Genomic DNA, 71,427 nt, shown 5'->3' with positions numbered 1-71,427 from the left:
CACTCCCCCATGTATTTCTTCCTCTGTAACTTGTCCTTTGTTGATATTTTATACACCTCCTCCATCACTCCTAGGATGCTCTGCGACTTCTTCAAGCAGCAGAAGATTATCTCCTTTGTGGGTTGTGTTGCTCAGTTTTTCTTCTTCATTGGGATGGGAGCCACTGAGAGTTTTCTTCTAGCAGCCATGGCATATTACCAGTATGCTCCTATCTCCAACCCGCTGCTCTACACAACCCTCATGTCGCCAACCATCTGTGTAGGTATGGCCATGACAGCATACGTTGGAGGATTCCTCACTGGATTAGTCCAAACCAGCTCCATATTCTGGCTCCATTTCTGTGGGCCTCTAGTCATTAACCACTTTTTCTGTGACCTGCTGCCTCTGCTGATCTTGTCTTGTTCCAGTACCTTCTTCAGCCAGGTAGTGAACTCTTTTGCTGTGTGTGCAGTTGGTGGGATATCAGCTCTTATTATCCTGATTTCCTATGACTACATTATTGCTGCTGTCATGAAGATCCATTCAACCGAAGGATGGATGAAGGATTTCAACACCTGTGCCTCTCATCTGACCACAGTGATTCTCTTCTATGGCTCTGGTCTCTTCTCATATCTCCATTCTAGTACTGGCTCCTCATGGGACCAAGATAAAATGGTGTCCATGTTCTATGGAGCTGTGATTCCCATGCTGAACTCCATCGTATATAGTCTGAGAAACAAGGAAATCAAAGATGCATTGAAAAAACTCAAGGAGAGAAAGAAGCAGATGCCCTCTCTTTGTCTTAGAGTTCCTTGAGTTAAGAAAAATATTAAGTTCTGCTATATGTAAACAGGCATGATAATAAGCAGCTCACAGAATCTGAGTAATAAATTAAAGAAGCTATTTTAAATAAGATCCCCAACCTACATGGCTATTGTACAATTAGGCTTAACAAAGGTTTGCTTTCTTCCCTTTACTTTTCTTGCCATAAACTGATAAAGTTTCAGTTTTGTTCATTTGCAATAGAAAATAAATATGCTTTTCCATGGCGTTCCTTAGCTTTATGGTCTCAGGTGTTGTGTCCAGGTTATCACACCTCAGAGACAACTAATGCATGGCCCCAGGACCATGAGCGTCCAATAGAGACCTCTCTACAGTAACACTGCTCATACTAATCCATTCACTCTTTTGACAAATTTTCTGTTCCCCTTGCCTTGGATTCTTACCTATCCAAGGGTTGATACTGACCAGGAAGGATTAGGGACCTGAGAACCCCAACTGAGCTGGGTTCAGCAATGGCTGCTCAGAGCCAGGAGAGAAATAGGGTATCTGTAAACCATGTGTGAGAAGAGCCAAGGGCCACCATTTTGGGGTCATGGGGTCCTGTAGGGCCAGACATAGGGGCCCAAACCAACAAATCCAAAGCTGTGAAGTCACAGTGAGCAAACAGCAGGGATAGGGTAAGTGAGAAGCCCTAAAGGAGAGTAGAGTACCATATGGTTAACCTTCATGGCTGAAACTTCCTAGTGACTGGGTAGAACCACCTGATTTAAGGGACAAGGTCAGGGAAGAGAGGCTTCTCTGGAAGCTCTGATTCCATATCTGCTCTCTAAACTAGTTCTCACTCATGGTCTTGTGTGGATATTTGACTCACTCTCTGTCCTCACCCCACCCGCAGTTTACTTCTACTTCATGTATTAGAGTTGTATCCTGTCTACTGTCTTCCTGGAATGTGATCTCAGCCTGTCCCATGATTCTGACATCCCTGCTTTCATTTTCATGCATTATCTTAGAAAGGACCCCATTCCATAACATCATCTGAGATAGGACAACAAAGTAAGTGAGTTGCAGCAGAATTTAATGTGGATTTTAAGTGATCTTGGATCCTATTTTACAAGATGGTTATTGAGCAAAGGACAAATATTTCTGAAGTCCTGCTTCTTTAATGATTATGTATATAAATCATGGAAAATCATGACAGCCAACCCTAAGTCACATCAGCTCTGTCTGTAACTATTTTGCCTCAATCTTCCTTTCAATTCATGCTGTTATTTGATCTAGCCTCTGACCACTTGGATTATTGGCAGTTTCTCGATGGGAGAGGCTACGACTTAGACTGAAGTTTCCTTTGTAAAATGCTGCTTGATCCTTTACTCCTCTAAACCATGTTAAAAGTTATTGCACGTGTTCCCATAACATCCTTTATTCATCTATCAGTACCTATGAGACTATATTATTTTTTCTTGTTTAGTTATCTTTCTTCTTCCCAAGTTGTTAATATCCTTGTCTAAACTGCTCTCTATGGTTTCCTTAAAGCATAGGATATTTATTCATTTATTAAACAAATATTTGTTAAGCACAGAGAATAAATATACCCAAATTCACTTCACAGACAACTTAGAGATTTTATACCAAAGGAAGGGATTAACATTTATTAGATGCTTTTTGTAAGCCAAGCATTGCTCCCAGCAGCTTTTAAAAATTGTTTTTCAATTCTATAGCATATGCACAGATTCCTTGTTAAAAAGGAAAATTAAAACACTACAGGTAAGAAAACATCTCCTTTAAGGTATAACCCTCAATTTTAATTCCTTTCTGTACTCCCAAAGAGGTAACAATTATTTATGTTGGTATGTAAATTTACACTTTTTCTGCATATTAATATTCATGTATGTACAAATAAAAATCATGTAATATTGTTTTATGTAGCTCTGTGTGTATTTACATAAATGGAATCATACTGAATGATCATTCCAGACCTTGATTTTTTTTCATTCAATCATTATTTCTTGGAACTCTCTCCATGTTATACACATAAACCTACCTCAGTCTTTTTAATTGTTTCATAAAATTGATATACTAAAGTTTATGTTCTTACTCCTCTATTGATAGACATTTAGGCAGTTTCCAGTTTTTGCTACTTTGTTACAAACTGTGTTGCAATATACACATTTGTACATTCTTCTTGTTGCTAATATGCATTTGTTATGGTAGAAATTAAGTTGAATTGCTACTTATAGGGCATATGTATTTTTAAATTTTAATAGATACTGCTAAATTCTCTCTAGAGTGACTACCAATGGGTGTTCCTGTGAGCAATGTAATAGGGCACCTATCTCCCATACCCTTGCCAAAGGATGATATTATCAAACAATTTTGTCTACTTGACAGCTTCAATACATATTCTTTTAATGCTTGAAATGACCCTGTTAGATAGGATTGTTTATTGTTTTCACTTACGTACAATGTACTACATACTATGGAAAGTCTCTATATACACTACTTTTTTAGTTCTCACAACCACACCATGAGACAGAGGTTTTAATTATTTTTATCTAAGAGATGAGATGTGTAAGGCTCAGGAAGGAGGTTAAGGAACTTACACAAAGGCACACACTAACACGTTAGGGAAATCTTAAGTGCGTATCTACATGACACCAAGACTATTAATTGAAAATACGTATTCTTACATGTGTGCTTGGCATCATCCAGAGATGAAGAAGAAAACATTAAAGCAAATTCTGTCAAAAATTGGCTATTTTCTCAAGTCAGGCATGATTTAAATGCAGAAAGAGAAAAGAGAACTGACTTCTGTCAAATAGTTAAGGTTAGCTTCAGTAAGATCATCACTTAAGTTATACACCAGGAATGATGAGCTTTATTTAAAATAGTATTATTCAAAAAATGGATTTCTCAATGGAACAATTTTATAAATGATTTTATTCCCATACGACCATGAAACAAGGGAGAAACCAAAATGTTAAAACAAAAATAGAGTTGAATGAATATGCTCTGCAAAGTTAACAAAAGTAATGAGGGCCCATCCCAGCTATAGTATTTTCATCTGCATGCAGATTAAAGAAATGATCAGTTGGACTGTGGGCTCTGGTGAAGGAAAACAGTCTTGAGTGGCAATGCATCAAGATATTGGGGTTAGGGGGATAATAAGGGATGGGGATTGATGTGTTAAAGTCTACTCCTGGATTAAGCCAGATAAGAAGAGTGTTTAGCAGACAACATTGTATCAGCACCCACGATGAATTGTTTATACTGAAGGACTCTAGAAGAAATCCACTCTCTAACTGCCTTCTTATGAACACTTTTTCTGTATTTGTCCTATCAACATTGTGAATTGTATCACTGAACATGGAAACAGGAACTCTTTCCACATTGGCCGCTGAGAAGTTTTGAGTAAAATTTGTGGCCTATCTGTAGCAAGAATTTAGGTCACTCTGGTGTGCACTTTTATTCTTATTCTTGGCTCTACTCTGCATCTAACATTTTTTCTTTCACCATTTTTTTGTAGATTATCTTGTATATTTTATACATCTTTGCAAGCTGCTTGCTCAAATATTTTGGAGCATAATAGAATATAAAAATGACCAAGAGTTTGCTTTACCCATCAGGTTGGTATATTAGAAAGTGAATTAGTCATAGTTCTTTTGGTCACTGATATCTCTACCTGCTGTTCAAATCACACCCATCTCCCTAATCTGTAGTCATACAGACTCCTTCCCCATCATTCTCCCCCTTCTCTCTTAATCTCTCTCTGTATCTCTCTCTGTCTCTGTCTCTCTCTGTCTGTGTGTGTGTGTGTCTCTCTGTCTCTTCCTTTCTGTCTGGAGGACCACTCTGACCCCTGGTCCAAGTTGAGACCCTCTTCTATGAGCACCCTCTACTTCCAATGATAATGCATCATTGTTTAGTGTCTGTCTTCTTGTTGGACTATAATCTCCTTGACAGAGCAAGTGATCCCTGACACACAGTATTTGCATGACAAATTTTTGTGAGTAAATTAATAATTTAACTATATCTCAGAACATTTTTAGAGCTATACGTGACCTCCTAGTGACCAGTCTATTTTATTCCCCTCTTTTCACAAATAAAAATTTGAGGCTCTGAGTGGTGAAATAATTTGCTAATGACTCACAGCTGGTTATGAAAGCACTCCTTTCCAGCCCAGTAATCTTTCCATGTGCAACACAACAGCTAGCCGTTGCCTGCCAACAATTCATCTAAAAGGAGGTGAAAGGTTCTATAAGGACGAATGCAGTATGGTCTGAAAACTCTTGCTTTGCAGTTTGGCAATCCTGACTTCCTGTTTTCAGGGAAATTATGCTACTTCAGCTCTGTTTCATGAATTTTATAACTAAGGAAACTTTTTTCCATATCATCATGATTATAATCCCTCAATTCGAAAAAACTGTAGAAAATACACGGGGACTGGCAGTTTTCAAAAGATGTTCCAAGGATCCTAGGGATCTGCTGCTCCAAAAGGTGAGGAGGAAAGGAAGCCACTTGGCTTTGGGGCCCTGGGTCCTGTTCAACCCAGGCAGCTCCTCTTTTACATGTTGCATATATTAGTCTCCCCGTAAGCTTGCATTTGAAAATAAAGATTCCGCTAAGATCATGTTTATAATCTATAATTTAATACAATCATCTAATTTTCTCAATGTGGAAATGAAAGCCCAAAGAAGAGAAACAACTTGCAAGAGCGTGAGGAAGCTTGCATGCAACCTGAGTTCTCTGGACTCCTGGTGAATTGACCATGCACTTTTCTGTACACACAAACTCACGCACATACACACTCACACACACCCACTCACATACACACACTCACCCTCTTACACACACCAGCTCATACACACACTTGCCCACTTACACACACCAACTCATGCACACACTCACACGCATGCACACTCACACACATATACCCACTCACAAATACACACTCACAAACACATGAAAGTAAAGGGGAAGGGTGAATGAATTGATTCTTGTTTACGTCCTACTGCCAGCAAGGTTAGTCTCAGACCTTTCTCCATCCCAGGACCTCGGCTCTCTTTGTCTTTCCTTCTCTCTATCTCACTTGAACAGTAACTAGCTGCTCTCTTTCCCTCTCCGTGCCCTCAGGAAATGTTCCATCCTTGTCACTTTGTGAAAAGAGCAGATCACCTTTTTCCTAGGGGTGCAGGGAGAGGAAAAGGGAATCATATTTGAAGCCTGAGCTCTCCCTGTGAAAAGAGAGTTGTTAACTCTGGACAAAGGGCTTCAGACTTCAGTGAAGGTGTTCTTTGATTGGGAGGAGGGGGTGTGATAGCAGTAAAATTTGTTTTGCAAAGCCCTGATACCACAATATATGTGTGGCCACCCATTTTATCTACAAAAAAGTTAACTGCACAAAATAACCGTAATAAGAGAGAATTTGGCTAGCTGAGCCTACACATGGAAGACTTCCCTTCCCCTAGACACACAGGCACAGGCACATTTCTCCAAACAGAGTGAGTCAAGCTCAAAACCAAAAAAGGGAAATTTGGGGGTGCTAGAAAGAGACAACTCAAAATTAGAGCAGAGAGTGGGAGTTGAAGCCCTGTGGCCAGGGGGCTTTCTGAGCCAGATATAGACCACATAGCAGGGTACTGGGGCTTTAAGGGTTATGGGAGGTGGTCTAGGCCTCTGGTTCTGTGTACCATGTTCAAGGGGGGCTGGACCTGTCCAGGAGTCAAGAAGGGCTGCCTCAGCCACCACCTGCAGATGAGAAAAACTCTACCCACTTGCCTGTGCAAAACGGCCAGGATGCTTCCCATCTTCCAAGAGATATCAGAACCCCAGGCCTGTGTTCACACAGATGTGAGGTCTCAGTTCACACAGACACCAAACCAAGAAATTAACATAAACACTAGTCCAGTGGGTGTATGAAGGCTCAGCAGAGAAAACATTAAAACCATCCTGGAGGGACAACTGCACAATTCAAGGCAAATTGGCCTCCCACAGCAAACTCCAGTGGAAAAGGAGCTTGAGAGTCATAAACGACAAGCCACACAAGGAAACAAGTCAGTAAGAGAAAGTACCACCAGGAACAACAAATGGGAAGATGTACACGCCATGACCTGTATGGAACAAAATATTCTCAAAATTTTTTAGTAAAAGATCACAGCCCTAGCTCTCAGTTGAAACAGGTTGTAATTGGATTGCAGACTCAGGGGCCATGCATCATTATGCTGGTGCTGGAAAGGATCTCAACGGACCTCCTTACTTTACAGATGGGGAAACAGAGACTCAGAGAGGGGAAGTGACTTGTCTCAGGTCACGTGCAGATTAGTGGCAGAATGACGAATTCCAGCCTTGTGCTACTTTTGCTGTCCCACGATGCCCTAATTTCTCAACATAGAAATTAAAAACCTAGCTTTAAGAGGGAACCAGGAGGAAAGAGGGACAGAAATGTCTACCCAGAACCTAGGAAAACCCAGAGCCAGTGCTCTGGTTCTTCTTGGTAAAGCTCAGATTTGGCTCTTTAAAAACTAGGATTTTTAAATAAACCCCTTCTGTCTTCTTTTTTGCACGCTGCTGACCTTTTTTCTATTCTTCCTCTACTTTCCTTAGTCCTTCTCCTGACTGTCAACATGATGGAAGTGTCATCAGAATTGGGAAGGTCAGTCCTTTGATAGTTTCTCCTTCCTCCCTAACTTCTGCCCCACCCTCCAGGCAAAGCTTGTTTGCAAACTGGTTGAGGGGATTATGAAGAAGGAAAGGGGAAGCCAGAGGGTGAGACCAGGTAACTTTAAGCCAGCCTCACTAGCTGCAGATTATTGGCAAGATGGGGACCAAGGTGGGTATCGACATGCATATGGATTCAGTCCTGCAGAGCCAGAGCCTTAAATACCAGATCAGACATAATTAGAGCAAAAGATCTTGGCACATAGGAGCACTCCATCTGGGCTCTTATAATCCATTTATTATGTAAGACACTAGGCTCACACCATTCCAGATTCGCCAGTGATACAATTATAGACCAGAAAACCAAACTATTTCACAATACGAAATACAAACAGAGCAAGCTAGACCCAGAGTAAATGCTCAAAAATACTGAAGTAAATTGAAGCAAAAACCCTGTAATAATGTTGCTTTGGCTTGAATTTTATTCCCAACCAGTCATGGCTTGATTTTCCAGGGAAATATTTGAGAAACATCATCAGCTTTGTCTGCTTTATTCACTGGTTTATTCATTCAATAGTAACAAATATTTATTGGGCCTCTGCTATGTACCAGATACTGCACTAGACTCCACTAACACGATGATGAACCAAAAAGACACAGTAACGTCTCATAAGGGGTTTACAGTTTACTAGGGGAGAGAGTCAAACAAAAAGTCCATTAAAATATACAATGATAAATGCACATAAGAGTGACGTTATAATATTAGTTAATGTTCCACATTGATTAATGTTTCATTGGGAGGGGCAATCCCAGTGCACCAAATGTAGGAGGTAAAGGGAGATAAGGCAGGGAAGGAAACAAAGCAAATCTAAAGAGGTATATTACTGAGATGATGACAGCTTAAGGAAAGATGCAGACAGTTGTCTAGTCATGCAAATGTCTTCTGACAGACCATATGAAAACACTGGTCCTCAAAACAGTCCACTGGAGGGAGAAAGGAAGAACAAATTATTTGCCAGATCCCACCTATCTCTTGTCTCTAATTCATCACTGTTCATTGACATGTGGAATTAAGTCCTGTGCGCTTCTGGTACACAGCATCACTATCAAGATGGCCACACAAAGAAGTATGATCTCAGCCACCAGAGGATCAAACAGACAATTTGGGCTCAGCTGACGCAAAAGTTTTCTAAGAAACAGAACTGTCCACAGACAGGAGGCAGGGTGCCATCCTGCCCAGAGGTATCCAAGCTGATGGTGGATGACCACTTTTTAAGATTGTATTAGAGGAGGTTCAAGTGTTGGCTGGGTGGGCAGGTCTTTTCCAATCATGGGATTCTGTAATTCTATGATTCTAAGTTGGGGGTTAGTAAACTACAGACCCCACACCAAATCCAACCCCCACCTGTTTTTGTAAATAAAGATTTATTGGAACCCAGCCATGCCCATGAATGTACATATCATCTACGTTCACACAAAAATGGCAGAGTTGAGTAGTTACCACAGAGACCATTTGGTTACAAAGCCTAAAATATTTACCGAGGTGGTCACTAGAAAAAATAGTTTGTCAACTCCATTCTAAAAGACTCCCAGGATGAATTCTTTGATAAATCAACCATCACTTCTAATTTACCTGTGTCATTAATCCAGATGGCATGGCTACTAGATTGTTTTCCTTAAAGAGGTGCAAGTCTCTATTTAGGACGTTAGTAAAAAATATTCAGGTGGCCCCTCTGAGTCAGTACGGCCTCCTATGCTGTCAAATGGACCACCAAAGGAAAGTCAAGCTCCTGAGATGCTCTAAAATGCCTTTTCTTCCATTCCCATCCTGAAAGCGTTGAACCACAGAATCAACCAGAAGACTGCAGCAACAGGTTCAGCAAAGATGAGAGCTGATATACAATGAGCTCCTACCTCGGTCATATAGAGCTTTACATGATTTCAGTCAATCCTCTTAACAACTTAATTTATTACACAGAGGCATATGCCATTGTTTGTGTTTCAAAGTTGAGGAGATAGAGACTTAGGGAGACTCCAGAACTTGCCCAAAGTAACATATGGAGCCCGGATGTTGGCTGTACTTCAGTTCTGAAACCTCTATTTCACACCCATGTTTATCAGTCTAGCAGTTGAGACATTTTGAGTGACTATATAAAGCAGAACAAAGTCTAGAGACCGAAGAGACCCACAACCCAGCCCACACTCAATGTCATATTTAAAAAATATGTAGTCACAAAAAAATAGTAGAGACAATAGGAATATTTCAATGGGAGACCCAAAGCTCCCAATTCCAGATAATTCTGTGATGGAACAACCACCTCACCTAATTCACATGTTTTCACCTTAACACATTCATGGTTATTTCAGGTAGAAAGAAAAGCGGTGGTAATTTTTATTTTGTCTCAGCTCAAAATCGATCTGAATATCTTGTGGTAAAAGAAGGATAGATTGAATGTTAGATTGATTTTGTGTTACCCAATAATGAAACACATAAATATAAACTCTGCCAACAGTTAACCCAGAAAGGCCAAATGCTAAAATCTTCCTCAAAGAAGAAGTTACATGGACAGCAAAGATGTAGGGACTGAGAAACAAGGATATAAGAGAAATTCACTGTGTTTGAGTGCTGTTGTGCAAAGCCCTCCATATTAATCCGTGTTCAGCTGAAGAAGAATATAAAAGGTACTCTTCATATTAGGCTGGTATCATTGGGAAACCTAAAAGCTGATGGGGAGGGGGAATGGGTTTGTCCTAGCTGCTCAGTCTCTGTGGAGCTTAGCTTGGAAAGTAGTTGAAAAGGGATGAGTGACTCCGAGGGCTCACTCCATTTCCCAGACTCTTAAAGGAGCATTACATTTGACATTGGCTGCTCTAAAAATGGCACTTACAGTGGATGCCTGACAAATAACAGTTGCACAATAAGTATAGACTTCCATTAGAATGTCCTGGAGAACTCTGCTGAAGATGGTACTGAGGCAGCCTCAGAGATCAGTGGCAATGGATGGTGCAACTGCCTTGATGTGGAATAAAGGAGGACCAGCCTGGAGACTAAGACTCTGCCACACCAGGATTTCCTTCTTCTTTAGCATCATGGGAGGATCACTTTAAATCGCAGACTTGTGTCTTCCAAACCCGGTTATGGACATGGCAAAGAGAAAAAGGAGCAGAAAGGGAATAGTTGAGGAAGAGAAAAACAATTAGAAAAATCAGGAGGGAAAAGTGTTAACAGAGGAAAGAAATAAAACGGCTTAGACTGCCAACTTCTGCCCTAGTTTTTTAACGCAAATATGCAGGATTTCACATGGGCCTTCTGTTTTTACCCACAAGATGAAAAGGAATCAAGGAACCACTATGTTCTTATTTTTGTGGTCAGGACACAAATAATCCTGATGGGAAGAACAGTCTCTGAGGAGAAGGAGCTGACAAAGCAGCTCTCAAAACATCAGGTTAGGAATCAACTGTTAGAAAAGAAAATACTGTCACTTTGTCAACTGATACCTCCTAGAGTTTCCAGAACTAAATTTATTCCAGAGTCCATAAAAATCATAGTTCTCTGATCCATTTAGCAACTATTTGTCAGCTTCCAGACTGGTTTCCTAGATTTCTGCTAAAAATAAGAAAGGGAGTGGTGCCGGCAAATGCAGCCAGATTTTCCTACCCATTTCAGACCGCAGGTGAAATGCAGAAGTGGGAAACACCAGGACCGGTTCCAAGCCCACACAGAACTGAACCTAAGACATGAATCATGGTTTGGCCCTGCTTGAGATGGTATCAGAAGGTTGCACGTGTTCAAACTGAGAAAGAAAGCAGACATGGGACTTCCCTCTTGCCTCTTTTTGGAGGAAGTGAAATCACTCTTCTGCAACACAGATGCATACCTTTTGTAGAAAAATTGCCTTTCTTTTAGAAACCAAGTTCAATTTTTAGACACAGGCCCTTGAGTGCGGCCATCTGGAGAGTTTTTGCGATTGCATATGCATTTCAGTACAGGAAAACTAGGGGAAATTGCTGGTGAGCAGAGTAAAGCAAGAAAGGAGTGGGTGAAAAACTCTGGTCAAACTCCTGCAGGCATCTGCCTCGCACCTGACCATTATGAGCACCACAGCGGCATGCAAATCTAAGCTGAGCTGACATTCCCACCATTTGCACTTCTCCTTTCATTGTTTCCCCGTGAACTGAAAAGGAACTTCCTTGAGCACAGAAATCACAGAGTCACAGGCTTTGGATCATTTCACATATATGGAAACTCCAGAAATAATTTCTTTCTTTGTTTTTAAATGTATATTTGTTGATTATTTTCCTGAGTACAAAAATGATGATTACCTAGTACCCATCCCTGAGTTTGGTACTTACTACCTTCTCAATAAAAAGTTGTCACATGAGTAAAGACATTCTCACTGCATAAAACTCAAAAAATACAGAAAAGTAAGAGGAAAAATTTTAAATAATCCATAAAACCTTCCAACCAGATATAATTATTGCCAATGGGTTGGTGTATATCCTCTAGTTATAAATATTTGTATATAGTGGAGGTTATACTGAATATCTATGATGATTTTTTCACATAACATTATGGCATAAAAATTTCTTGTGTTATTAAAATTGAAAATTATGATGCCATAAAATGTTTTGTCATGTGGATGCAATATAATTTCACTCTTATTGGCTCTTTTAGCTATTTTCAATTTTTTCCTATGGTAAAAATGAAGAGTAAAGCTCTCCAAAATACGACAGTGACTGGGTGTTTCAAGATACAGGAACCCCTCGGAATTATCTGTATTCACCTTGCTTGTATTCTCCTTGCAGAAGAGTGAGGTCTCAACAGGATCTATTAAAAGGAACACAAAGAGTAAGAAATTGTCAGCATGTCTCCAAAGCAGTGTGAGTGAGAGAGTTTTCTGATTCTGCTGAATTAGCCCTGAAACAGATTGAAGGGAAGTCTGTGGATATTTCAACAGACGTATTGGAAGCACTCGAGGGCATTCAACTCTAATTTTTCTAATTCTAGGATCACTCTACTGACTGATAAATTTATAACTAGATGATTTATAAATTACCCAGGACATCCTGTGCAAAAGCTTGCCTCTCAGTCAAGTATCAACTGAACACTCGTTCATAAATTAATCCCTCTTGAATGTAAGTGAATTCCCTGAAGCATGATAATGGAGGCATGAACAGGTCCAGAATGTGGTATTTCTGGGTTTACAGAACACCACTGAAGTTTTAATAATAACTAGTGAAGCTCAGCCTGTGAAGCTACGCAACTGGCCTCATTATTTCTGAAAACACTTGTCAGCTGCATCTGTGACAATCTGAGGTAATTCAATTCCTTGATGGATAAGGGTGATAGTTAGTGATAGTTGTGAATTGAAACATAACTTTTTCAGTCTCAGCACTGCACCTAGTTCATGGTATGATTTGGGGAGCCATGAGGGTACAACCGGGAGCTTCATTAACTCCTCTGGATTCCCTGGTTACCAACAAGTGTATTAAGATGCACCCTAGTTGTCCCAAAGAATTGAGAGAGCTGGGCTTCAATTAATTCTGGTACTAGACCAATGGGCTTGGAAGCACTGTTCTAAATTATGGACTCTAAGAGACGTAGCATCAGCACACTAATGGAAATGCCTTAAAGTATGTTCTCCTGATGATATAACAAATGAATAGTTGCTTTTGTTAAAAAAAAAGAATTGAGTAATGCAGGGCTACATTCTTTTTTTTTTTTTTTTTTGAGGAAGATTAGCCCTGAGCTAACATCTGTGCCCATCTTGCTCTATTTTATATGTGGGATGCCCACCACAAAGTGGCTTGATAAGTGGTATGTAGGTGTGTGCCCATGATCCAAACCAGAGAATCCTGGGCCACTAAAGCAGAGTGTGGGAATTTAACCACTAGGCCACTGGGCCACCCAGAGCCAAATTATTTTTTATGCACTTATATTGATTATGTGCACTAAACAATGGAATGAAAAATGAAAGGTAGAACAGCAGGTACCAACTTATTGCCAACTACACACACACACACATACAGAGGATGTATATATACATACACGTACACCTTGGCTACTGTCTGCTTTTGATAAATCAAAATCCAGATTATAGTGTGGATGTGATCTTTTCCTAAACATTTTTATCTGAAAGGAAATGACACAGTGTGGGGGTCTCTTGCTTTCACTCTGCACGCCAAGGACAGTGCAGACTGAGGTTCCCAGCGTATAGCCAATGGAATCCTCTTCAGACCCGTTCAGTTCTGCCCCAGATAATGGCATCTTAAATGTCAGGACTATTAGGGCTTATAACAATAAAACTCCACAGGACTTGTGTCCAAGATTTTCACTTCTTTCTTCTGCATGAACAACATTCACCCTCAGGTGAATGGGAAACCGAGGCCTTGGCCTTGACCTACAGCTAGCCAAAGTATGGCCAAGGCAGGGTGTCCTAGCAAGGGTGATGTTGCCATTCACCTCTGCATTTATGGTAAAAGGAAACTGGTATTGGAGTCCCAGGAGAGAACAGTCAGGAAAAATTTGAAACATCAAGAGAGCAAACAAAAAAGCAAAATCAAAACTTTCTTTCAAAGTTGGAAAGCTACCTGGGAGGAAGCAGTAAGGTATGTGTTTGCACTTCTGAGTGCCCACACTGCTGCAGCCCGGGGCTGTGGGGAGGTGGGGTTCAGGCAGGGTAGCTAACTGTTGAGGATATAGGGCTGTGTTTGCAAATCTATCACAACATATTATTTCAAAGTCCTAACAGACCTTAGTATTCCAATCAACTCTCATTTCCCCATTTTGCAATTAGGTTAGCCTAAAGAGGAACTGGTGGCTTTAAGAGAACTGTTGAACTTTTTTGTTTCAGCAACTGCTTTCTTTCGTTTTGGTTCAGTTTGCACCAAGCTCACTGGCCCACTGCTTAGGGCTGGCGTGGAGCTGGGGCTGCCTGAGCCATGAACAGCGTCAGGGGTGCCATCCTCTTCTGGGCAGCGGCAGCATGGGCTAAAATGGAGCAGCCTCTGGAAAAGAGAGATGAGGCTGGATTTCAAAACTGCAAGGATGCCTTAAAACTACCTGTTCTGGAAGTCTTACCTGGAGGGGGCTGGGATAATCTGCGGAATGTGGACATGGGACGGGTGATGGACTTGACGTATACCAACTGCAGGACCACAGAGGACGGACAGTACATCATCCCCGATGAAATATTCACCATTCCCCAGAAACAGAGCAACCTGGAGATGAACTCAGAAATCCTGGATTCCTGGGTGAATTACCAGAGCAGCACCTCCTACTCCATCAACCTGGAACTCTCCCTTTTTTCCAAAGTCAATGGCAAGTTCTCCTCTGAATTCCAGAGGATGAAGACCCTTCAGGTGAAGGACCATGCTATAACTACCCGGGTTCAGGTAAGAAACCTGCTATACACAGTTAAAATCAACCCAGCTTCAGAACTAAGCAGGGTGTTTAAGAAGGAGCTCATAGACATCTGTGACCGTCTGGAGAACAACCAGACACGGATGGCCACCTATTTGGCAGAACTCCTGGTTCTCAATTATGGCACCCATGTCATCATCAGTGTGGACGCTGGGGCTGCTCTCATTCAGGAGGACCACATCAGAACCTCCTTGCTGCAGGATAGCCAGAGCAGCCATAGTGCAATAACTGCATCTGCTGGAGTTGCCTTCCTAAACATTGTGAGCTCCAAATTTGAGGAGAATTACACGTCACAGAATACCTTCACCAAGAGCTACATCTCAAACCGAACCAACTCCAGAGTGCAAAGCATTGGAGGGGTTCCTTTTTACCCAGGCATCACCCTCCAGGCCTGGCAACAGGGCATCACCAACCACCTGGTGGCCGTAGACCGTGCTGGACTGCCTCTATATTTCTTCATCAACCCCGACACGCTGCCTGATTTGCCGGGGCCCTTGGTGAAGAAGTTGTCTAAGACGGTGGAAGCTGCTGTGAGACGTTATTACATGTTCAACACCTACCCTGGATGCACAGATCTCGATTCACCCAACTTCAATTTTCAGGCCAACACTGACGATGGCTCTTGCGAGGGGAAAATGACCAATTTCTCCTTTGGTGGAGTTTATCAGGAATGCACCCAGTTCTCAGGAAATGATGTTGTCCAACTCTGCCAAAACTTGGAGGAGAAGAACCCACTCACTGGCGACTTCTCCTGCCCTTCTGGCTACTCCCCAATCCACCTGCTGTCCCAGATCCATGAGGAGGGTTACAACCACCTGGAGTGCCAACGGAAGTGCACCCTCCTCATCTTCTGCAAGACGGTGTGTGAAGATGTGTTCCGGGTGGCAAAGGCCGAATTTAGGGCTTTTTGGTGTGCGGCCACTGGCCAAGTACCAGAAAACTCAGGACTACTTTTCGGGGGCCTCTTCAGTGGTAAGAGCATAAACCCTTTGACAAATGCACAGTCATGCCCAGCTGGCTATATTCCATTGAGACTTTTTGAAAACCTCAAGGTATGTGCCTCTCAGGACTTTGAGTCGGGATATAGGTTTTCGGTCCCCTTTGGTGGGTTCTTTAGCTGTGCAGTCGGGAACCCCTTGATGGATTCTGCCATATCCAGAGATATAGGGGCACCTTCTCTAAAAAAGTGTCCCGGGGGCTTCAGCCAACACCTAGCCGTCATCAGTGATGGGTGCCAAGTGTCCTACTGTGTCAAGGCTGGGCTTTTTACAGGAGGGTCACTGCCCCCCGTCAGGCTCCCACCTTACAGTCGGCCACCCCTCATGAGTCAGGCTGCCACCAACACAGTCATAGTGACTAATATTGAGACTGCAAGTTCCTGGATTAAAGATTCCCAGACCCAGCAGTGGAGGCTGGGAGAGCCCTTAGAGTTGCGCAGGGCCATGACGGTCATCCATGGGAATGATAGTGGTCTGTCAGGAGGAGCAGCAGCTGGGATCACAGTGGGGGTCACCGCCGCCCTGGCAGCTGTCATCACTCTGGCCATCTACGGCACCCGCAAGTACAAGAAGAGGGAATACCAGGCATTAGAGGAGGAGAGGCAGAGTTTGGCTCCAGGCACTGCAGAGACTAGAGACATGCCTGACCAAGAGCAGGAGCAGAGTCCAGCCTGAATCTCTCCCAAGAAACTATTTCTCATCTCCGGCCAGAGCTTCAAGGATGACTTTCATTCTTTCTCTCTCTACTTCTGCCATCCTAACTACTGAAGTGGCAAGCGCAACAAAAAGCGAGTATAATTTTGTGACTTCCTCAGGTCTCTGGGCCAGGAAATTAACAGAGGTACATGGACAAATTTGAGGTTGGGGTTGGGGAACAGCTGTGACTTTCTAAGCAAAAGTCATCGCAGGGACTAAAGCAGGAAGGGGGGTGTCTTTTCTCTGTGTGTGTCATGAATTATCTTCATCTGAATCTATATGTGTAAAAAGAGAGGTGGGAGAATGTTGACATTGGATTCCGACACTACGGATTTAGTCTGAGGTCGGCCGTGGTTTTCAATTCATGAGCTGCAAGAATTTCTGCCTTTATATGCTACCTTTCCACTGTTTGGTTTTTTAAAAAGCTGTCTGACTTTCATGTTCATGGAGGCTGACTGGATGCCCAGAAGACACAGGAAGTCCTGCTTGGCCACTGCTTTTCAGCTTTGAGGGTTCCGTATTAACGGATTGTGGCCTCTCCTCTGGGTCATCTCAACATCATCTGAACAGAAAGATGTTGCTTGTACCAAGCCCACTTTTTCCAACTTCCCCATGGTCAGGACTGACTTAGAGCAGGCCTCTCTTGGACTTCAGGCTAGTGTCATAAAGTTCTCAGAAAATATTTTAACTTATAAATTTTCATTAGGAGGTCAATGGGGTGGGAATTGTTTAGAGACAGAGTGAATGAAGAAAGGGTAAAACCTGGAAAAGATTCTGGTGCTAAGCGGAAATTGGAATTCTTACCCACAACCAACTACCTGGTTTCTTCCTCTTAACTCATCATAATTGGGGCAAAGAAAGGAGCCATAGATTTGGATAGATCAAGCATTACAGTTTCCTGTCTGTGTTAGCAAAGTACAACCCCTTTCTAGTCCATGAGTGGCCCTTACTCTTCCTGTCCTCCCATCACATGCACACAACCCCCTCAAACACATACACACACACACAAACACATACACACACACACACACACCCCTCCCACATTCTAATGGGAAGTCTGCAATTTCCTGGGGGTGGGAGACAAGGAAAAATGCAAGAAGTCAAAGTAAGCCCACCCCTAACTATCTCTTCTTCCTTAAAAGTAAAACAGAGTAGAAAGCACCAATTATGTACCCCACCTTTACTTTTCCCACCAGAATGGGGGCTGACTTGATCAGATCCATGTTTTTATACGAAATGAAAAAGGCATCCAACACCATTTGTGACACATTTATTTCAGTTCCAGTGTGACTTCCCGGGGGCACCTGGTGGGATGCATGATTGTCACCTAACATTTGGGGCTTTGCCCAATTTTAATACTGATCTCACCTAACCGTAATTATTGGGGTGAATCTACTAATGTCCCTCCACAACATTTCGTAACCAATCAAATGTCATAAGCGAGTTATCTTCTATGAAGGATAATTTGTCCTCTCCTGGTTAACATTCACAATCAAGAGTTTAGGCTTACAATAGGTCCTCCTGAGAAGCTTGAAGCATCCCGGCCTGTGGGAAGATGGGAGGATATGCATCCATCTCCCACCGCGGTATGGAGAAGAGAAGTGAATCACAGAATTTGAGCCCTGCTCTCCCAGCTATTCAGCCAGTGACACTGATGTCTACAACCTCTTCACTTAACCCTGCCTCTGAAGCATTAAAATGTTCCCCTAAACCTCTGGGTGTTTTGTGGGTAGGTTTCAGCAAAGCTAACCACTTTTCTGCAAATACTAACTTTCCCATGAATTCTTTGAAGATTACTGAGTCAGAGAGATGGAGTATAGTCTATAGGCTCCTACACTTTTCATGCAGTAACTGCCCATTGCAATAAAAAGCTCTTCACAAACTTGTATTTCTGATACCAAAATTTCACATAAATATGCATTAAAATATGTATTTAAGGAACACTCTGTCTGACTGTTCATCCAGAGGAAATCAGAACGTGAGAGTTTCCAGTTTACACTCAAGTCGTTTGACAAAGTTAGGACCCTGATGGGGGCCGGGGGAGGGGTTCATGGGCTCCACTTTCCTGACTGGTGAACGCAGGTTGAGGTCTGTGGAAAGATTAATCCTGGCTGCCAAGGAAACCACTCTGTGGACTATGAGATATAGAGACACATCTGGGTGACAAAGGCAGCTTTGCACTTGCGTTTTATTTTTGTGTTCTCGTTAGTATCAGGATTAATGCTAAACACTTATTTGAAAAACAACAGCCTGTAAACTATTGACACATACACTATATCGTGGTCAGGTAAAGAGAACTTTAGGAAGCTAACATTCGCGGTTTTTAAGAGGGTCTTTCCCCCAAAGGTTCACTTACTTATTTCCCTGCCATGTGGTCCGCTGCTTCAGAGGAACAAGAAGTCAAGCCAGGTCCCTTGGCCAAATGTGTGGTTAGAAAAGATGTAGAAAAAAAAAAAAATAGAGCAAAGGGACTTTCCCCTCCCTCCAACGGAAGGTTTTGTGGTTCCTTACAGACTCAGGGAGGTATCCCAAATGCCTCACAGATAGGTGCCCTGATCTATAGAAAGCAGGTTAAACAGCAATTTATGGTTGTTCATTTGCCATTTATTGTTCTGCACATACACCTCATGAGCACCAGGTGGCGATGTCCTCTCACAGAGCAACACCAAGGACTTCAAAACACACCAGTTACAGACAACAGGACATTCACCTGCCCTTTCCCAGAAACCCCCCTCCACCACTCAAATGCCAGTAACCACAGACAAGGAAAGGGGACAGGCCCTTTCTTGTACCTCACGAGGACTTCCCCTAACATCTCATGTGCACAACAGTGCAATACCAGGACGAGTACTTTTGATCAAGTATGAAACGACAGAGAAGTCCAAGTTTTACAAAAGGGGGAAGGAGGGAGATGAAAACACAAAGGCACACACGACCACATATACACAATTTACCTTTAAAGGATGAGCATCTGTCAGGGTTTGGAGACATTCAATCCCATCTGTTGTCCCTGGAGACTCAGGAAGGGAGAAACTAGGCTGCTGGTGCTAAGACGATGAAAGGAAGGGCATGGAATTCCCTGTATAGGCCAAAGAACACAGCAGGGCTTCTGGTGGGAAAACATCCTGTGTCAAATTGTTAGATGCACAGGGCCTCTGCTGGCAGGGTTCTCGCTGAACCCAAGACTGTGCCTTTCCAGGTTGGCACAAGAGAAAGGGAAGACGAAGGCCCCCTGTCTTGCCTGGCACAGTGTTAGAAAGGAAATTCAAGATCCCTTCTGCCCAGAAAGTCCCACAAGAAGAGCATCCTCAGAGAGGAAGAGAAACAGGGCACAGCGACAGTCAACATCCTAGAGGGAAAGACTTGAAGGTATGAAGACTTACTATCAAAGTGGTATTGCCCCTGTCAGGCTGCCTGCCTTACACGCAGTCTGGGTCTCTTCTTTCTGCTCTTGGCCATCCACTTCCCCATATATACCTTTCTTCTGCCTGGTGCAAGGAAATCAGTCTCTCCCCACTGCCCACTGCCAGTTGTCAAAGCATGTCTTCTTTTCTTCCCCATCTCCTACTGCACAGTTGTGTGTTTCTACTCACTGATCCTCAGTCTATTTCCTCATCCCTGTGGGTGAGAATCTCAGCAGATACTTGACCAGGGCACTGAAGGTGGAGATGGTATTAGGCCTACAATGAGGCTCTCCAATCTTCTCTGGTACATGGTAGCCTAGCAAAGGGCACGGGGCATGACATTAAACACTGCAGGTATGTCTCTTCCTTGAGTTCAGATGTTTCCTTCCCAACTGAGGCAGGAATCTGCCCCATGGTGCAGTGAACTCAGGACCAATCTTCTGGTCTGCTGGTGAGATAAAATGGCTGCCGACTGATGGGGAAGACTAGAACTAAGATGGCAGGGACAATTCCTCCTATCAGAGCTCCCTCTGCTGGAGCCAGTTAAGATCCCTACAGCCATTTGAAAAATGAGGAAAGGCTCAGCACCAGTGTGTCCTGAGAAACTGGGTGACACTCAAGTGAACCCACTGGCCACACTAACGTCAAAACTGCTGCAGGCTTAACACCAAGCAGCTCTGGAGCTAGCTCTCAGGAAAGCTTGGCTTTCAGTTCTAACTTAAGTACCATTTTTGAAGGTTCTTTTGTTTCAATTTTTCTAGCATCAAAAACCTTCCTAATATTATGAAATATATATGCATATATATATAACGTCAAACCCCCAAAATATGAGGTATATAAATTCAAATTAGTATCCAGAGGAACTTCCCCCAAACACATAGTTCAAAGAACCCACTTTCAAAGGGGGAATTGAGTTTCCCTTCTTGATCCCCCTTCTCTCCTCCCTGACCCCCAGTACTTTCCTTAATGGGAGCCAAAGGCAAGAGGACTGTTGGGGAGAAGATAGAAAGGGTCTTGGAACACAGCCCTGACGTAGGTTGGACTGGACCATAATATGGTCTTACCCTATTAGGAATGAGCTAAAGAGGCTCCCTCCATGCTCTAGATCAATCTGTAATAGATGAGGGAGATATGGGACCCAGCACCACCTCTGGGCTCTGACTAGCAAATTTGCATGGAGACAGATTGAAGCTTTCATAGAAATAAGACTGGATGGAGATCCAACCTTGAAAGAGATATAGAAAGGGCCTCATCTTACACATCTCCCAAAGCACAGTTCTATCTCTGTCAGGGTCCAAATTTACTATGGTAAATGGTGAGGGAAGTCAGGGGACCACAGCCTGGCTGTTTGGTCCCCATCAGAACTGGGGTTTAACATCTTGCAAAACAGTGTGGGAACATGATGGGACTCTCCACCAACCCAGTCCTGTTGTGCGCACGCACACCGCACACACACACATATATATGCACATACACAGATGGCACAGAGCCCAGAATGAGCTCTACTCACAGTGACTTGATGAAACTCATGGAATCTTTGAGCTGGTCTGGGATGAGTTGGGAAGAAGGCTATGGGCTCCTCTCCCTGAGGACAGTTCAGATGCTAAGTGGGATGCAGGCTCTGGTCTGATCAGAGAGGGGCTAGAAACATCACAAGATGCCACCCCAGAGAGGAATCCCAGAGTCCATCCATCAGCACAAGAGAACCAGATGCCTCTTTGGACGGTCAAAGGTGTGAGGAGGAGGGAGGGCCCAGGGAAGCCAAGGACTATCATGAGAGCTGAGCGGGCTCCTAGAAGACTTTGCCTCCCTGACCCTCTTGGCAAGAAGTACTTCCTCGCTGTACACCGAGGCATCGATTTCTGATGTCACAGCAGTTTAGCGGTTCACCCCTTTACCCCCCAACCTTGCACAGTGAGAGCTCCTCACCTCCAGCGGAGGAGAGAAAAGCAGATACTCCGCTCTCAAAGCAGAGTGGAAGCAGCAAGAAGCCAGCTGAGGCACTGAACCTCAGGCTTCACAAGGCCAGGGTATGGAGTGCCCATGCACTGTCCACACCCTAAGTGTGCTGACCATGCCCCCACTTAAGGGGATGCAGGGGGGTGGGGTTTCTTGCCTACCCAGCACCGAAAACTCCATGGGAACGGACCGAGGATGGCCCTCATCCCATGCCCCCTTTGTGATGGATGAGGTTTATGAATGACATCACCTTATTCAATCTGGCTCCTCCCTGTGGCTGGGAGGGATAAGGGATGGAGACAGGACAGGAGAGGAGATGAGGGAGTCAGGAGGGCATGGCACCAACTTCTACCTTGACTCTCCCCAATTCCTGCCCTGTGGTCCCCACGGCCCCTCCACCCCAAAGCCCTTGTAGCTCAGTCCTTCTCCTGGGCAGTGCTATCCTCAGAAATGCCCTGGGCAGCCAGTTCAGCCAGCACATTATCCAGGTAATTGGCATCTGGGTAGCCATGGCCAGTGAGATTAGAGCCAAACTCTGTCTTGTGGTGGACCTCATTCCAGATGACGGTATCTGACTCGCCCGTGGTGCTGGAGGTACCAATGGCAAAGATGAGGCGGCGATCCCAGGCCACAAGTAGCAGCTTCAGAACCTAAGACAGTAAAGGTAGAACACCAAAGACAGATACTTAGTGTCAGTCAAAGACTATCCCATGGATGGTAGAGAGTCTCCTAAGGGTCTCACGCCTTCCTGCATCATGATGCCCTAAGCAGCATAGTGACTAGAAAGAGATTTGGGTGTGGAGTCAGGGACCTGCAGGTTAACTCTTGGCTCTGTCACTGACTAACTGTGACCTTAGGCAAGTTATATCACCTCTCTAATTTCCTTACTTATAAATTGGCAATGGTCCAATCTGCCTCCAAAGGTTGTGAACATTTTAGGAGGCAGTCCCTGGCAGACACTACTCAACAACTGTTAGCTACCAACATCACAGCTGTATTTTAAAAGACAGGATCTAGGAATTCAAGGCATTTAGGATCTGAGATCTTCTGAAGCTCCTCTACCATCACCACCTGAATGTGGTATTAATTTACCCACAGTTAAAGTTGTAGAACTTTTCTCCAGTGACATGGTTGAAGTACCTTGACTGCTTCCAGGTTATTTCATATTTATTTGATCAGCTGGTCCTCACAACCACACTTTGGGGCAGGTCTGGCAGGTGCTATTGTCTCTATTTTATAGGTGAGGCCCAAGAGGTGTTAGGGCTTGCAGAATGTCCTAACTCAGCTAAATTATAAAGAAAAATCTTTGTTGAGCAAGATAAATGCCTAACACCCTGTCCAGCATGAAGAAGCACCCAATAAAAACGTACTGGATTCAAAACTGAACTACTGCAAACAGGGCATAATAGTAGTAGTAATTATAACAGCAGACATTAAAACAATGAGCTACCATCTCCTGAGTGTTTACTTAATAAGTGCCAAGCATTGGGTCATGTAGTGGTTATAATAATTGGATAAGATGAGTATTCTGATTATCACCTTTCTGCAGACAGGGAAACAGGCTCAGAGATAAAAGACTTGCCTTGGTCATTCAGCTAGTAAGTGGCAAAAGAGGATCTTGATTTCAGGACTCCCTGACTCTACAGTCCGTGGTCTGAATCATTACTCTGTTGACTCTCAGATGGGGATCAGTATAGATTTCATGGAGGTGGCTCTGTCTGAGCTGAGTCTCCGAGGGAGGAGAGGATTTGAGGTATATCAACAGAGAAGGTATCCATATCCTTTGCCATGAGACCCGAGGGGGCTCCCTATAGGTAGTTTATGACCCCATTCATTGTCTCATTTGCCCATGACTTGCTGGGGCCTGTGAAATGTGAATGGAAGTAACAAGCTTCCAGGAGCAGCTCTCATGCACAATTCCACTTGGATTCTCTCTTGGTCCTCTGCTGCCTTCCATGAGAAGGGCATGGACCATGGAACAGCTGCTCCTTTGACCGCGATGCCGGAACAGGAAGCCATATGGGGCAGACTGAGCTGTCCTATAGCAGCAACCGAGCCACAGCAACTGACATGCAAAGTGCATGAGAAATAAATATTTGTTGAAGTAAGCCACTGAGATTCAGAGGTTGGTTGGTACATAGCATGACCCAGAGAAAGCAAATGAAAACATACCTCTTGTCCAACATTTTCCCCAGCACTCCCACAAGAAAGGATACAATATCCACTTAGATCAATGGTTCTTATCTCTTTTGAGAACAGAGAAGGTTTTGAAAACCCAATGATTTTCTGGCCTTATCCATAGAAAAATGAATAAGAAATTTTTATTCTAAGTTTAGAATTCATTAAACCACTACACCTGACCATGCATCACTAGGAATCCAGAAACCCAATGGTTTTTCCCTCTGCCCTTTTGGGAAAAGTCGAAGAATAGAAAGTACATAAAAAGAAAATAGTCTCCCACAAATTGAGATTGCTGCGCCAGAATAATGCTTCTCAAGCTTTAATGTGCTGTCAGATCACCTGGGATCTTATTAAAATGAAGTTGTTTCTTAGGTTCTGCATTTCTATCAAGCTTCTAGGTGTTGCCACTGGTGCTGCTCCCAGGACCAGCTGTTAAGCAGCAAAGCCCTAGAGAAAGGGTCCTAAAATATGTGAATTATTGCCAGTAATATCCAGGACAGGAAAAAACCAAAAGCTCTGACTTCCACCACCCTGCAAAAAGAGTCCTAGTCATATCCACTCTTACCTACAGTTGACTCAAATATGACCTTGTTACCATGTACATCCAGAGTTAAAAGAGACCCAGTTCTCTTTAGCCTGTGCACCGCAGGAAGCACAACTCGGTGCCCTAACATAGAATTAAGTTCCTCAGCTCTACCCTGAACACCGCGCCCCCCAGCCCTTACTTTTCTCCCTTTCTCGCTGTCCGGAAGGTAACAGTGTCGTGGGAAGCCACGGGCGCTGAAACTCTTCCCAGGATTCGGGTGTTCTGGCCCCTAAAAGCAGAAAGAAAGAAAGTGAAGGACATTTTTCAAAATATTTCTAAGGAAGGGGGTGTAGGCTGTGACTAATTCAAATAATGACAATAATAACGGCCCAAGAGTATAGACAGAGAACAGACCGGAACAGCAGCGGGAGTAGTCATTTAACACATGCGCTTTGGAGTCCTAAGACCTGGGTTTAAACCAGACCTGCTGCCTCCCAGCTGTATTAGCTGGAGCCACTCTTGGGGCATTGGTTCCCTAAGTTAAATAGGTAGGATGTGAATTCTTACCTTGTGGGACTACTGTAAATGTTAAGTGAGCATGAAGCCTGGTGCATAGAAAGAGCTCAGTAAATGTTTTTCATCATCATCATCTATTCTGGTTCTTTTGTTTTACAAAAGAAGAAAATTACAGCCCAAGAGGTTAGATGACTTTCATAAGGTCAATTGCTTTGTCAAAACTTAATCCAGCCTTCCTGAGGCATACTCTGGCCTTTTTACCTCTACCCTACTCAGAATAACAAAAGTGCCTCTGAGCTAGGAGCCATGCAATCAGAATTTTCTGAATAATTCTTGTGAATTTTCTCTGTTGTCCTCGTGTGTTTTTACTTGTTTTCTTGTTTAATAATATAGATCGGGATATTTGAGACTAAAAATCTTCTAACAACATTTCAACTGTCATCACCCAATACTCCTACTAAAAAGCAGTCTCAGAAAGAAACTAAAGCAGAATTTAGCCAGAAACCAGGCTTTCTAATCAGAGTCCAGAAAGGGTCCACAGGCCCCTTTGAGAAGTTCATGAAAAGTGGGGGATTTTCTCCCACCAATACACGTATTTCCCACACATGCACAAATATTTGTCTATAACTTCTGAGCATCCCTGACTCCCTTAAGGTCTGTGGAACTCTGTTTTAAATTCTCTTCTAGATGAAACCGATTTAATATTGATAATTCCATGCAGCTCCTGGCACAAGCTCTCATAGAGATGATCAGAAAATATATCCTGGCTAAATAATGAATGAGCGCATGAGTGAATGAATGAATAACAAAACTGTAAGAAAACAGATTTTTCACTTTCTCTTATTATGGACAATGGTTCCAAAATGACTTTAAAATTCTGTGATAATTTTTTTAATAGCATGGTTCAAGATCATCTATAACTTGGCAAATTGAGCACTATGATAAGTGCAGTGGGGTTACAGAGAAGGGGAAGATGACTGTGAGCTCAAAGAGGCAACAATGTAATGTCTTCCTGGTGATGCAGGACGTGACAGTTCTGAATTTCATATTCATATGAAATCACTCCACATTGACCACATTCTCATGGCCATGGCTGTTTCTAAGCCAGGCTGCCGGACTGAAGGGCCAATTCCAACCACAGCTCTGCCTTCTCCTCTCCTGCCTGAGAGTGCCAGCTGTGTGGCCAACTCAGATGCCTGCCTGGCAGTGACCCAGCAAGGCTGTGTGCTCCCAGCATGTTGCTAAACTGAGCAGTCACGACTCTGCCCAGCTGAGCTTCTCCCCCAAGAAACAGTTCTCTGCAGTGAAGGCAGAGCTTAAAGGTCTCAACTCCTCCAGGAAGCCAAAGCTCTTGGTCCCTGGAGTCTCTAGTGATGGACATGGCACTGAGAGCGCAGATATTGACTTTCTGGGTTGGGTCTACAGAGTGGCTGTAATGACAGTGGAGAGATGCATTTGCCTTGATATAAGCTTGAGTTTTCCTGGAGGAGCTGTGGCAGTTCCATGGGCAGCCTGCAGGCACCTCTATACCCTTCAGGCTCTCTGTTGTTCAGTCCTGGAGGCTGGGAAAAAGAGCATCCTCCAAAACGGTTGCCCCATCCTGACCTCTGCCTACTTCAGTCTGTTCTACCTCCCACCAAGGCCATCAGCTGTTTCTCCTGACTCCCAAATTTTCATTCATGTCCCTATTACCCCAACTAGCTGCCTAGAATCATTCCAGGAGTCTTGCCTGCCCCCGCATCCAACCATATCTTGCTCTCCCTTGCCCCTGGCCCCTCCCTATTCAGGCCCCATTGCTGGAGCCTGAACTATTACAGTGGTCTCCTAATTGGTCTGTCAGGTCATCCCTCACTCACTCTTTCGCCAGACTGACTTTCTAAAGCCTAATCTCAATCACACGACTTTCCATAATCCTAATCACATGCCCAACAACCTCCAGGGACTCCCCACAGCCTGACAAGCAAAATCCACAGCCCTCACCCTGGTGTTCAAGACCTTCTGTGGCCTGGCCACAATCTGTCTTCACTGCCTACTCTTCTACATCCTTCACGCTCCCTCCTCTTCTCCTCCACTTTCACAAGTCTTCGACCTCTTAAAACTCTTCCTTAAGGGCTTTCAACACCCCTACTTTCTCTCCTCTACAACTCTGCTACATCCTCCAACTAAAAACGCTCTCCTCCATTTCTTCATGTCTTCCAAGGCCCTAATAGTGAGTGCCCCACAGCAGAAGTTCTCCTCCAACCCTCCCAGTGGACAGACATAAGCTGTCCTCATTATCCTCACAAGAAGGGTACTCAAACTAGGTATTGAGCACCTTAGTACTGTGTCCGGTGCCACAATATGCACATACAAACATTATCTCCATCTTTACAAAACCCCTGCATATTAGGTTTCTGGCTGTACAGATAAAGAAACCAAGCTCAGAAAGGTCAAGTGACCATCCAAAGTCCTCAGCTGATAAGGAAGCAGCCAGGAATTGGAACCCAGTTCTGTCAGACTTTGAAGGCCTTGTGTTGCCTTTGTCCATACTGCCTCCCACAGCTTTTACCGGTGGCGCATATCATTTTTTGCTCTATAGCTTAGTGATGTATATTTATTTTTCCCTGACTGGATGGTTAGTCCTCTGAAGAAGAATCATGGTTTTTAATTTAATTCTTCTGCAGGCTTTCACATCTCCCTGTTTTATTTCTTCCACATCACTTAGCACTCTTTGGAAATATCTTGTTTTTTCACTTGTTTACTTTATCGTCTTCCTCATCCTACTAGAATGGGGACTTCAAGAAGGGCAAGGTTTTGCTCACCATTGTTTCTTCAGAACTTAGAACACACCTGGCTCATAATCCACCCCCAAATCTTTGTTAAATAAAAGAGAAAATGGAAGAAGGCAAGGAAGAGCGAGAAAATAAGGGTGAACTAATAAATATTTGTTAAATAAATGAATCCAGTAAGCACACTAGAACATTTAGAAAAAGCTTCAACATGTAAAGGAAGGGGCACATTTGTATTTACTATCAGGAAAATTGCTCAGTCTGTTCCTTAGAATTGTCTTTCAAAGAATCAGAAGAGGAAACAAGTGCCCACAAAAATCAGATCCAAGGACTAACTATCAAATTACAAATGCAAATATCATTTGACAAAGAAATTCTGCTTCTAGAAAATTATTCTACTGGTATACTCATATGCATACAAGCTTATTCATTACAGTATTATTTGTTGTAGCAAAAAATTGAAAACAATCCATATGCTCATCAAATGGAGACTGTTGAATATAAATTATGGTACATTTATACAATGGATTATTCTGCAGAGCTAAGAAAGAATGAGGAAACACTCTTTATACTGACATGGAAAGATCTATAGACTATATTGTTAATTGAAAAATGCAGGGTGCAGAACAATATGTCTAATATGTCATCCTTTGTGTAAAAATGGGAGGAGTGGATGCAATCTTCATTGCAAATGCACAAAGAATCTGGAAGGATACATAAGGAAGCAAGAACAATGGTGGAGAGTGGGGAAGTTGTGAGACAGGGTATTAGATTGGGAAGGAAACTTTTCGTAACATCATCATAGTCAGTGCGGGCTGCCATAACAAAACGCCACAAACTGAGTGGCTTTGAAACAACAGAAATTCATTCCTCACAGTTCTAGAGGCTGGGAAGTCCAACATTAAGGTGCCAACAGATTTATCGTCTGGTGAGGCTCCACCACATAACTTGTTTGGTTTCACAAGTTCACAGCTGGAGGGGAATTTGCCTCAGGATGAATAGTACCTTGAGCCTCACCCATACCTGATTCAGTTAATATTTAGACAAGACTTTGGACTTAGACTTTAAAGTTGATACTAGAATGAGTTAAGACTTTTGGGACTGTTGAAATGGAATGAATGTATTTTGCATGCAAGAAGAACATGAATTTTGGGAAGCCAGGAGTGGAATGCTATAGAGTGAAAGTTTGTGTCCTCCCAAAATTAATATGTTGAAATCTAACCCCCAACGTGATGGTATTAGGGGGTAGGGCCTTTGGTAGGTAGTTACGTTGAGAGGGTGAAGCCATCATGAATGGGATTAGTGTCCTTACAAAAGATACCCCAGAAAGCTCCTTCACCCCTTCCACCATGTGAGGACACAGCGAGAAGATGGTCTATGAACCAAGAAGAGGGCTCTCACCAGACCCTGAACCTTGACCTTGGCTTCCTAGCGTCCGGAACTGTGAGAAATGAATTTCTTTTGTTCAAAAGCCACCCAGTCTATGGTATTTTGCTATAGCAACTGGAATGGAGTAAGACAAACATTTATCTGCAAACATTTAAACATAAAACAATAAAAGTCAATGGCTGAGGATGAGCTCACCTGAATTCCAGGGGGGATGCTGTAGATGATTCGGATGGTTTTGCAGTCCGGATGGCCAGGCAAAGAGTGGGGGATGAGATGGTATTCCATCTTCCCTGGAGGCTGGGTACCTGTCTTCACCCCATAAATGGTCTTGCAGGTTGGACACTGCAAACTCCCATCCTGGGAAGAAAAAGCCAAAAGAACCAGATTGGGAAACAGTTTTGGTAATGACCTCCCCACCCAACCCCAAAACGTACCACAGATAAAGGGCCAGGGTGTCAAAATGCACCAAAATGAGTACTAAACTTCCCAACCTCCCTGCCTAGCTACCGAAGCCATTTCTGCTTTCTCCAAAGTAATGGGAGGTAAAGTCCACAAAAAGCCCCAGGATCCATGCTAAGGGGCAGGTGAGAGAGATCCTGTTCTTGAGAAGGAGACCAGCTCAAGAGGGCAGGGAGCACTCATAGGGAATCATCATTTAACTGCTAAGTACCGAAGGAGTGGAACCGACAGCAAGCACTAGAGAGCAGCACATCAGAATCACCTCCTAAGCTTGGGAAATCCAAAGATACCTAGACTCACACCAGGCCCAGTGAGGCAGAGTTGGGAGGCTATGGAGTGTGGTGATGAAGAGCGTGAACTCTGAAGACAAACTGCCTGGATTTGATTCCCAGCTCTGTCATCTACCCGCTCTGTGACCATGGACAAATTAATTAACCTCTCTAAGGCTTGGTTTCCTTATAGAACAAGGAAAATAAGAGTACCTATCTCAGTGAGCTGTTCAGAGGATTCAATGAGATAATCCATAAGAAGGGTTTAGCATGTGGAGTATCTAAATGCTATTAGTAGTTTTATGATTTCCGTGGGGAGACTAATGTTCAGACAGTTTTGGAAACCACTGCGACGAAGAGAAATTGGGCACCATGTGCTGGAGTAAATGAAGATGATTTTCAGAAGACGGTCCTTAAAGAATAGTTATGAATTGGTTTAGAAGGATGAAGGATGAGGTCTGCATAAATAACTAGAGGAGGGAATGATGGCATTAGTTATAGAATTTTAAACCTTGCAACAATTTACATCTCTTTTCTTGCTTAGACCTCACTTTCTGACATCAGCTGAGAAGAAATATTAGTCTTATTATTATTAGCCTTAAAAATTATTCCCTTTTACAGAGGAGGGAATTGAGGCAGAGCAAAATTAAAGGACTTGCCGCTAGTTAGGGCTGGGACTCCAGTGGGTCTGCGTAAATCCCACAGGCTTTGCACTGTACCTCAGTGGCTCTGTTAGGGGACTGCAGGGGACTCTGGATGCAGTGATGTAAGGAGTCATGGTTTCACAGAAGGGCCTGGTGAAGTGCCACCTGGATGGGTGGGAGGAGAGCCTGGAGGACAGCCTGGACAGTAAATCATATTCCAGGTTCACAAAAAGAAAGCAGATGAGGACAAGGAAGGCATGCGTGGGCAGGGAGCAAAGTGTATAAAAAGCGCTGTCGCACAGCTGGGACCAAAGCTGTCCAGGACACCCACCTCCTCCGGAAGGCTGGGATCCTCTGTGGAGTTATTTCAGGACATTTCAATTCAAGCTCTACACATTTAAAGGAATAGCTTGTACTCAGGAAAACATAGGCTACTCCAAGTGATGAAAGGACGAGAACCCAAGGCTTTGGGTCAAGAAACCCAGGTCCCACTCTCTGTTCTGGCCTTAACTTGCTTCATGACCTTGGGTGAATCACTCTGTTTCTCTGTGGGGCCCTCTCTCCCATCTTCTGTGTAAAGAAAATAAAAAAATGCATGCTTCAAAGTATTAATGGGAAGGAGAATAAAGGATAGTGAATTGAGAAACATTTTTGAAGCACGATGGAAATAAATGCAAGGAGGTACTAGATTCTCCTTAAATACAGTCATCAAAAAGGTAATGAATGTGCTAAGAAACCCCTTTAAACTCAAAATAACTTCGTAAAATGCAAAGTCCCAAAGAAACCTTTTAGTTTAGGGTCAGTGAAGTGGGCAGGGGATCCAGACATGCATCGTCCATCAGCGACTGAGTTTGCACTCTCTGAGACACTGAGAAAGATCCCAAGCACTTTGCCAACTTCAATCAGAGGACTACATAAAGACAAAGAAAAAGATTATAACCATAATACAAAGAAGAAAATACATAATTCAAATATCAACTTGAGTAATAATAGTAATAAAACCCTATAAATTAGATATTGCTTTATCTCCATTTTCCAGATGGAAAGTGAAACCTCAGAGTAGTTGAAAATCTTGCACAACGTCATTTGGCTAATAAGCCAGGGTTCAAGCCTGCCTCTCCTCTTTCCCACAGCAAGAGAAGTACAGAGCAGCCCCCAAAAGCAGCCTCCAAAAGCCAGATGTTCTTTTGAGTAAGTAAGAAGTTGGTGGATATCAGGGAAATCTCAGACTCTGATGCAGTCCAAGCTGGGCCTGAAGAAACAAGTAGGATTCTAATTCATGGAGATGAGGAGTGAAGACTATTCCAGGCACAGGAAAGAACAGGAGAAAAGCCAATGACTTAAAAAAGGCTCAGACATTGTAAGGAGAGAGTTATCATCTGAGGATACTCCCAGATTCCTGGAAACCAGCTCTAATTGGGGAATTCCACTCCGCTGTCATTAATGGACAAGATGAGCATCACAAGCAGCCTTTCTTCCTCCAAAAGTGGGATGCTAAGGGACTACCAGGTATGCTCTGGCAACAGTCTCTAATGCTTTGAAGGGGCAATCAAGGGTGTTTTGAAATTGTCCAGAGTCAGCCCTGATGGCCTAGTGGTTAAAGTTTGCCATGCTCCACTTTGGCAGCCTGGGCTCAGTTCCTGGGCACAGAACCACACTACTCGTCTGCCAGTAGCCATGCTGTGGCGGTGACTCGCATAGAAGAACTAGAAGGACTTACAACTAGAATATACATCTACATACTGGGGCTTTGGGGAGGGAAAAACAAAAAAGAAAAAGGAGATTGGCAACAGATATTAGCTCAGCACAAATCTCTCCCAGAAAAATAAATAAATAAATAAATAAAAGAAATTGTCCAAAGAAAATGAATTATAACTGAAAATCACTAGCCCTAGAGAAGGAAGGGTGATTGGAAAATCCTTCTATGCTAGTATGAATGAACACTGAACATGGGCCCATTATCATGGGTCACTCCCTTCAGAACCCTCAGGGACAGGATTCTCTCTCTCAGACCACCACACCCAGGGTAGGGACTGGGGCGAGTTGGGTAGCATAGCCCACAGGGAAGGTAAAGACAGGTGTTTCCAACATTACAATATTGTGAAGGACTGCTCCTGCTGAGAAAAGCCAAGATCATCATTCCTGTTGCTGTGGGACTCCCCAAATCACCCGGGTGCCACCCTAATAGGGGCTCCACGCTCTTGCTCCTCCAGGGCTTAGCACGGGAGGTAGCAGCAGCCCCAAAGACTGGCACTAACCTTGTTGCCGTTGTTGTACATGGCAACCAGGCAGTAGATGTGATAGATGTGGCCACATCTCGACAGCTTTCCCACCAGATCAGGCTTGACTGTCGGCTGTGGGCCCTTGTAGCCTGATGGGGCTGTGAGGCGCTCCATACAGATGGTGCAGTCCTGGGGACGGGAAGGGACAGAGCAGAGAGGTCGTCAGCTCTCACCCAGCCTAGGAGGCCAGGGCATCTCCACAGTGGTTCCCACAAGATCTCAGAGGTCAGGTGAGCCATTACTGCTCCTCTTCTAGAAAGCCCACAAACCAGGGTATATGTGCCTTTGGGACTCTAACTATAGTTTTGTCTTGCTTTACGCAAGAGAGAAATTTCTGAAATAATTCCTAGTGGTGGTACAGGTGAACATGGGCCAGCCAACAAGATAATCTTGAGAGCAGTGACAATGTACTGCCTTTGTTGGTGTCCTCCAAAGGCTTTCGAGGAAATAAATGCTTGCTGATAGACCCACTGTCAAGCTTTATTTAAGATGAACTTTTGTAAAGGTATTATATTTTGAGTATACTGGAGGGTGTGCATTTTAAACAGATCAACAACAGGATTTCTCAACCTTGGCACTATTGACATTTGAGGCAGAATAATCCTTTCCTGCAAGGTCTGTCCTGGGCATTGTAGGGTGTTTAGGAGCATCTCTGGCCTCTACCCACTGGATGCCAGTAGCATCCCCTCTCTGGTTGGGAGCCACTGTTCTACATCAAGCCCATTTTAAAGTCAGTTCCCATAGCTTATCATCCTGTATTTCTTAAATTCAGACTGTCATGTTCAGGTAGTTGAGAATCAATCAGCACTTTGCTGAATGGGGTGGTGGGAGAGGTTAAGCTGCAGCTCAGGACCATGAAGCCGGGGCCTGGGTGTCTGCTCTGACCAGCTTTGTCCAGTCAGGGCTTAGAAGCAGCTCCCTCAACATCCTTCAGAAAACTCTGGCAGAGGAAATGCTGGTGGGTGGTGGAGAAGCTGAGCCCTGCCCTGCTTCCCCGCACTCACCTCGTCTGGCGGGTGCCGGACTTTCTGCAGATACTTCTTCAGCACTTCTTCTGGGGTTTTACCTGTGGAGACAGGATGATCAGCGGGCCAGCAAGGTAGAGATAAGGGATCAAACAGCTTTGTCAAGCCAGGCATGTCAGAGAGGGGAGTTATTAGCCAGGCTCAGAGCAGGAAAGGGGAGGCATTCATTCTGAAATTGTACATAAGAATTTGAAAGGGAACTCAGGATAGAAGAGGGCAAGAGGTGGTCTGAGGAGGTGGGAGGTGTTGACACCTGCCTTTACCTCCTTCAGTCACTTCCCTGACATCTCCTTGCCTATTTTCGACAAACCCACTTTTTAACAGAGATGGAAGAGCCTGGACCTGCCCAAACAATGCGATGAGACAACAGAAATGAAAGCAAGAGTGTTTACAGAGTTTACAGAGGTAAACTGTTACACATTTAAAAATATTAGGTAGGCTTATCATATCATTTTACATGTGCTAAGCACACTCTTGATCTATAACGTGGCGTCAGAGTGATATTATTTTTATGGGAGACCAGGAAGCAATGACTATAGCCTCAGGATACTCTTCCTTGGCTTGAAGTTGAGGGTGTGGTCACTGCCAGAAGATGTGGGCCAGCAGCAGGGAAAAGGGGATGCTCTGGAAAGCATCCTGTCAGGTGCAATGATTCTGGAATTTCTTCGGGGACTGGAGCCATAGGAGGCAGCCCAGCCTAAACGCAGGGGATGGGATGATATGGCCACACAAGAAGGCAGCGAAGGAAAAAAGGGTCAGTGTCTCCTTGGCCAATTCTCTTAACTTCTCTAAACTGCCATTTGCTCACCTATAAAATGGGGCAAAGCAATAGCACCTACTTAAAGGGTTGCATTTACAATTAAATGATCTAATGGACATGCAGCCTTTTAGCACTTTGCCAGTTAAGGCTCCAATATGTGCTATTATAATAACAGGAAGAGTGGGAAAGTGCAAAATCCTGTCATTCCCCGTGAGACTATGAGCAAGGCAATTGAGTTCATTTAAGTGGAGAAATTTTAATAGACTGGAAAAGTAGGACAAGTGTTTGAGGAAGTAGATCATGTAACAGCCAAAAGCTGGGATGCCGGCCCTTCCTTCCCACTGCCCTGCTTCTCCTGTAAGAATTAAGCTTCTGTTAATTGAGAGCCTATTGCTTGCCAGGCCCTGGGCTAAGAGCAACATACATATGATTCCACTGAAACATCACAACAACTTTGCAAGGTGGAGACTTAGGGGTGATGGTCAATACATTTAACCAACAAAGAGAAAGAGCAGCTACAGAGCTGAGGCAGCAAAGGGTGCCAGGATAGGCTCAGGTATGTATTGACCCCTTAGCTGTGGGATTGCGGGCAGGTAGGAAGGAACTCCTGAAGAAGGGTTCAAATGGCCAGAGCATCTGGAGGCTCAAGAGGGACACAAGACAGTGGCTACTTCGCAAGTGTCATGGATGCCTTCCAGGGCACACCGCTGGACAATGGTTGTGAGCATTTTTACTCCATTGTAAAGATGAGAAAATAGAGACTCTTCATGATCATACGATTTGCAACTGACAAAGTTGGGACTTCAATCTACCTGTTTTGGCTCCAATGCCAACGTAATCTTTCTTACACAATTTATTGGTGTCACACTTTATATTTTTATGTCTCTATATCTGTACACCGCACTTTTACATTTCTCAAAGGGTCTCCATCTGATCTATACACAATCCACTCTGGTATAATCATCAGAGGGGATACTAGTTAGGCTCACTTAGCAGATGCAGGAATTAAGGCACAGACCCTCAGTGGCAGAGGCAGAGCCAGGGCTGGGAGCCAGGTCTTTGACCCCCCAGAAGTCCACCCCCTTCTTTTTTTTTGGTGAGGAAGATTGGCCCTGAGCCAACATCTATTGCTAATCTTCATCTTTTTTTTTTCCCCTCCCCAAAGCTGCAGTACATAGCTGTATATCCTAGTTGTAAGTCCTTCTAGTTCTTCTATGTGGGATGCTGCCACAGCATGGCTTGACGAGTGGTGTGTAGGTCCAAGCCCAGGATCCGAACTTGCAAACCCTGGGCCGCCGAAGCGGAACACATGAACTTAACTACTACACCACCAGGCCAGCCACCCCCCCCAGGACTCCTTAAGACAAGGAGGCTGATACCTTTCTTGGCTTGTTTTTTGGTGGTCTTGCGACTTGTGTTGGAAACCCCTGGGATGGATTTTATTTCACTCTTGCTGACGGGAGGTGGGTGGAGGACCAGCTTTGGTGGCCTGGTGAGGCACACAGGCAACCCGGCTGCACTCATGAGGATCCCAGTGATTCCTGGAAGGGCAAGGCATGAGTGAGGGAGGACTGGGGAGTTAGGTCCCCAACACCCTCTAAATCCCTCCCTCCCCATTAACCATCTCTCTCCCCTTCCAGAAGAGTTCCCGTAACTCATGAATTCTCCACTTACCCTCTACTTGTATTCATTCATGCATCTTCAGCAGCATGATATGCTTTTAGCAATGAATTCTCCCCAAACTCTTCCTGCCCTTCCCACCCAACTCCTAAAACGCCCCGTTGTTTTAATTAATACCCAAATTCTCTCTCTTTTATAAATGGTCACTAGCTATTTTATTGCTTTCGTTTTGCAATCTTAAGCAGGACAAGCTCAGGGTTTCTCTTACCTGCCAAAGCAGGATTGACAGGACTGGACCCATTGAGGTTCTTCACTGGGACGGTGGGGACCCTGTGGAAGGAAAGAGCAGATACATTACGGCTTTGACAAATGGGACTAAATGGGCCAGTGCTGGGACCCCAAACTTCACTCACTGAGGAGTTCCCTTTTCTTACAGAAATTACTTATCCTTATTAAAGATGCAGTAAGTTCTTAGCACTGCAGCCAGAGTGGATACCTTCAAAAACTAACTCAGACCATGTCACTCCTCCACTCGGAACCTCAAAATTCAGAATGGCTCCTCAGTCCATTCAGAGTCAAAATACCAGCATACCCCAATCCCCCTATCCCTCTCACATTACTCACCTTTTCACTCTGCTCTAGCTGTTCCTCCTTCATGCCAGCCATGCTCCTGCCTCAGAGTCTTTGCATATGCTCTTCCCTCTGCCTGAAATGCTCTTCCACCAGACATCTACTTAGCTCCCTCCTAGAACTTCTTCAGTCTTGGCTCAAATCTCACCCCTTCAGTGAGACTCCTGAGACCATCTTATTCACTCCTGCTGCCCACCCCTCATCTCACCCTGGGACTCCCAAGCCCTTACCCTACTCTATTTTTTTTTCCCATGGAACTTATACCTTTTAAAATAAGTTGCGCTTATTACCCTCCCTTCTAGAATCTAAGCTCTACAAGAACAAATATCTTTGTCTGTTTCATTCAGAACCTGGCACTAGTAGGCATTCAATGAATATTTGTTGAGGAATGAAAAAATAAAGAAGCAAGGGGCCAACCCAGTGTCATAGTGGTTCAGTTTGCATGTTCCACTTCGGTGGCCTGGGGTCCATGGGCCGGGATCCTGGGCATGGACCTATGCACTCCTCATCAGGCCTGCCATGGCAGCATCCCACGTACAAAAAAAATAGAGGAAAATTGCCACAGCTATCAGCTCAGCGACAATCTTCCTCAAGCAAATAGAGAAGGATTGGCAATGGAAGTTAGCTCAAGGCCAATCTTCCTCACCAAAAAATAAATAAATAAGCGAGCCCAAACCTGGGTGTACCTAAAATCCAACTAAGAAGCTTTTAAAAAGACAGAGCTCCAGGGGCTGGCCCCGTGGCGGAGTGGTTAAGTTCGCTCGCTCCGCTGCAGGCGGCCCAGTGTTTCGTTGGTTCGAATCCTGGGTGCAGACATGGCACTGCTCATCAAACCACGCTGAGGCAGCGTCCCACATACCACAACTAGAAGGACCCACAACGAAGAATATACAACTATGTACTGGGGGGCTTTGGGGAGAAAAAGGAAAAAAATAAAATCTTAAAAAAAAAAAAAAGACAGAGCTCCAGGCTTGAATCAGAATCTCCACCTGTGGGCACAAGAATCTGCATTTTTACAAGCTCCTACTGAGAGAATGCAGATGTAGCCAATCCCAGTCCAACATTTGGAAACCATTGCTCTAACAGCTGTTGCTTCTCCTTTCCCTGAGAAATATAAATATCAGGCAAGGCCTCCTCCTCTTTCCGTCCTTCATCCCAGCAACTCAAGCCAAGCTGGAAAGGAGACGGCACAGCTGCCTAGGAGAGAGCAGGCCTCCCACGGCGCCAACTAGAAAAATACGGGACATGTGGGGCTGGGTCTTGCGCCATCCCCCTGCCACCCAGGCTTCCACAGCTGGGCTTGGAGGGGGGAAGTGGGTTTAGAGAGGCCAATGGACTGGGTTACAGATGACTCGAGGAGCCAGACCGCCTGAGAAGCCAGTAGTCCTGCTATGGGGGTAAGGTGGTGCTGAGAAAACAGGAGGAGAGCAAAAGAGCATGTTTATTTGGTTATTTAGTTTATTATTTGTTTATCTGTCCATTGATAGTGAGCCCTGCTCTGTGTTGGACGCTCTCCTGGATGCTGGGGACAGAGCAATGAGCAACGGCCCTTCATCCACGCATTATAATTGCTAACACACATAGAGCGCACCTTGTGCCAGCCACAGTTCTAACTGCTCACAATATATAAATCCATCTAACCCTTCCAACAGCCTGTGCAGGAGGTCTTAGTATTATTAACCCCACTTCAATAGGCAGGGAAGTTAAGGCACAGAGAGGTTAAGCCAATCTGACGAAGATCACACAGCTCAGGATTTGAACCCAGGAAATCTAGCTCCAGAGCCCATTTTTTAGCTACTCACTAGGCTGTGCTCTTGCGTCTATGTAATTCTTAGAACGCCCCACACTGCACAGACAGCATGATGCTCAGAGAGTGTAAGGAATAAGCCCACAACTAAGAGAAGGGAGAGCTGGAATGAGACCTCAAGGCTGAGCACTGGGTCAGTCTGTCCCCACATGCCCACAAAGATGGGTTTTCCTGGCTGTGCTGAGTCTTCCCTTCCCAGGGTCGATGACACGTGCACCAGAGTTGTGAGAAGGATGTGAAATAACAGATGTGGGAATGTTTGCATCTCAACAGGCCACCAAAGGCTGCTTTTACTCAGAAACTGTCCCCAGGATAAATCAAACCCCGATGGGGGGAGGGTAATTCAAAACAAGGGAAAATTGGCCAAGAAAAGAGGCACGGACTCAATTCTGGACCCTGAGCCGACCTGCGCCACCAGGCCAGGCATGGTGTGGTGGACGCTGAGTGAGGAAAATAAGGTTGGAGTCCCCATCCTCCCAATAACTCCTCACAACATCCTTAACTTATCTAACCCTCAATTTCCTGATCTGTAAACTAGTGCGGGTCTGGGGTTAGAAGGTGCCATGGAGACCTCTTGACGATTTCCCACCCCAGTATCTAAAGACACAGTGGAAGGTAAGCCATGGGTCCCCCACCCACGGCTCATTCTCCTCACGGAACTGCACCTGGAGAAGCTGGGAGTGAAGACCCATCCTCCTGTGCCTGTTCCCCGGCTCCCCACAAGGGGGCAGCGCACTGCCCAGCCCACACCTGCCTTTCCCCCTCACCATCTCCAAGGCCCCCACTCCAACTGATAAGTAGCTGCGATCTGGGTGACAAAAGCCTCCTTTGTTCCCACAAACTGGACTGGCAGGTTTCCACACCCAATCTGGTTAGCCAGGAAATAGGCCAATTCCCAGAGCACACACCCCAGGCAGCCCTAGGACTGGAGGTGGGGGCAAGGTCTGAAGAGAGGGAGGGTCTGCACGTGGGGCCTGGACTGGACTCACCATGAATACTGTGGGAGAGGTGGGTGTCCCTGCCATGCCAGGAAAGGGACAACATGGCAGAAGGGCTTGTCACTAGGCTCTGGGCAGGGGTAGCAAGGTTTGGGGAATCGGGGGATTTTTGCTTATGAAATACAGAAGGGTATGACGGAAGGAGACCAGCACAGGGATCAGACATTTGCGTCCTAGTGCAGCTGGGCACTGACTTTGTGCCTCTGCGAGAGCCACAGGGCTTCTCCACACCTCATTGACTGCATCTGAGTTACCACAGCTGTTAGCAGGGCATCCTAAATCTCTATTCCATGGCGTCCTTGTGAGGATTTAGGATCTACGTCAAACACTTTGTAAATAACCAAACCCTATGCAAATTTGGGCGATTGTTTACATTTTTGTTTCCCCATGGTAAAGAGGAAGTTGGGCTTCGCTAAAGTCTTTTCCTGCTTTAATATTCCAGTTTTCTCAGGTTCTTGAGGACATCAAGTATAAAGTGGGGTGCGCAGCAGTCTTCAGGACTGTTGAGTTGCCAACACCTGATCACCCCTCCCCCACTGTTACTGGTTAAAATGAAAAACATGGAGAAAGGCCCATTCAGTCCACACCCATCACACCCTGTTGAGGCCCCAGCTAAATACGCCTGAGCCCTCCTTCTAGAAATCAGCAGACATGCTTCTCACATCCTTCAGGATCCCAACTCCATTCTGCCAAAGCTGTCTGACTGTACCACTTGTTGGTCAATCAGAAGGCACCCCTCTGCCCCCATTCTATTGGGCTGCTCCCAGTTATGGAGAGTGCATGTTTTAATTTCTGTTCCTAAAATAGAAAACTAAGAAATGAGAAGAGGTGACAAGGTGGCAGGGGACGGGTGTCGATGGCTGGAGAATAGCGTCACAGATACCCTGGTGAGCAGCAGTGTTTTTCTTGGAGTTAGGAGCCAACCCAGGACTCCCGCCCTCCACAGCACAGCCCCTTCTCTCTTCTCTTTAGAAACCCCCTGCTTGTGTCTCTGAATAATTCACAGGATCTTTTGTTCCCCACAAACCCTTCTCTCCATCCCACCTCTCCCGCCCTCCCTGGTCTTCCTTTTTTCCGTGGGAAAGTTGCTTGAAGAGGTCATGGGCTGAGAGAGGAGGGGGAAGGGGCCATTCCACGACAGAAGGTCGATAGCAATAGCAGACAAAGGGAATAAACACGCTAATTAAATGGCCAAGAAAGGCTGGAGGAGAAGATGGTAGTGGGGGTAAGGGAGGTGGTAAGAGGTGAAAAGGAAAGGGCTGGAAGATAGAGGGGTGGGGAGGGGCCTCCCTTGTCAGGAAAACAGAGCTGAGAAAAAAACAACTTGTTTCCATAGCCCTTTTGAAACTGTGCTGCCAGGACCTCCACCTCCACCCTATTCTCTTGCTCCAGTTCTATTGGCAGAGGGAATAAAGCAGGGAGATAAAGAGCTGCCGACTCCCTCATTGAGATTTAAAGCGATCTGGGTTTCCTTTCTCTCAATTATGGCATGGGGTCACTTGGCATTTGTCAAGGGCGCCAGAAATGAGGTGGGGTGTTGGACTCTGCTCAGCTTCGACTTCAATTCAACAACTACACAGTGTATATTCAATAGATACCTGCTGATAATAATAATAATAACAGCTAATGCTGGACTCTTATTAAGTGCCAAGCATTGTGCTAAATCTATACACTATTTCATTTAATCCTCATGACAAACCCTATAAGGAAGGTACTATTACTGTCCCCATCTTACAGATGAGCAAACTGAAGAAGGAGGATACAAAACTTGACCCACGTTACACAGCAAGGAGGTTGGGTTTGAGCCCAGGCAGTCAGGGTCTGGAGGCTGTGTTCTTATCCACCAAGCAGCCTGCCTCTGCCACGCCAGCAATCACCCTGGAGCTGTTAGGGGCCCCCAGGATGCTGATGTCTGATGGCGTGGAGAAAACAAGCAGCAGCACTGTTTACATACATATTCCCCCTCCCAAATAATTCTGCCAGCTCAAAGAAAGTCATATGAAAATCCTGTGCATCTGACCAGCATCAGACCATTTAAAAATTGCCTTCACATAAAATGAGGAGCTGGGTTTTAGCCAAAAGAGCAGTGGACGAGGAGACTAAACCCTGGGTTCTAGGGGGCCGAGCTTGCGGCTGAGTGGTTAAGTTTGCGCGTTCTGCTTTGGTGGCCCAGGGTTTCGCCGGTCCGGATCCTGGGCTTGGACATGGCACCACTCCTCAGGCTATACTGAGGCAGAATCACATATAGCACAACCGGAGGCACTCACAACTAAAATAGACAACTATGCACCAGTGGGCTTTGGGGAGAAGAAGGGGAAAAAAAAAAAAAAACCTGGGTTCCAGTCCCTACTCTGTAACACGTGAGTTGTGTGGCTCTCCTTGGGGAGTTAATTCTAAGTGCCCATGCCTGACACTTGCATCATGGCATAAGGGAATGGTATGATGCTGACAACCGCAGGAGAGTGCATCAGGTAAACTGTTAAGCGGTGAGCTCTCTTAGTGGAGATTTTCACAATGGCTCCATGGGGTATGATAAATAAATGAAAAGCAACAGTACCTATTGGAGTATATGAGGAAGCCATTTGGTGTAAAACTAATTCTTCCCGAACTTGTTTTTCCAAAGGGACTTGATGTGGCCTGTTGAGCATGCAATATACACCTGCTTTAAATATTTGCTATGTCCCAAAGACAAGAATGCTGCCTCTAAAGACAGGGATGTAGCCCCCCCATATTGGCATTTCTTTAAGGATAAGCATCTGTTCCTGGAACTAAGGATTAATTACTGACCTGCTGTGCTCACCTTGTGACCACTGACCTGCTGACCACCGACCTCTGTGCCAGCTAAGCATCTCGTGACAATTGTAAAAGGGACATTCTTATCATATGTGATGTCTGCTCTTTGTTCCAAGATGGTATATAACCACTCTGTATACCCCACTTCTTTGGTGCCCTTCCTTTCTTAGGGAAGAAAGGCCTCGGGCTAGGCCTCAGATCTGACTCATAATAAACTCACCCCAATTTTGATTTATAGACTGATTACGGTTTACTTGCATCAACAGGTAAGTGAGGCAGATGTGACAATCTTCATTTAGCACACGAGGAAACTGGACCTTGCAAAGATCCCATGGCTTACCCAAGTGGCAGAGGCAGGAGTAAAGGCCAGGCTTCTCACCTGCAGTATACCCTCCACCCTCTCTCCTCCCAGCACTGACATCTGTGAGCTCCTCGGGGCAGCCTGAATTTCACACTCAGATGTCCAACCTAACCCATCCCAACCTGGGGAAAGGGAAGATTGGACAGGTGCGAAAGGCCAATCTCACAAGAAATCAGGGGCTGGCAGGCAAAGGCTGTGGGCACCACATAGACCTGGGCCTCTCCTATTTTATGATCAAGAAGACCAAGAAGATCATAAAAAGCAATAACAACAGAACCTGCAACACCACCAGGTTGTCAAAGAAATAACTGAGACAATGCACACAAAGCACCCAGCACATAGTAAGTACTTACTAAATATGGCCTGTTATTCCAATCTGGAGTCACCCTTCCGCTTCCAGAGAGACCATAGGAAAGGGATTAACTCTCATTTGGCACCGACTGCATGCCAAGCACCGTGGTACATGCTCCACAGGGAAGCAGCAGAGCAGAGTCAGACGGAGTCTGGACTCTGACCTCCTAAAGTTTGGATGCCAGTCTCAGCCGACATCTAGCTACATGCCCTTGAGCAAGTGAAACTCTGTCCTCTTCAAATGTAAAACAGGATGAAAATGCCTCCTTCACAGAGTAGCTGTAAGGATTAAATGAGGTGATAAAGACCAAAACTAGAACATGGTGTGACAATTAATGCCGCCTGTTATAATATAATATATAGTATGCATAATCTTCTCTAAGCCTCACAGGAACACTAACATGAGTATTATTGCCAGCATTTACAGAGGAGGAAGTTAGGACTCTAGGATGTTAGGGATCGGCCCCAAATCACATGGCTACTTAGAGGCATAGTCTCAAAACTAGAATCCAGATCTGTCGGACCCCAAATGCCAAACCCCGCCTTATCCACCATTGCTGCCTTCCACCTGCAGCCAGAGGGTCAGGACAAGATGATGAGCAGCTGAGGTCTTGGCAGCCCCTCCTTCTCTCTGACCCAGAAGATCAGTCATGTCCTATGCCAGTGGGGAGTAAATGCTCAGTGGCTGCCAGGGAAACACCTACCCAGAGGCGATCAGCACCCGGGACTGGGCGATAGCCAGTCGCTGCAGGTTAGTACGATTTAAGGTGGCCAGGGCCACCCTTCCGTTCTTGCCATTGGCTCCTGGGGGGCTGGCAGGAGAACCTGCAGTCGCCCCTGCTGGCGTGCTAGAGGCTTGTCGCCGAATCGCCTGCGATGGGGCAGTCTTCACCGGGCCTCGAATGGTGCCTGTGCTGTCCAGTGGCTTGCCCCCAGGGCCTGCTGGTGGGGGCAGCTTGACCGCTCCAGAAGGAGGCATGTTCTTGCGGGCTGTTGGGGCCTGTAGGGGCCCAGTGCTCCCGTTGACCACGGCCGCCTTGACACTCATCACCAGGACACACTGTGGGCAGGAGCAGGGTGGGGCAGGGGGTGAGGCAGCCGACACAGGGCTGACTGGCCAGGACTGGGCCTTAGGCAAGGCACCAGTGACCATGGGGTAGATGAGATCAAGACGTCGACGGACACGGCGTTGGCGCTGGGTCTGTCGGTTGATCTGGCCCATGGTGCTGAAGTCAATGATGTAACTAAAGCCAATGGAAGTGAGGTCGATCCAGGGATGCTGCTTCTCATAGGCGTGCTGGATGGTGATGCCCACCTCCATGTCGTACGGCGTCCAGGAACCATTGTCATTCTCCCACTCCCATACCACGCCCTTTGCGGGGGCCGAAGTCGGGTCGTAGTAATTGCGGCGAACTGGCCGGAGGGTCCCTGCCGGAGAGAGACAGAGGAGAGGGTCAGGGTCAGCAAAAATGAAACTGAATTGTGTTTCATTACTAGGCAGAACATCAAAAGAGACCTACTGTGTGCCAGGCACTAGGCTGTTATTGAGGTATCAGCTTTGCAAGCGACTCATTCCTGCCCATTAGGAGTATACGGTCACACAAGGGTAGAAGCGGACGAATTACAAGGGGAAGGATCTGGAGGTAGTGCTGTGTACCAGAAAGAGTACCTCCCGGTTTGGAATCTGGGGACCTTGGTCTGCAGCCAAGTTTGTTCATTTACTAATGTAGAATACCTCAGCCTCCTTTTTTCCCCCCAATAAATAGGCTAATAACTCCTTCACAGAGTTTTTGTGAAAGTTAAATGTGACTCACTTATTCATCCAACAAACATGTATTTGTATACGCCAGGTCGCGGATTTCTTGTGAGCTCTGTAATTTGTCCTAAGGCATATAAAGCCCTTGACACTTACTGGGTGCTCATAAATATCATATCCCTTCTCCCCTATCCCTCTAAATGCCCCTGCCCTGAGGGCTATGGGGGAAAAGAACACAGAGTCACAGAAGCTTAAAGGACAGAGGAAGACTGCTCCCATCCAGGGAGGCTGCCCAGAGGTGGAGGCGATTGAGCTGGCTCTGTGTACCTTTATGGGTGTGGTAAAAAAAACGGAAAATCAGGTTGAGATTTCCCATGAATATTTCCCATGCTCATATTTCGCAGCATTAAATCTTATATCAACACTGATAATGATGGTCACATGAATTCTTTTATATTTATCTAACGTCTTTCTTGCAAGAAACTCAAACCCTCCTAGAGATAGGAGGCTCTCAAGTTTTATAGTCTCACTGAGGGGCAAGGAAGAGGCCAGAGGAATAAAACAGCAGAAATGAACCTGCAGGACTGGAAGAGAAAACTAAGCCTGTAACTGTTGCTTCTTTCTCACCTACCCACCCCAAATCTGAATTCAGACCCATCCCCAACCAGGGCTTCTTTCATGGGTATCAACGTCAAGGCTGAAGGTGCCTGGCTCATGAGGCAGGGTGCAGAGGCCGGGGAAAGCTCCGAGGATGCTAGAACCTCCGCATCTGTCAGCTTAAGTCCTATCCATCAAAGTGGTGGGAAAAGGTTCCCCTTTGCTGGCCTCTGACCCACCCCCTCCTCCAACCAAAGGGAGACACCAGGACTGGGGACAGAATCCCATTCAAGGGGGGAAGAAAAGGAACAATGGCTATTCAGGCCTTTGCCAAGGGTCATAACCTACCCCCCACCCCATCTCCAGGCCCCTTAATGACCCAAAACATCAACATTCAGAGGCTGGAGGCAGAAGCAGCACAATCCCCTATTCAGAACCAGGAGTTCTGCTGGGCGACATGGGGGTAGCAGGATGGGAGGACAGAGGAGGAGGAAGAAGGGGGGTGGGCCACAGTTTCCCGGTTGGCCTCCATTTCCTTCCTGAGTAGCCCACTTGCTGGGAACAAAAAGCACAGGCTTTGGGTCCAACAGCAGAGGTTCAGTCCCTTCCAGCTGTTTGATGAAGCCTCAGTGTCCTCATCTGTTTCGGTGACCATAGCTACTTCAAAGGGTGGACTTGAGGGTGAAATGAAGGAATGAACATATGGCACAAAAATAACACCTGCCACATGACAGGGCTCAATCAAATGTGGTGATTATCCTTGTAATCTATTTTCAATTATATGTCTAAGCAGGATGGAAAAGTCATGAGGAAAGTCTAGTTCAGGGGATGCAATGTGTGAGAGGCAGAGAGAGAAAGAAAGAACGAGGAGGAGGAAGAGAGAATGTGCTTAAAAGACATCTTTTATGACAGTCATCAATCCCAGAGATGCCTGAGAGGTCCCCCAGAACGTCTGGGAGCTACGCCCTGGCTCTCACATACGTTTCCAGGCTTATCTTCCTCTATGCCTGTATCTTCCTCCACTCCTGAGGACCAGATGCCTCTTTTATCCTCGTGCGTTCCCTCAGGGTTATCTGTCCAAGTCCCCTACTATTTGCCGGTCCCTTCTACTGAAATGCCCTTCTTTGACATTTGTACTGTTGCCATCTCCTTGAATGATAATTCAAGTCCCATGCCATTTGCCATCCATATCTTAAAATGTTCTCCTAGTCCAGGCCCCTCCCTTAGGAAGTCTGAGATGCACATCTGCTTGTGCCTGATGTGTACCAGTGTCTCGGCACTTCATATCGGTGCCTTCAGTGGAGGCAGAGATGCCACTGTACAGTTCTTTGCACTCCAGACCCTAATGCAGTGTCTGGCAGTGATGAGGGCTCCATAAACAGGCTGTGATAAATTTAATCACGCATCACATATTGCTGAGTACCCACTAGCTGCTATGAGGAAAACAAAGATTCAGACTCTCCTTGAGTAGCTTACAGTGTACTGTGTGAATGACTCTTTACGAGGCATAATATGCCACGAGAAGCACAGGAAGGGTGCCAACAAAATGCATGTTGGCAGAAAATCTGACCACATCCCCATGTGATTAAATCCCTTCCACAACTCCCCATTAGGTCAAAACCAAAATCCCTTCCACCCACCAACCTCTGTGGCCCCTTCATACCCTAATGCACTCTGCCCATATTTCTGCCACTGGCCTCCTTCAGTCTTTCCCCATTACCATGCTCCTTTGATTCTAGGCCTGTTCACAATGCTGGTCCCTCTTTCAAAACACTCTGGCATCCTCTTGCTGCTCACCCTTCATATTTCAGCTCATTTCCTTAAGGAAACCTCTCTAGGCTGCCCTGACCAGGTCAAATTCCCATTCTTGTTTTTTTATAGCACTTATCTTGATGTGCAGTTACACATTTATTTGTGTGATTAATTTGATGAATGTCTGTCTCCCTCACTGGACTCCCAATCCCACAAAAGTGGGCAGCCGGGTGTTTGCTCATGGCTGTATCCCCTGTGCCTGGCATGTCATAGGGGCTCAATAAATATCAACTATAAAGATATAAATGAAGTAATGATGATTTGGAGAACATTTCATGAAATGGATGACAAACAGCATAGGACCTGAATGATAGGAGAATTTCAACAGGCAAAAATGGCAAGGAAGGGCATTTCAGTAGAACAGACTGTCTGAATAGTTGGGGGGGGTGGAGTGTCAAAGAACTCTAAGGTAATGCATGAGGATAAAAGCGACATCTGTTTGGCAGAAGTAGAGGAAAATATAAGGCATAGAAGAAGATAATCCTGGAAAGGTATGTGAGAGCCAGGGCATAGATGGTCTAGAATACTAGGTTGTGATGGGTTTTATTTGTAAGCAATGAGGAGCCAGTGAGGTTTGTGACACAGAGAAGTGACAAGACCAGAGCTGCTCTGTTCATTAGTTCCAAGTGAGAAGTAAGGAGGGTGTTGGCAGTGAAAAGAAAAAAAGGCAACAGACTGGAGGGACCACACAGAGAGGAAATGAGCAGGACTTGACCATGAATAACTGAATGCTTTGCAAGAGAGTTTCCAGAATCACCTGCTTCAGAATCTCCTGCAGATGGATCAGCAATGCCCTCTAGACCTAAGGGTCAGCATCTCCAGGGACTGGGCTTGGGAATCTGTATGTGAACAACTACTGAGCATTCATGATACACACTAACGTTTCAACTGCTGGGCCACATGGTCAACATGCCCGTACGTAAGGGGTACCCAACTAAGAATGACAGAAATGAGTCAAAGAATCGCAAGGCTTTGGCCATGGACAAGTGGTAAAGTGGTAGTGCCTTAATAGGCAGAGGGGTATCAAGAGGAAGAGCTGGTTTTTGGAGGGAAAGATGCTGAGTTCAGTTCAGCCCAAGAGGGTTACTTAGAGACAGGAGGCAGACCTCAGAACCAATGTTTGGGGACAAGAGAGATGGCGGGATTTCATTCTCTGATTATTTTCAGAGACCCCTGTATCTGGAATGGGCTATTCCTGGGCCTTTCTATAATCAGACCATAAACTAGATGATCTGAGGAAATCCATTTGGTCCTAACATGCAGTGACCCAAGGAAAAGGCGTCTAATGGCATAGGGATAAAGGATGTTCACAGACTAATGAGGAAGAAAAAGAAAATCAGTTTTTTCTAGCAACTCAGACACTGCATCCCAAAGCACTCAAGATGCTTCGGCTCCTGGGAAATGGGAGACGCCTTCCAGGTATGATCCCTCGAGGTCTCTAGGGCATTTCACCTGCACCTATGCAATCCTGTGTTGGAGCACACACTGTGCCCAAGATAGCCCAGGCCTCCTTTACCAGCACCCCTCACTCCCACTAGAATGTTCCATGAGGGCAAAGACTTCGATGTTTTGTTATTGCTATATCCCACATGCCTGGAACAGTGCCTGCAGGAAGCAGGTGCTCCATGAGTGTTCACTGAATCAAGGAGTAGAGCACGGGTCACTTGAATTAGAATTCCAGCTCGGCCATTGACTAACTGTAAACCTTTGCACAACTTCATCTCTTTCAACTTGTTTCCTGTCCTATAAAATAGGAACACTCGTTCCTTCATAAGATTACTGTGAGAATTAAACAGGATAATGTCTGCCATGTGCTTGGCGCATGCCCCATACGGTGATCATCATGACGGCTGCCTCCTCCACTCCCGTGCTCACACAGGGCAGAGTATGGCAGGGGGTGCCTAAAAATCAGCATCTGTCAAACCCTTTAATCTCTCTCGGTCTGACCTCTCTCACCTCATTAAAGACACAAAAGAAGCAAAAGTTGCACAGAAAACTCGGAGCTGAAAAGAACCTTCTCTCTCACCATCATCACTGGTGCAGGGGCCAAACCCATTCGCCTGTTGATCTGCAGGATGGGAGGAAAGGAGGCAGAAGGAATCTTAAGGCTGCTTTTCTTTCTACAGAGGTAAATGAGATCTGAGCAGTTAAGGGACTTGCTTAAGGTCACACAGTAAGCCAGTGAGTCTGGGATGAGAGCCTGAGTCATGTTTGCCCACTCCTAGCCCAGGTCGTCCCCCATCCCGCTGCTGGGGCCCTGGAGATGGCAGTGATCAGGTGCGTTGGAAGACATAGTGATGCTGAAGTAAAGGGCTCCAGTCACTGCCCTACAACAGAAAAAAGTCAGCCCACTCAACGTAAAGGACCATAGGTGGAGAGGACCCAACCAAGGCTCTTGGAAGCAGCCAAAGTCCCATCTTCTTCCTGCTTCCAGATTCTCTATCTTAAAATGCCCAGAGGAGACCTGCATAGAATGCAAATAAGCTCAGACTCCGAAGCGGTCTGGGGAAGGAGAAGGGCCCAGGGCAAACAGAGGCAAGACAGAGGGTGTCTGCTACCTCCTGGCCATCTCCCTGGAGACAGGCTGGATGAAGTCAGAGCCCAGGGGAGCAGAGAGTCCAAGGACTCACTCAGCAGCAGGGCAAGCAACTTCTGAAAAAACAAAGCTCCCATGTCAGGAAATGTCCCCACATCGAGGAGGCAACAAAAGAGAGAGGAATTGCCTCTGGGCAGGGGACTTCCAGCTCTCCTTTGTTTGTGGGGATGTTTCTGGTTCCCAGCTTCAAACTGTGGCATGGGGAGGGTGGGTAATTTAATTAAACATTGCCAGGGCTTGGCTGAGGTTGCCTGGGAGCCCATGGTTTAAAGTTCCTACCCCGTTATGGCCTCATCAATGAGCTATATTGAGAGGAACTGTGTGTCTGTTGGTGAAGAAGGGAGAGGAGGGGGCTCCGGGCCCAGAAACCCAGAGATCCTATTCTACTTTGACAAGCTCCCTGACAGACCCAGCATTCCTGGGAATTCAGCCCAGTGCCTTCAGCACTCAGCGCAGAGCCTGGCACTGAAGAGGGAGCCACTCAGTACATGTTGACCGACTGACCATTAGAATGAGTGGATGTAACCTAAGCAGTCTGAATCCTGTGCCTGAAAGACCAGAATGTAAAACATACCCTAAGGTAGCCTTTAAAATGACCCCGGGCCAGCTCTCTGCCTCCAGGCTAAAATCTGAGGAGCCCCAGCCTTGGACTAAATTGCTAACCACCATGTAGTGGTCAGCTCATCCTCAGGGAAGAGTGTTCAGACCTTGAAGAGGTAGCTTCTGTCCTTTAACCCAGTTTTCTCCAAACTTCACTTCTGTAGAAAGGGCCCTTCAGGCTAGGACCCTTTCTAGGTACCATGTCCATCTTAGATACCCCTAAGCACTGATTAAACTTTCTCCCTTCCCAAATATAGGACCAGGGATGGGATCTTTATGTCACCAGGGTGGTTCTTCAGCTGCAGACATTTAATCTGAGATAGAAAAGCTAACACCTGCCTGTTTATTTTGAACAGGGCTGGACTTCCCTGTCAGGTATCTTAACTGCTGGTCTTCCTGGTCCCACCTCCATGGCTCAGCTCCCCACCTCTCCAGACACACGCCTCTATCCACAACCTCTATCCAAATCGTACAATGACATTCTCTCCCTCCCCCTCAGCCACACTTAATCTTCTTTCTCAATCTCCCCACATTCCTCCTTATTCCCTCCTCCTCTCAGTCTCCCTTTCCCACCAAGGTTTAAGCCCCTCCAGATGTAACCCTTCTAGAATCCTTTCCCCAGAAAGCTTTACTCATTCAGCCAGCGTTTGCAAAGTCCTTGGCAAAGAGGTTGTTGGGAGTTATGACTCAAGATGGGGACATGAGGGTGGAAAGATACCCCTTTCCCATGACAATCCTAATTAGTGCACAGGATGTGGGGGCTTTCCAAGGAGGCTGAGATATCCTGCTCAAACAGCTGTTCTCTGACCCTCTGGGACTCTCCCAGCCATCCTCTCTTGTCCCTCCCCCCCACACACCTGCCTCTCCAGACTCCTGGGTCACAGGCTCAGGAAAGTCTAGCCAGAATTCCAAAAACAACTCCCCACCTCCATGAGGGACACATAGACTTGTCTCAGGTCCTCAGTTAAGCCTGGACCCACTGGGCCAACCAGAGGTGCAGCTCTGCCCTGCCCTGCCCTTTCCACCAATGACCCCCCAGCCTGACCTTCTTCCTGTAGGCTCCTTTCCTTGCTCCAACCTGGAAAGGCTGGTCAGCTGGGAAGTGGGATTATAGTGGCCACAGTGGCAACTTGATTCTCATGAAAAGACAGTTTAGTGTTCTGGGAGGTCAGGGTATCCCTGACAGGCAACTGTTTCAGGAGGAAGCTTGGGGACAGTTTCTCCTTAGGAATGCACCTCCTCCTCCATGGACAAAGGGAGTGGCTTCCCTGCCAGGCATTCCGGAACCGGTGCCTCCCCCTCCTCTCTCCATCTGCTCTGGCCTGTTGCTTCAGCACTTGAGTGCATAAGCAGCGGCACTTGCCAATGCCACAGCATCCAGGGTGTTTCATGCCCCGGAACCCCCCAACTCCCATCTCTCCCCACTCCCCGGGGCGGCCCAGCCCTTCCCATACTCGACTACAGCCAGAGCCTCCGGGGATTCCCTTCTTCCTTTCCCAGCTGTGGGAAGGCATCTCACACTGGAGGGGCACAGGCAGTGGGAGACTAGACGAGGGTGATATGTGGCGGGCCCAAGGGTGCCTGAGGCAAAGCAGGGTCAACCCATGTGTGAGAGGAGAGCAGGAAGCCTGTTCTGGAGGCTGGGATCGCTTGTGGCTGGGCAGCTCCACAATTTGTGTATGGGGTGACTTGGGGCCATCAAGCACTTAAAAAGGGGTGTAAAAGAGAGGTTCTTAGGAGCTAGGTAGAAGCTCGGTTTGCATAACCAGAACATTGATGCTACTAGCATGGACGTTCGTTGCGGGCGGGATCTTAATAGGATCATGGGGAGTAAAACGCCCCCTGCCCGAATACCTTTTGGTGACACCACTGCACGGACGTGCCGACTGGGTAGGCCCGCGGGGGCTCGCTAGGCTGGAGATCTCAGGGCAGGGAGGGGAGGTGGGCGCGGGCAGGGCAGGGGCAGCCAGCTCACCCGTGTCCTGGCGGAACTGGTTCATGGACTGCAGGTCGATGATGTAGGGCGCGAGACGACTGTCCACCTGACCCAGTACCACGCTGCCCCCGGCACGGGGGCCGGCGCGGACCACCGCCTCGATGTGGTGGCTCACGGCCGGGCTGTAGGGGCGCCAGCGGCCGTGCTCGTTCAGCCATTCCCAGACCACCACGGCCGAGGCCAGGAGCATGGCGAGCCCTGGGCTGAGGCGGCGGCGGCGGCGGCTCTGCGCTGCCTGCCTCCCGGGCTCGGCGCGCCCGCCCTCCTCCGCTTCCTCCTGCGCCGCCGCCTCCGGGCCTCGACCGCGCCCCCCGCCCCGCGCCCCGAAGCCCCGGGCAGCCTCAGCTCCGGCCCATGGGTCGCTCCCCAGCAGCGCATCCACCGGGGCCAGGAGACTGGGGCCGCCTGGCTCCGACAGCTCGCCTCTGTCGCCGCCGCCGCCGCCGGGGTCCGCTGCTGCCGCCGCTGCTGCCGCTGATCCGTGGGGTCGAATCGCTTCATGCAAATACCCGGCTCTCTGCAAACAGGCGTCCGCCTTGCAAAACCTCTCGGCGGGCGCGCGGCCAGAGCCTGGCGGCCGCGAGCTAAAAGGAATGGCGAGGCGAGGACCGAGCCCTCGCACCAGTTGCGCCTCGGGCTCTGCAGACGCTAGGGTGGGATCTCGCCGCGCGATTGCGCTCGGAATGGCACGCTGTGTTTCCCTCCCCTCTCTCCCCACCCTCCCAACCCGTTTGCCGCACGAAATGCTGTCGCCGCTTTGATGAGAGCTCCCCCTCCCTGTGGCTCTGCTCACTCGCTTCCAGAAAGAATCGCCCCTCCCAAGCGTGGCGCTAGGGCAAACCCTAGCCCACGGGGGTTTCCCCAGTCCCTAGACGCCGAAAAGCGACCCGCCATGACCCAGCCCCAGGACTGCAGCTGTCGCCTGGCCGCAACTTTGCAGCCTCCCTCCCAGAAATGGAATTTCTTTTTTTTAATACAGTGTGGTCAGTGTCTGCAGCGCCAGCTCCGAGACACGCAGTGTCGTCGGCTAACGCAAGCACTGACACATTCACAGTGGAACAGACACGCGCCCACAACCCCACGCCCTCCTTGCTCCAGCTCTTATTACCTCATCTTCACCCGCGTCCTTAGCTGTCCGTCAAGGATGCAGAGCCACGCCCCCTGACTACTCTGGCTGGCTCCCTGGAGCTCAAACGCCCCCTGCTGGCTCAAAGCGACGCGCCAAGGCCAATAGCACACACCGTTTACTGCTCAACTCCCATTTCTGTTCAGGAGACTCAGGCCAAAGGGATGCAGTAATTTGGGGAATGATGGATTTATATCGTCTAAGTAAAGAGCAAATGTGGTTTTTCTGGCCTGCTTCAACGTTGCTACAGTCAAGAAGCACGTGTTAAATTGATTTATTCTGCAGGGTTCCTATGACCAAAATAATGACACACTAGGACAGACACAAGCTAGACTTGGATATTTTGGTCATCACAGTTAATGTGGAAAATTATCTAAAAGGGCAGATTGATATCAGGATTACATGTCAATCTTACCAGAGAACAGAACCTTGTTTTGCCAAGGTTGCAGCCACATAGAACAATGAATTTATATGATCAAGAACTAGATAGGAGATGTAAAAATAAAAATAGGTTATGCATTAGGGACTGGGATTATGAATCCTTTTGAAAATAACCGTTTTCTTTCATAATCTTACATAATCTTTTTTTTGTTTTGGGAGATTTCTCTTCCCTCTTTCTTTCTTGCTCTCTCTTAATTTACAGCTGTCTTTTCTCCCATCTCTCCCATCCTTAGTATTTTTCATATCTTTTCCATCCCTCTATGCTTGCCTCCCTCCTCACAGTTCTAAATACAAAGCAAAAGGAAAAATATCAGATATGCTTTTCTTTAGGCCTCCAAAAGCACCAAGCTCAAGGCTGCCTCTGAGCTTTGTTCTTTCTGGTGCCCTTGCCCAGAAATCCCCCCAGTGTGATGTCCAGAATCTCCAGTCAGCCTCTGCCTTAAGGCCAGTCTCCACATCCAACTCAATCAACACTATTCATTAAAACACCACGTTTCAGGGTCTGAAGGACAAAAGAAAAAGAAATAAAGGATACTTCAATTAATCCTACCCAGAGCCATTATTATTCCCATTTTACAAATGACCAGGCTTAGGGAATTTGAGCACTTTGCCCCAGGTTACATATTTAGCCAGAGGGGAAATTGGTGTCCAAAACTTAGTGGAGCACCAAAAAAACAAAAAAAAATTGCTGGTTCCATAACACAAGTTATATGACAAAGAGGTTGTGCAGTAAGGGGTATCCAGCAATGTTAAAGTGTCTCGTTGTGAAAGAAGAAAAGGAAGAAAACAAGGATAGAGTGTTCAGGAGGAACAAAAGTAGTATTGAAGAAAGGTAATGTAAAGTTTTATTGAGCTATTTTTACTTTCAATTGTGAGACCAAGAGTATGAAGACTCCTCATTCCAAGCGTAAGAGAATGTAAACTTTCTTGTGGTCTGAGTAGGTAAAGATCCAGAAACGATCAGTAAAGATTTAAAAAGGATGTCGGGGGACTGGCCTGGTGGTGTAGTGGTTAAGTTCACGCACTCCAGTTCGGATCTTTGGCATGGACCTACACACCGGTCATCAAGCTGAGCTGTGGTGCCATCCCACATACAAAAGAGAGGAATATTGGCATAGATGTTAGCTCAGGGCCAAACTTCCTCTTCAATAAATAAATAAATAAATAAATAAATGAAAGGATGTTGGAAGGACCAAGGTGAAAACAACATCTGACGAGCTAAACCAGAAATTCCCAGGTGAAAAAAAGCCTAAACCAGATAAGAGGACTATTACCAAATGTTAGAGAGGCTATTTGAAAGATGAATGGATATTTGAAAGATGAATGCAAAGCAGGAAGAAAATGGCTCTACCTATGTCCAGCCTGATTTTGAATCTGGTCTTCTTGTACCTGCCAGCTACAGCAGAACTAAAATGCCCATGACACATGAGAGGGTTTGTATCTATCCTGATTCATTTGCAAAAGGAAGTGAATATAGAGATGACTTGACATTAGTAATTGATTACACTTGTAAGATTATGTGTATTTTTGATAAGCTATGATAATTCATCATTCATAACCCACTTGGCAATATTAATTTACAATTATATGTTAATAATAGTAATATATTTGTATACACATTTCTTAGATCTTCCAAAACAATCCTAATTTCAAATAATTTGTACTATAAACCCCTGAAAACCTCAAACATTTCATTTTAGTATCCAAAGTATATCCCCCAAATGGTCACCTGTTCGCATCCATAAGTGGTATAACAATCTTTAACGAAATGTGCCTAATTTCTAATTTGAAATATGGCGGCTATACTAATTGACTGATTGGAATGAAGCTAGTCTGAATTTTCAAAGGTATAATTTGATACTTCAAAAAGTGCCATCATTGCTTAATATCAAGGTTCAATGAAAAAGCCATTTTCTTCTTTTTCTGTAGAATGTTCATAGACAAAAGTCACTCTTTTTTCCAGTTGCCTATAGCTATGAAATAAACCACCCTACAATTGGTGGCTGCAAACAGCGATAAGCACTTATTTTGCACACAAATGTGCAGTTCAGTTCGGGGAGGGCTTGATGAGGACAGCTAGTCTCTGCTCCACGTGGGGCTCAAGGCAGCTTGAAGGATGGCTGTGGGTCAGAATAATCTGTCTTGCTCATTCACATGTCTGGTGATTGATGCTGGCTGTCATCGGGAAGTCAGCCAGGCTATAGTAAGCTCAAGCACCTATGCTCGGCCTGTCTGTGTTGCTGATTGGCTTCTCCACGGTGTAGAGGTTGGGTGCCAAATGAGTGTGACCCAATAAAAAGAGCCAGACAGAAGCTGCATTGCCTTTTTTTTTAATTAAGTTTTTTATTTTGAAATAATTGTAGGTCCACATGCCTTTGTGAGAAATAAGACAGAGAGATTCCATGTACCTTCTTCCTCCATGTTACCCAATGGTAGCATCTTACAAAACTATATAATACATGAATATATAATACAATATCACTACTGACATTGCCACAGTCAAGATACAGAATAGGTATAATTCTGCTCCTTTGTTGATACAACATCATTATGTCATATGTTACACATTTTGTATATAAATATATACAATATACATTTCCCTCACCACATTGGATGTTGCCGTTTTATAGCCACATCTAATCCTCCACCCTACCATCCTGTCCTTAACCCCTGGAAATCACTAATACATTCTCCATATCTATAATTTTGTCAATTCAAGAATGTTACGTAAATGACATCATTGAGTATGTAACCTTTTGGGATTGGCTTTTTCCACTAAGCATAATACTGTAAAGAGTCAAGCAGATTGTGGTATGTATCAAGAATTTGTTCTTTTTTATTGCTAAATAATATCCCATGGTATGAATGTACCAGTTTGTCTTATTGTTCACCCATTAAGGACATAGAGTTGTTTCTAGTTTGGGCTATTATGAATAAAGCTGCTATGAACATTCATGTATAGGTTTTTATGTGAACATAAAGTTTCCATTTCTTTGTGATAAGTGCCCAGGAGTATAATTGCAAGGTCATATGTTTAGTTTTTTAAGAAACTGCCAGTTTTCCAGAGTGGTTGGACCATGTTACATTTTCACCAGCCAGGTATGAGCGATGTCGTGTCTACTTCCTCACCAGAACTTGATGTCGATATTTTTTTTATTTTAGCCATTCTGATAAGTGTGTAGTGATATTTCACTGTGCTTTTAATTTGTGTTTCCCTAACAGCTAATGATGTTGAACATCTCTCTGTGTGATAATTTGCCATCTGTATATCCTCTTTGATGAAATGTTTATTCGTGCCTTTTGCCATTAAAAAAACTTTGTTATTTTTCAAGCTTGAGAGTTCTTTATATATTCTAGATAATAACCCTTTAATGCATATGTGGTTTGCAAATATTTTCTCTTGATCTATAGTTTGTCTTTTCATCCTTTTCATGGAGTCTTTCACAAAGCAAATATTTTAAGTTTTGATAATATCCAACTTATCCAATTTTACTTTTATGGTTTCTATTTTCCATGTCAATTCTAAGAACTCTTTGGCTAGCCCTAGGATTTGAATATTTTCTCCTAAAAGTTTTAGAGTTTTCAATTTACATTTAAAACCTATGATCCATTTCGAGTTAATTTTTGTGTAGGATGTGAGGTTTAAATTGAGTTTTTTCTTTTTTTCTCTCTTCTCTTTTCTTTTTTTTTTCTTTTGCCTATAGATATTTGATTGCCCCAGCACCATTTCTTGAAAATGCCATTCCCCCTTATTTGAATTGCTTTTGCATCTTTGTCAAAAAATCAGTTGGGCATATTTACGTGGGTCTATTTCTAGTTTCTCTATTATGTTCCATTGATCTGTGTCTATCCTTCCACCAATACCACATAGTGTTGATTAATAGGCTGTCCAATGTCTTGTTATAAATTGGGTAGATTGGTTCTTCCAACTTTATTCTCCTTTTTCAAAATTGTTTTAGCCATTCCAGTTCCTTTGATTTCCATATAAATGTTAGAATAATTTTGTCTATATGTGAAAAAATGCTGGAATTTTTATAGAGACTGTATTGAAGCTGTATATCAATTTGGGGGGAACTGACATCTTTTTACTACGCTGAGTCTTCAAATCTATGAATACAATATGCTTATCCATTTAGATCTTTGATTTGTTTTTATCAGTGTTTTGTAGCTTTCAGCACACCTGTCCAGTACATGTTTTGTTAAATATGTGCCTAAATATTTCAATCCTTTTGGAGTGAATATAAATAGAATTGTATTTTTCATTTTAGAGTCCTTATGTTCATTACTATATAGGAATACAATAGATTTTTGTGTGTTTACCTAGTATCTTGTGACGTTGCAAGAGTACAGGTGTAGGTCTAGGAATTCTTTTGTGGATTTTATTTCTTCCTTCCTAATCTTCAAGCTTTTTATTTACTTTTCTTGCCATATTGCAATTCTTAGAATTTCCAGTACCATATTGAATACAATGGTGAGAATGGGCATTCTTGCCTTGTTCCTGGAGAGAGAGCATTCAGTCTTTCATCATTACATATGATAAAAGCTATAGGTGTTTACTTTAAATGTTCTTTACCCAGTTGAAGAAGGTGTATTCTTCTCTATTCCTGTTTTTCTGTGTCTTTTTGTCTATCATGAACAGATATTGAGTTTTATCAAATGCTTTTTTCTGCATCAACTGATAAGATCATGTGATATTTCTTCTTTAGTCTGTTAACACAGTGGATTGCATTGATTGATTTTCAAATATTGAACCAGATTTGCGTCCCTGGAATAAGCCCTACTTAGTCATAGTGTGTTATTCTTTTAAAACTTTGCTTGCTATTGAATCAACAGCAAACAAAAGAAGTTGCTAAATTCTATTTGCTAATACCTTGTTAAGAATTTTAGAGTCTATATTTATGAAAGATACTGGTCTGTAGTTTTCTCTTTCTCTCTCTGTCTCTCTCTCTCTCTCTTTCTCTCTCTGTACTGTCTTTGTATGGTTTTGGTATCCGGATAATACTAGCTTCATAAAATGAGTTGGGGAGTGTGCTTTCCTATCCTATTTTCTGGAAGAGATTATACAGAATTGGTATTAATTTGCCTTTAAAAGTTTAGTAGAATTCTCCTGGAAAATCATCTAGATCTGGAGATTTCTTTTCCAGAAGATTTTAGATTCCAAAGTCAATTTCCTTAACAGTTGCAGGACTATTCAACTGATCTGTTTCATATTAGATGAGTTGTGATAGTGTGTACTTTTCAAGGAAATGGTCCATCTCACATAAGTTGTCAAATTTGTGTGTGAAGAGTTGTTCATCACATTTCCTTATACTTTTGATGTCTTCGAGGTCTGTAATGATATCCTCTGTTTCATATTTTATATTGATATTGGTAATTCGTGTTTTCTCTCTCTGCCATACTTGCTAGAGTTTTTTCAATTTTATTGCCCTTTTCAAAGAACCGGCTCTTTATTTATTTCTGGTCTTACCTTTATTATTTTCTTCCTTCAGTCACATACTTTGCTTTTCTTTCTCTCTGGGTTCTTGAGATGTAAGCTTAGATCATTGATTTGAGATTTTTCCTCTCTTCTAATGCAAGCACTTAGTGCTATCAATTTCCCTCTTAGCACTGTTTAGCTGTGTCACACAAAAATTGATATTTTATTTCACTTTCATTCAGCTCAATATATTTTTACATTTCCCTTGAGATTTTCTCTTTGGCCCATACATTATTTACATGTGTTGTTTAGTATCTAAATGTTTGGAGATTTTCCCATTGTCTTTCTGTTACTGATTTAGTTTGAGTCTACTGTGGCCAGAGTACACTCCTGGTATGACTTCAAATCTTAAATTGTTGTGGTTTGTTTTATAGCCCAGGATATGATCTATCTTTGCATATGTTCTGTGGGTGCTTGAAAGTAATGTGTATCTGTCGTTATTGGGTGGAGTGTTCTATAAATTTTCATTAGATGCTATTGGTTGATGACTTTGTGTAGTTCTTCTGTACTCAGGCTGATTTTATGTATTGTTGTTCTATAAATTGTTGAGAGAAATGTGTTGAAGTCTTTAGCTGTAGTTGTGGATTTGTCTACTTTGCCGCTTTGCTGTTTTGTGCTTGCACATTTAGGATTGCTACATTTTCTTGGTGGACTGATCCTTTTATCATTATATAATATCCCTCTCTGTCTCTGGTAATTTTCTTTCATCTGAAGTCAACTTTATCTATTATTAAGATAGGCATTTATGCTTTCCTTTTATTAATGTCTGCAGTATCCATCCTTTTACTTTCAATCTGCCTATAATGTTATATTTGAACTGAATTTCTTGTAGACAGTTTATAATTGGGTTATGTTTTAATCCTCTCTGCCAATCTCTGCCTTTTAATTGGTATATTTAAACCATTTACATTTAATGTAATTATTGATATGTTAGGGCTTAAGTCTACCATTTTGGTTTTGGTCTACTGTTTGATCTCTGTTCTCTTTCTTCTGCAGGTTACTTGCACATTTTTAAGATTCTATTTTGATTTGTAAATAGTTTTTTAATGTATCTCTTTGAATAGCTTTTTTGGTGGTTACTCTAGGTATTACACTATATATTCACAGCTTATCACAATCTACTGGTTAGTTATTTAAGTAGTGTTTCTTGAGGTTTACATCCAATGTAATGGCAAATTTCTCCTTTTAGGGAGTTGTCTGGCCTATGGGATTTTCCTCAGATGCATGTAACACTTGAAACTGGGTGCCAGCTGTCTTTCTTCAACTTTTCCTAAAGCCCCTCTGACTAGAAAACTATTTCTTTTTCAGAGTATCTAAATTAACCTAATTGTCTTTGGGATTCTAAAAATAAATAATTTACAGATTTAAAAATTCTTAAAGCAACTTAAAACTTTTGCTTCCCCTTTTTGTGCATGGTGTGTGATTTTTCTGTGGAAAGTTTGGAATAAATCTCAAAACCTGGTGAATAAAATCTCTTCAGAGTTAAGTCTAGGACCTAAACTACAGATCAATTGTCCCATCGCATCAGCTGTTGCAGGCAGGGTTCTCCAGAAAGCCAACTCTAAGACAGAGCTTAGTGGGCAGAATGTTTACAAAGGAGCATCCTTTGGCTCATCACCCAGAAAGGAAGGAAGGGGAAAAAAGCAGAATTGGGCACAGGGAGAAGTTGTGTTGCAATTCAGGCCCTGTGGGCAAAAAAGAATTAATCTTGTCCAAAGAAAAGTTTGGCCCTTTGCCCCTGACTCCTGGGAGGTAACCTCTAAGCCTTTGGAATGTCCTGCCTGACAAGAGTGTCTTTGTCTACCTGGGTCCTTGAGCCACGACAGATAGTTAAAGCTAACAATGCCATATATTATAGAGGCCTTGAGACGTACAGTATCAGCTTGACTTCTGGAGGAGCTGGAGACTAAGGTCAGCCTCACGGGTGGTCAGCCATGTCTGTATGATCAACCACTAATAAAAACTCCAGACACAAAGACTTGGGTGAGCTTCCCTTGTTGGCAATACTCCATGCATGTTGTCATACATCTTTACTGGGAGAAATAAATGCTAACCACACAACTCCACTGCAAAGGGACAACTGGAAGCTCCACACTCGTTCTCTCCTGGGTCTTATTCTATGGTTTCTCCCTCTGCAGATCTTTTTTAAATTATGCAGTTTATTTTGGGTGGCAGTCTTGGGTTTAAACAAAAATTTAGCAGAAAATACATAGAGTTCCCCCAGTGCCCCATTGCCTCTGTTTCCCCTATTATCAACATCTTGTGTTACTATGGTACATTTGCTACAATAATGAGCTAATATTGATACATTGTTGTCAACTAAAGTTATATTTTACATGGGTTCATTCTTGGTGTTGTGCATTCTATGGGTTTTGACATAGAACCCATAGAACATAGGCAATAGTATCTCATTACTGTTTCAAATAGCAATCTTCTAACAACATATGACATTAAGCATCTTTGTACCTGCTTATTTGCCACCTGTCTTTGGTGAGATGTCTGTTCAGGTCTTTGGTCCATCTTTTTAACTGAATTGTTTGTTTTCTTATTGTTGAGTTTTAAAAGTTCTTTGTATATTTTAGATAACATTCCTTTATCAGACGTGTTTTTCACAATATTTTATATTAATCTATGGCTTGTCTTTTCTTTCTTTCTCTCTCTTTTTTTAAAATAACTGGTGTTTGCCCCATCTGGCCTGTGCTGCAGGGCCCACAGGGCCCAGGGGTGGCAAGAAGTGCTTTGGTGTCCCAGTGGTCAGGCTCACATGGACTTTCTCTGACCTTGCTCAGCACTTATCTCTGCACCTCACAGCAGTGGGGATGGGGCAGCCTTCACTGTCTTGACAGTGTCTTTCACAGTGTGGAAGTTTTTAATTTTAACAAAATCCAACATAACAATTTTTTCTTTCACATATCATGTTTTTGTGTTGTGTCTAAGAAGACATCACCAAACCCAAGGTCACTTAGATTCTCCTATGTTGTCTTCTTGGAATTGTATAGTTTTGTGCTTTACATTTAGGTCTATGATCCATTTTGAGTTAATTTTTGTGAAAGGTGTAAAGTCTGTATCTAAATTCATTTTTTAAAAATTTTGCATAAGGATGTCCAGTTGTTCTTGACCTATTTGTGGAAAAGACTGTGTTTGCTCCATTGTATTGCTTTTGCTCCTTTGTCAAAGATCAGTTGACTATATTTATGTGGGTCTATTTCTGGGCTCTCTGTTCTCTTCCACTGATCTATTTGTCTATTCTTTCACCAATATCATGCTGTCTTGATTACCGCAGCTTTATAGTAAGTCTTGAAGTCTGGTAGCGTCAGTCCTCCAACTTTGTTCTTCTCCGTCATATTGTGTTGGTTATTCTGGGTTTTTTCGCCTTTTCTCATGAAATTCAGTATCAGTTTGTCAATATCCATAAGATAACTTGCTGGGATTTTTATTGGGATTACATTGATTATAGATCAAAGTGGGAAGAGCTGACAGCTTGACAATATTGAGTCTTCCCAGACACGTACATGGAACATCTCTCTATTTATTTAGATTTTCTTTGATTTCTTTCACCAGGGTTTTGTAGTTTTCCTCATGCTGATCTTGTATATATTTTATATGACTTATGCCTAAGTATTTCACTGTTGGAGGATGGAATGAAAATGGTGTTATGTTTTAAGTTTCAAATTCCAATTGTTCATTGCTAGTAAATAAGAAAGCAATTGACTTTTGTGTATTAACTGTGTGCCTTGCAATCTTGTTATAATCACTTATTAGTTCCATGAGGGTTTTGTTGTTGTTGCTGTTGATTCTTTGGGAGCTTTTACATAGTACATAGACAATCATGCCATCTGTGGACAAAGTTAGTTTCATATCTTCCTTCCCAATTGGTATCCCTTTTACTTCCTTTTCTTGTGTTATGTATTAGCTGGGGCATCCAGTATGATATCAAATAGGAGTGGTGAGAGTGGACATCCTTGTCTTCTTTCTGATCTTAGCCGGAAAGCATCTAGTTTCTTACTGTGAAGTATGATATCAGCTGTAGGTTTTTTGTCGATCTTCTTTAACAACTTGAGGAACTTCCCCTCTATTCCTACTTTGCTGAGAGTTTTTATAAATGGGTGTTGGATTTTGTCAAATGCTTTTTCTTCATCTATTGATGTGATCATATTATTTTTCTTCCTTAGCCTGTAGAGGTGATGCATTACATTGCTACATTTTGAATGTTTAACTAGCCTTGCATGCCTGGAATAAATCCCACTCCTTTGAAGATCTTAATCTGTATCCTTTCACTATAATAAACTATGTTTGAAATGATATACAGTAGTTCCTCCTTATCCACAGGGGGATACATTCCAAGACTCCCAGTGGATACCTGACACTGCAGATGGTACTGAACCCTATATAGATTATGTTTTTTCCTATACATACATACCTATAATAAAGTTTACTTTCTAAATTAGGCACAGTAGGAGATTAACAACAACTAATGATAAAATAGAACAATTATAATAATACACTGTAATAATAGTTACCGTAGATCTTAGCAACCTCAGCATAAGGTTTTTCTTCTTTCCTTAAGTTAAGAACTTTTACCTCTTCACTCAAAGGGTGAAATCTGAATTGCCAGCACCACTACTCCTGTGCTTTGGGCACATTATGGAGTAAAATAAGGGTGACTTGAACACAAGTGCTGCAACACCTGACTGTCGATCTGAGAGCCCAGGCAGCTTAAGTGACTAATAGGCGGGTAATATATAGAGTGTGGATCCCTTGGACAAAGAGATGAGTCACACCGTGGTTGAATCGGAGCAGAATGGCATGAGATTTCATCATACTATGCAGAACAGCGTGCAATTAAAAACTTACGAATTGTTTATTTCTGGATTTTTCCATTTAATATTTTCACACCGAGGTTGACCGCAGGTAACTGAAACCTTGGAAAGCAAAACTGTGATAACGGGGGAGTACTGCACACTGTTAATTCTTGTTCCTTGCAGTAGTTTCATTCTATAAAGTCACTGGAAACACTGGATTATGGAATATTGAACCATTGCTCTTTGGGGAAACACAGGGCTACATTCTTATTAGCCTCTGGTCACAACATTTTCATTGATCAGTCATTGCGGAGCCTTGTTTTATGTGTATTCTTGCTTTAAAAAAAAACCCTTATTTAACATATATTGCTGATTCATTAACATTGAACTCACAGCCAACAGTGCTATAAAATGCCTGAACGAAGCTCATTTAACACATGCATTTTCTTCATAAGGCTTATCATAGGCTTCATATGCTTAGGAACTCTAGACAGAACTTCAGTATTATGCTTGGAGGTCATTTTCAACAGCGAAATCACCACCCAAAAAACGCACAAAAATGCAAAAAATGTGATGCTAAATTTACAGTGAAAAGGATACAATTATAATACGAGAGCTAAAAACGCCAGTGCATGGTCTTGTTCCACCTCAGCTGGGAATGTGTGCATCAAGCAACTCAGTTTTTTGCTGCTCTGTGCACAATCGCACATGACCAAAAGCACCATGTGTATTGATTTTGGGGGTTCAAATTAATTTTAGGGAGTAAGCAAATTTGCAAATATATAGTCTGAAAATAACGAGAATATTCAGGCTGAGAAATGATACTCATTTTGTTCTGTTTTATACTTCATATGTTACTCCAAGGGTCACACTGAATTTGAATTTTCGCCCAGGAGGCATCCCCTTAGGGAATGATGCACTGCATAGGGGAAGATCCAATCATACTGTAGCACTGGTAGATACCTGTTGAAAAAAAGGAAATTGTGGCAAAAGACTACATTACCTTATTCTCCACTCTCTCGCCAACAGTAACACGATGCTCAACACATAAATTAATATTTGTGGAGTGGGTGTATCAATGCAATTGCTGGTGAGTCTCATTTCCTGGTATCCACCTTCCCACACCTTCTCATCTACTCCCTCTCCCTTCTCTCAATTTCTCTGGCAGTTCAGCTTGTAACCTTCTGGCTGGCACTCAATGCAAACTTACTCCCTGATCCATTATTATTATGATTGTATGATTGCTTCCTGAGCACACATCCTTCCTTCTTCCTCAAGGAAGCCAAGCTCCTGAGGGTCACAGGCTGCACTAGGCTTTGTTCAATCCTCCTCTCAATCTGTATCCCTCTAAGTAGACACAGCACCCCTTCCCTGCTTGGCCTTTGTGACACCTCACATCTTGGGCTCCCAGGTGCCTGCACCTGGTCCCTTCCCTGCTCATTGATTACCACACCTTTCCTTGCAGTGAGCATTCTGGACAAAGTCCAGAAGTTTTAGTGGAGGAAATGAAGGGAACCAGAGGTTTAGTAGAGGAAGTAAAGAGACTGGAGAGATCTGGGGACTGACAAACAGGGGACAAATGTTGGCTGCTGCTGAGTAAGAAAGGAGGGAGAGGTGGATCCAAATGAGGTGCTGGCTTTGAAATGGGTTCCAGCCTGGAGGGAAACTAATGGGCTTCCTGGTCTTCTTTCTCTTCACCCCTTTGTCACACCACCCCAACTTTCCCTTCTCAGGCTTTTTCAGATGTTTATGTCGTCTTCTTCTTATTTTTAATTCCCTCAAGGCCTTTCTCTTGGTGTGTGTCAAATCTCCCTCTTCTTTCCCTTATAAGGACACTAATCATTAGGTTTAGGGCCCACCTTAAAACTAGGATGAACTCTTCTAGAGATTCTTAACTTAATTACATCTGCAAAGACTTGATTTCTAAAAAGAAAAAGTCACATCCACATTCACAAGTACTAGTGGCTAAGGCTCAGACATACCTTTTTGGGGGACACAGTTCAACCCACTACAACCTCTGTAACTTTTCCATTATGTAACCTAAATATGAATACATTCTGCCCCATAAAAGAGCCCTGGTTAACATTTCCCCTAAGTCCATGGTCTCCTCTCTCAATTTCAGAAGTTCAGAGCTCAAAAGTACCATAAAGATAATTCAGTTCAACATGTTAAAATAAGATTTGGGGTGGGTGGCGTAGAGGTGGGTGGCTGATTTTGCCCAGTTTTTTCAGCAGTTTGCATGGCAAGGGAAGAAAGGAATGCTCCAGATCTTCACGTCTTCTGACACTTTGTCCCCAGGGAAGCCAGGAGACAGAATTGCTTTTAGGGCTCCTGGTGATCTGGAATGGTTATCCAGGCTCCAGAGGTGGTCTAAAACCTGCTTCCCCGCTCAGGATGACTTTCCACCTTAGATGCCTTATTTTCTCATTTGTCAAATTGAGATGATGACAAAATTTACCTTCTAAGATTGTGCAAAATGTAAATGTGATATTGCATTTAAAGTTTTAACATGGCCCTAAATATTAAGCACTGCATAAAATGTTAGCTACTGTGATAACGTTATCAATGGAAGAGAGACGAAAGAGAATGGAAAGAAATGAAGAACTGGAGATGAGGGGTCAAGACTTGTTGATAACATAGACATGGGAGATGAGGGGAAATGAGTGACCAAAAATACTTCCAAAGATTTTAGTCTGGAAGGCTAGGTGGGTGGCGAGGCTGTGAAAAGAATACAGACACCAGGAAAAAGCAGATTCAGGGGGTGCAGGGTGGGGGTTCTCCATGGCTTGGTTTCTAACAAGTTGGGTTTGAGGGGACTCTGTCCAGGAGTTTGACTTGCATATTTGTGCTCCTGAGACATATCAGGGCTAGAACTAATAATCATGGAATGATCCAGAGACAGGTACTAGGGAAGCTGACCCATGACTGCAATTGCCAAGTGGAGAATAAGGGAGTGAAGAGGATGAAAGATGGGATTCCAAAGGAATATTTGGATAGTATGAAGAGAAAGAGGAGTGAGGAATGGCTTGAACAGTGGAAGGAAAGTCAAGTGCCATAAAAAGCTAAGAATAAAAAGATCCTTTAAGACGGGAGACAAGCATTTGTCAGGGAGTAGGGAAGGGGCAAGTGTCAGATTAAAATAGGGTGATACACGGAGATTCTTTGGGGTGCTAGAGTTGTTTTGCATCCTGATAATGGTGGTTTAAAACTCATAGGACTGTGTGACAAAAATAAAAGAGCACAGGGGCTGGGCCAGTGGCGTAGAGGTTAAGTTTGCACACTCTGCTTCACAGCGGCCTGGGGTTCGCCAGTTCGGATCCCGGGTGCGAACCTATGCTGTGGCAGGTGTCCCACATATAAAACAGAAGAAGATGGGCACAGATGTTAGCTCAGGGCCAATCTTCCTCAGCAAAAAGAGGAGGATTGGTGGTGGATGTTAGTTCAAAGCTAATCTTCCTAAAAAAATAAATAAATAAAAAGAAATAAAATACGAGTGCATATTACTGTATATAAATTAAGAAATAAAAAGGACAGCCTGTAGAAAAGTTGATAAAAGGTCAATGGATTTGATCAGAGGTCAGAGGTTCCAAGGAGCAACTGTCCTTTCTTCTGTCTTTTGGATTTCCCATCCATTTCTCTTCTTCTCAAGAGCTGTACAAACTTGGCCAAGTTCGTTAACCTTTTTGTGCCTCAGTTTCCTTATGAGTGAAATGGGGCTAATGAAAGTACCTACCTTAGAGGGCTGATGTGAGGATGCAGAGTTATCATAAAGTACTTAAGACAGTGCTTAGTCCATTATCAAGCTATATAATTTTTTAAAAATACTGATAAGAAATCAAGGCTCAGGGATTTTAAGTAATTATCCCAAGGCATATCAGCTGTATATATTGGGCAGTTTTCAAAATCTGAAATTCAAAATCCTTTCTGGATGTCTTCAAAGGTGTTAACAGGCAGAGAGCGTGATAGAAAAACAAGAGTTTGTGTTTCAGTGTGAAAGACGGGAAGGGATGAAATAAGGAAATTAATGTTTTGGAAGAGAAACCAAGGTAGAAATGAGAAGTGAAAGGCCATGATTAAAGCTTTTGTGAGCTCACCTGGAATTCTCATGAGGAAAATAAGGAAAGACAGAAAAGAGATGGGCTGTATGAAAAATCAAAAGGCGGCAGGAAGAAGTAGAATTTTTCCTAGCTGTGTCCAATTTTGGCCTGAGTTTTCACTTGATAATTCTCTGTGATGGCATCAGATATTAAACATGGCCAAATATTTCAGCTGAACAAAAACACCTGGTGATAGGATTTGTTTATAGCATAATTTATTTGTAGGACATGGTGAATACGCAGGTGACTTGCAGTTAGTAATCAGTTGTAACATACACTTCATGATAAACACTGGGTTACAGCCTTGCTTACAATGATAATTGATGATTGTATATATGTGCACGTATCGCATGCTTGTGTGTGCTGGCTACCTATTGTCAGTTTAGCAGCATCACTACTTCCTTATAAAGCTGAGAATTATTTTCCTCAAATCCCTGTGTTTTCTGGGTTGCATTGGTAAGAAAAACTCATAAAAATATTGGGCGGTGGAAATGAAGTGGAAGTCATTACTGGAAGATTGTGGCAGTCAGGCAGGACTTTGGCTCCATAAGCTCCCACTTGTACGTTATGTCTGATGCTGCAACTTTGCAACCTCTTTGTAAGCTATCACTTTACCATCATGGAGACAAGACATGGCAACTTCTCAGACTTTCCCACGTCAATCAGCAACTTCTATCTGTTTTCCAATGCTTTAGGTTGACATCCTCTGGCTGCAGTCTGACAGATTTTCTCTTCCTGTGCTCCTTCCATATTCATACAACCCCAATTCATAACTAAATACCTGATTCTTACTGTGTTTGTAGTGGCTTTATTCTTCAGAATCCAGACTGATACTGTAACTACGTGTACATATGCTAGATCATCCAAAACAGCCCCAATTTCCTGAATGAATATCATAATTCCCTGAAGAATACCAGGCATTACAACAGTATTAATATGCCTAAAATCCAAAAAACTGACAATACCAAACGTTGGTGAGGATGTGAAACAATACGAACTCTCATTTATTGCTAGTGGGAATGCGAAATGGTATAGCCACATTGGAAGACAGTTTGGCAGATTCTTACAAAGTTGAACACAATCTTAGCATATACCACAGTAATCACACTTCTAGGTATTTACCCAACTCAGTTGAAAATTTATGTTCACACAAAAGCTTGTACGCAAATTTATTTAGAATCACCAACTGTAAGCAGCCAAATTATCTTTCAAAAAGTGAATGAATAAACAAACTGTGATATATCCACACAATGAAATATTATTCAGCAATAAAAAGAAATGAGTTTTCAATCCATGAAAAGACAGAGAAATACTTTAATTGCATATTGCTAACTGAAAGAAGTCAATCTGAAAAAGCTAACTAGTATATGATTCCGCTTCTATGACACTCTGGAAAAGGCAAACTACAGGGACAGCACAAAGGTCAGGGGTCACCAGGGGTTCAGGGGAGAGAGGAGGGATAAATAGGTAAAGCACATGGGAATTTTAGGGTGGTGAAGTGATTCTGGATAACATTGTAATGATGGATACATGACATTATGCACTTGTCAAAACCCATAGAATTTACAGCATGAAAAGTGAACCTTAATGTATGCAAATTTAAGAAATCATTTAGGAGGTCAAGGGACCAAAGGAAAGAAGGCAGGCTGTGACGAGAAAATCTTAACTGTATTAAAAAAACCTATGAAACAACCTCACTGAAGGAGATGAGGGAAAAGGTGCTCACCTAAGAATGAGTCTTTAAGATGAAAGTCAAAGGAACCTGCCCATAAACACTGTACTCTAGGTGATAAAGTTATTTCCCATCCAAGTACAGTGAACAATAACAATTTTGTTTGAGATCATTTCTAGCCAAGTATTTAGTTCCTCACTAAAAATTAACTGCATCCCTAAGTTTTGCTACTGATTGACCCACACATTTTCTTTCCTTTTTTTTTTTTTTTGAGGAAGATTAGCCCTGAGCTAATTACTGCCAGTCCTCCTCTTTTTTGCATAGGAAGCCTGGCTCTGAGCTAACATCGTGCCCATCTTCCTCTACTTTATACGTGGGATGCCTACCACAGCATGGCGTGCCAAGCGGTGCCATGTCTGCACCCAGAATCCGAACCAGCAAATCCCAGGCTGCTGAGAAGTGTAACGGGCGAACTTAACCGCTGCGCCACCGGGCTGGCCTCAACCCACACATTTTCTAAGCACGTACATTCCATGTGCCAGATATTGCAGATAATGAGATGAACAAGTCTCAGATCCTGCCTTCAAGCAACTGAATTTAGGGGAAGATATGGAAGGTTAAAAAAAATAACGGTCACACTACTTTTAGAGTATACAACTGATTATTACCTAATCTTATCTTAATCAATTCTTCACATTGCTTGACTTTAAAATAGGGATAACAGAGAGCCAGCCCTGACGGCCTAGTGGTTAAAGTTCAGCACGCTCTGCTTCAGCGGCCCAGGTTCCGTTCCTGGGCTTGGAATCATACAACTTGTCTGTCAGTAGCGACGCTGTGACAGTGGGTCACACAGAAGAACTCACAACTATACACAACTATGTACTGGGCCTTTGGCGGCGGATGGGGGAAGAAGAAGAAAAAAAGGAAGAAGATTGGCAACAGATGTTGGCTTAGGGCTAATCTTCCCTTGCAAAAAAACAGTAATCATTAGCAAAAATGAAAATTTCTTAAAAAAAGTAAAATAGGGATAACAGTCCACCTCATAGAGTTGTAAGGACTAGCTTCTTCATGTGCTTAGAAAAATGCTTGGCACCTAGGAAGTCACCAATAATTATTATTATTTTAATTTCTAGCTTGCATACTTAAGAATGGTTATTTCTGAATGTCATTTCAGGAGACTT

General features: G+C 44.1%; 4 protein-coding genes across 15 annotated transcripts in view; 2 read left to right on the top strand and 2 right to left on the bottom strand.

The window, feature by feature from the left end:
- LOC103556894 (olfactory receptor 5A1-like) overlaps positions 1 to 795 on the top strand; it is a 957-nt gene extending 162 nt beyond the window's left edge. Inside the window, exon 1 of the mRNA XM_008529198.1 lies at positions 1 to 795. This exon is cut by the window's left edge and continues 162 nt beyond it. Within this exon, the coding sequence (XP_008527420.1) occupies positions 1 to 795 (795 nt within the window).
- A 13,384-nt stretch (positions 796 to 14,179) lies between these two features.
- On the top strand, positions 14,180 to 18,474 carry MPEG1 (macrophage expressed 1). Its single transcript, XM_008529197.2, has one exon. It carries the CDS (start codon positions 14,359 to 14,361, stop codon positions 16,510 to 16,512), a length of 2,154 nt encoding a protein of 717 aa, XP_008527419.1. The 5' UTR covers positions 14,180 to 14,358; the 3' UTR covers positions 16,513 to 18,474.
- A 641-nt stretch (positions 18,475 to 19,115) lies between these two features.
- On the bottom strand, positions 19,116 to 53,794 carry DTX4 (deltex E3 ubiquitin ligase 4). Of its 3 annotated transcripts, none has more exons than XM_070563997.1 (9): positions 53,741 to 53,794; positions 43,980 to 44,703; positions 36,604 to 36,665; positions 36,095 to 36,256; positions 33,935 to 33,996; positions 32,907 to 33,059; positions 29,472 to 29,633; positions 24,803 to 24,892; positions 19,116 to 22,546 (listed from the first exon to the last, which is right to left on the bottom strand). In XM_070563997.1, exons 2-9 carry the CDS (start codon positions 44,594 to 44,596, stop codon positions 22,313 to 22,315), a joined length of 1,542 nt encoding a protein of 513 aa, XP_070420098.1. In that variant the 5' UTR covers positions 44,597 to 44,703; positions 53,741 to 53,794; the 3' UTR covers positions 19,116 to 22,312. The 3 variants fall into 3 exon arrangements, with proteins under 3 accessions (XP_070420098.1, XP_008527418.1, XP_070420099.1); XM_008529196.2 differs by lacking the exon at positions 53,741 to 53,794 and adding an exon at positions 52,612 to 53,358; XM_070563998.1 differs by lacking the exon at positions 53,741 to 53,794 and adding an exon at positions 51,682 to 51,860.
- A 15,755-nt stretch (positions 53,795 to 69,549) lies between these two features.
- The window catches only part of FAM111A (FAM111 trypsin like peptidase A), a 13,082-nt gene continuing 11,204 nt past the window's right edge, over positions 69,550 to 71,427 (bottom strand). For all 10 annotated transcript variants that reach the window (XM_070563989.1, XM_070563991.1, XM_070563988.1 and 7 more), the window contains one exon: positions 69,550 to 71,427. This exon is cut by the window's right edge and continues 2,169 nt beyond it. The gene's annotated coding sequence lies outside the window, so the exon portion shown is untranslated.

This window comes from Equus przewalskii, chromosome 11 (assembly GCF_037783145.1).
Source record: "Equus przewalskii isolate Varuska chromosome 11, EquPr2, whole genome shotgun sequence".
NCBI lineage: Eukaryota > Metazoa > Chordata > Mammalia > Perissodactyla > Equidae > Equus > Equus przewalskii.
The sequence above is the reverse complement of the archived record's forward strand: the minus strand, read 5'-3'. Positions and strand labels throughout refer to the sequence as shown.

Bases quoted from the DNA above. Each gene is read 5' to 3' on its own strand.
- MPEG1 (XM_008529197.2), top strand. From the start codon at position 14,359: ATGAACAGCGTCAGGGGTGCCATCCTCTTCTGGGCAGCGGCAGCATGG.
- DTX4 (XM_008529196.2), bottom strand. From the start codon at position 52,822: ATGCTCCTGGCCTCGGCCGTGGTGGTCTGGGAATGGCTGAACGAGCAC. The intron at 36,257-36,603 runs GTAAGAGAAACC...TTGCCCTTCCAG, and splicing joins TGTCAATCCTGCTTTGGCAG to GAATCACTGGGATCCTCATG. The intron at 33,060-33,934 runs GTGAGTGCGGGG...TCCCGTCCCCAG, and splicing joins TCCGGCACCCGCCAGACGAG to GACTGCACCATCTGTATGGA.